At 54.0% G+C, this 60,948-nt stretch overlaps 4 protein-coding genes across 6 annotated transcripts; 3 read left to right on the top strand and 1 right to left on the bottom strand.

Annotated features, from left to right (window-relative positions):
• Positions 1–568: 568 nt before the first annotated feature.
• Positions 569–9,343, bottom strand: EMC8 (ER membrane protein complex subunit 8). 2 transcript variants are annotated; one of them, XM_068411139.1, is made up of 5 exons: positions 8,978–9,283; positions 3,573–3,649; positions 2,108–2,177; positions 1,507–1,601; positions 569–1,225 (listed from the first exon to the last, which is right to left on the bottom strand). In XM_068411139.1, the coding sequence occupies exons 1-5, from the start codon at positions 9,185–9,187 to the stop codon at positions 1,066–1,068; spliced, it is 612 nt and encodes a 203-aa protein (XP_068267240.1). In that variant the 5' UTR covers positions 9,188–9,283; the 3' UTR covers positions 569–1,065. The 2 variants fall into 2 exon arrangements, with proteins under 2 accessions (XP_068267240.1, XP_068267239.1); XM_068411138.1 differs by lacking the exon at positions 2,108–2,177 and having other exon boundaries at positions 8,978–9,343.
• A 23-nt stretch (positions 9,344–9,366) lies between these two features.
• Positions 9,367–13,123, top strand: COX4I1 (cytochrome c oxidase subunit 4I1). Its single transcript, XM_068411140.1, has 5 exons — positions 9,367–9,473; positions 10,337–10,416; positions 10,972–11,145; positions 11,851–11,982; positions 12,859–13,123. The coding sequence occupies exons 2-5, from the start codon at positions 10,338–10,340 to the stop codon at positions 12,993–12,995; spliced, it is 522 nt and encodes a 173-aa protein (XP_068267241.1). The 5' UTR covers positions 9,367–9,473; position 10,337; the 3' UTR covers positions 12,996–13,123.
• An 830-nt stretch (positions 13,124–13,953) lies between these two features.
• LOC137669184 (dual specificity protein phosphatase 22-A-like) lies at positions 13,954–27,572 on the top strand. The gene is made up of 7 exons (XM_068411137.1): positions 13,954–14,087; positions 15,504–15,537; positions 16,172–16,254; positions 18,686–18,735; positions 21,767–21,841; positions 22,225–22,396; positions 26,270–27,572. The coding sequence occupies exons 1-7, from the start codon at positions 14,067–14,069 to the stop codon at positions 26,471–26,473; spliced, it is 639 nt and encodes a 212-aa protein (XP_068267238.1). The 5' UTR covers positions 13,954–14,066; the 3' UTR covers positions 26,474–27,572.
• A 3,465-nt stretch (positions 27,573–31,037) lies between these two features.
• IRF8 (interferon regulatory factor 8) lies at positions 31,038–39,750 on the top strand. 2 transcript variants are annotated; one of them, XM_068411325.1, is made up of 9 exons: positions 31,038–31,052; positions 32,649–32,823; positions 33,964–34,147; positions 35,170–35,258; positions 35,739–35,850; positions 36,201–36,248; positions 36,767–37,153; positions 37,295–37,410; positions 38,479–39,750. In XM_068411325.1, the coding sequence occupies exons 2-9, from the start codon at positions 32,650–32,652 to the stop codon at positions 38,653–38,655; spliced, it is 1,287 nt and encodes a 428-aa protein (XP_068267426.1). In that variant the 5' UTR covers positions 31,038–31,052; position 32,649; the 3' UTR covers positions 38,656–39,750. The 2 variants fall into 2 exon arrangements, with proteins under 2 accessions (XP_068267426.1, XP_068267427.1); XM_068411326.1 differs by lacking the exon at positions 36,201–36,248.
• The last annotated feature ends 21,198 nt before the right edge of the window (positions 39,751–60,948 follow it).

Here is a 60,948-nt window from a genome sequence, read left to right as displayed (position 1 = left end):
TAAACCCCTCCACAGATGGTGACTCCACCACCTCCCTGGGCAGCCCCTTCCAATGGCTAATGACCCTTGCTAAGAAGAAAGGCTTCCTAATGTCCAACCTGAACCTCCCCTGGCGAAGCTTGAGGCTGTGTCCTCTTGTCCTGTTGCTAGTTACCTGGGAGAAGAGGCCGACTCCCACTGCGCTACAACCTCCCTTCAGGTAGTTGTAGACTGCAATAAGGTCACCTCTGAGCCTCCTCTTCTCCAGGCTAAACACCCCCAGCTCCCTCAGCTGTTCCTCGGAGGTCAGACCCTCCAGACCCTTCACCACTTGGTTGCCCTCCTCTGCACTCGCTCCAACACCTCAACATCTTTCTTGAAGTGCGGGGCCCAGAACTGGACACAGCATTCAAGGTGCAGCACTCGCTGTGGTTGTATGCCCATGGAGAGCAGGAATCACAGCACATCTGTAGCTGTGTCGTGCTAAACCACTGCAAAACCAGTGACACGTGAGCATGGTACATCGCCCTCAGTTCGCATTCTACTGTGCTGACAGAATGACATTTCCAAACCAGGCCAAAAGAAACCATTAACCTTATATTTTATGTATTTGACCTTAAAATGTTTCATCTGAGGACTGATTTTTTTGAAAGGTTATTTCCATAAACGGTTAAAAAGTAATCTCTCTAAATATTAGAAAAGCTTAGTCGAAACTTTGTAATACGAACACTGGGGACAAGCAGAAGTAGTTCTGGTTTCGAAGGAATAATAACACTCACTACAACTGGGAAGGTGTCCACGAGGACAGCTGTAACTGACAGCTTGCAGTTCTTCCAAGGAATCTCACAAAAAGATTCAACAGCTTATGGACACATCGCTCTTTGCAATGTGACATGCCCCTCACAGAATCACAGAATCACCCAGGTTGGAAGAGACCTCAGGGATCATCAAGTCCAACCACCCCTTTTTAATCAGTCGGGTTTTCACACAAGGTACTGAATATAACTCTATTTACATTCAAAAATAGCATTTTTCTCTCTTCAGTACATAGTAGGAATGCCCGTGAATTAGTCAGTAGAAATCCCTCTAACACAGGTGGAGGACGGCTTTGTTGATCTCTGGGTTTGTCCAGTCGTTCCGGATATCATCCAGGTGATTATCAAAATCCACAAGCGTCTCGTAGGACTTGCTGTCCAAGAGAGATGCAGCGATTCTCTGGGCTTCGGTCCAATCTTCACAAAAATCACTAGGACGTAAAACAACCAGCAATTAAAAGTGATCACACAGAAAATCTCCTCCACCTCCTCTGCTCTGGAAATTCAGTCGCGCTCTCTGCAGTGTGGTCGTGGTGGTCACACCCCTGCCTGGCCGCAGAAGCTGTCTGTTATCTCTCACTACAGCAAAAAACAGCTTTAAAAGCACTGTCAGCTACACCCACCACCCTTACAGTGTCAGAGTTTTGCCCTTAACCAGGCAACTTGTTTTTCTTTGCTCCCCGAACACAAACAAACTCTGGAGTTTACTCACACGTGCGGGTCCTTGCACCTCCACTTGTTCTCGTGCAGCTCATACACGTGAATGGCAGGCTCCACGCACTCCATCGTGAACTTGGTGTTATCGACCTGGTGTGCAACAGAAAAACACCACCTCAGGCTCCTCCTCCAGATCCCAAGTAAAGAGATGAAATTAAAAAGTCAGTTTTTACAAGCAGGGCACCTTGCACTAACTTGTCCACTGTTCTACCTTTAAATGAGCTGAATTTTACAGCTTAAACTGCCAACATCCTTTGTCAAGGAGGCAAAGCAGCATTTGCTTCACATAAAACAAGAGTTTAGGTCACAGGAGGGGGTCATGAATACACTGCCTTCGCTCAAGGCTCGCAAGCAGAGAAGGCTTCCCCTTCCTTTGAGAAGGCAGACAGCTAACCACAGCCTCTCTGTAGACTTAGCAAGAACTTCACTGGCTACAGGTCACTGCATCTCTTCCCCAGAGCATTCGGAGGGCAAGAGAAAATTAGTTACTTGACTATTAAAGGATGCAGAGAATAGCACTTAAATGGCTAGTCCAACGCCACGGTCGTAACACTAACACAGAGAGAGGTGGCGGGGGAGGAAATGAAGTAATTTACCATTATGAGCGCTGTCTCGTTAAAGCCCTCTGCAATTCTGGAGGCCACCTTTTCCGCAACCTGGTTTGGACTGCAGCAGAAGGTAAAAGTGTGTTATGTGAACCATGACACTTCAGCTGAACCCAGCAGGAAACATGCTTAAAGAGATGTGAAAATTACACTGCGTGCTTACAAACAGGAACAAGATACCAAGCTGCTACACTTGATTGAAGTCAGAAGGCCAAGAAAACCCAGCTACTCTCTTCAGCCCGTGGTCTGGATCTTAGCTATGCTTAGGCAAAGGGTTTTTGAACAGCAAAATGCTCACTGCAGACTTCGTGTGGAATCCACATTTTGTGGCCTCTTACCTTCCTCCACCAGACCAAAGCCCGCAGCCACCTTTGCCCTGGCAGGTATTTAAAAAAGAAACCCAGTTTGCTCCCAGGTCTGCATTTGAACCCACTCGCTGCCCAGCTTCTCTACCAAAAATCAGATAATCTTTTAAAGGAAAACCTTTACCGTGTGTTTCAAAGATGACAATCTCTACGTGGTGCCAGTTATCTTCAGAAATGAAATTGGGAGTTTAAAAAAAAACCAAAACAAGCCTGAGATATTCTTTCAAACCTCAAAATGAACCAGCAAACTGTATCTTCTCCTTAAAAACGCCTCCAGCAGATTTATTCCCCTTGTAAGGAAAGAACAATGCCCTTATCCCTGTTAGAAACCTTAGGGGTCACAGGTATTACTTAAAAACATACTTAAGACTGATATACATTAAAAAAATAACTGGCACATAGGATAATACTTTAAACAAACTGTTCCTGCTTATTTTAAATTCAAGTATGATGTAATGACATACTCCCATTAGTCCTGATACTGGATTTGTCTAATAGATACAGGGGAAAATATTTGATAGACGTATCTAAAACTATATTATGGCTTCACAGGAAGACCCACTTATTAATTTGAGTTAGTTAGCAGGGGGAAAAAATGACTAATCCTGGGGAAAATAAGTGAAAAGAGATATTGCTGCTTGACTAACATCATCTTCCATTTCAAGAGCGTCCCTTCGCCACGTGAGAAAATGCTTCAATAAAACTCGGAGACGATTAAGCAGTTTTGTAAGAATTAAGTTGCTTCTGAAAGACTTTTCAAAAGATACTCAGAGTCACTCGAGTTTCCACGATACACAAGCAAATGCTCCTGCAAATTTTGGCTCTTTCCCTGACAACTGTAATTAAACTGGTTGGCAGTCGTTCAGATACCAGCCTTTTATAGCATCCACTAAAGAGGAGCGATCCAGGAAAGACCAGGCTTTCTGCACCTGAACAAAGGCCAGACCCACCAGCCCCACGAAGACAATGCAAAACCAGATGACAGTTGTCAAAGTTAATCAACACGCACGACTGCCGCCGATGATTTTTGTTGGCAGAGTACAAAGTACACCACAAAAGAGCAAACAGAAGGAAATATTGCACCAACACACCTGGCGTCTTTCACGCGTTCGTTTGCCTGGTAATATCCAGCTATCACGTAGCTATTCTCTTTGCACCAAGAGTCAATCTGAAAAAGGAATTGGAACAATTAAGCCCAGGAAAAAAAAAAAAAACAAACACAGAAATAAGGTGGTTTTAAGAACTAAGAAATCTCGTGTCTGCCCCGCAAATAAAATGGTAGTTGAAGCATTACAATAGCTTTGCCAACTGCTTCTTTAAATATATATATATTTATATACATTTATGTGCACACACACACGGAGTTTGGCTAATTTAACTCGCTCAGAGAAAGCAAATTGAACATTTGGAGAATGATGGAAAACATTAACCAAATGGAGCAAAAGAGCATGAAGTTTTCTCAGGCAGAGCCTGGCCTGAATTCCAATGACAGGACTAGTAAAGAGCTTCAGCAACGTCACCTGGGAGAGGAGTCCAGGTCTCACCTATTGTGGCTATTTTCTGTTAGTGTTCCTCTGACAGGCTTTAGAAAACATTCACCACGTGGATGGGTGACTGTAGTCTCACTTCAAAAAGAGCTTGTCCATTTTATTTCTACTGTAACATTTCTAGGTTAAAGCACAAGCATTTTTTTACTTTAATTAGCAAGTAAAGCTTGAAGTGAAAGCTAAATGCGAGCGGAAAGTTTGTCCCATTTATGATTTTTCAACTCTGTTACAAAAAGGCTTTTGTGATAAAAGGGTTTTGCTTTGAGAGTTCACCTCCGAGGGTAACTACCCACTGGAGCAACTAATCAAACCACGCGGGCGGATTCTCAGCTCTCTTAAAGTCTTTCAATCAGAACTGAACTAAAAATACTCTCCTGCTCAGCCACGAGATAAGGGCTCGATGAAAGAACTATTGCCATAAATCCTCTCATCTCCGTTATAGACGGTCAGTCCAGGCAGCTCCTCCTTATTTAACATCCCTATGTCAATGCTTAAACATATGCATTTATTTGCATACAATTTACCCAACTTCTGGTTTATGCAAGTACAAAAGTTTATGTAGTTTTGTTGGTTTTTTTTTTCTTTTTAAGTGCAGTTTCAGCAGGTGCACACTGCTGTTCTTTCTGCTTTCTGCTGGATCTGAATTCCTCCTGCTGAGTCTGTCTTGCTTTGAAAAAAAAATATATATATATATGATGTTTCTCCTTGTAATTGAGGATATCAAGTCAGCATAATACAGAGCCCTGAAAGACAGAAGTGGAGAAAGCAGCTAGAATTTTCCTTTGCAGTCCCTAGAGAGCACGCATCAAAAAAACCTCAACAGCTCTATTGAAATGGAGTCCAAAAATATACCTGATGCTGACCTGTCGCATCCTGGAAGTCAAATCAATCTCATTTTTAGCAATAATTATAGTATCAGACTGCATAAAGAAACAAGCCACGGGAATAATCCCTCCCCGACAAGGGATGACATGGATTTATGTGATTTAAGAACAAAAAAAAAGGCTGCGTAGCCCTTCTACAGCTGAGGGCCAACTGCTGCTTCAATTGCAAACCCATTTTGAAGGCTCAGGACTGTGGTTTTAATTGTTAGTGGCTTGAAAGCTTGGCATTAAAGCGAGAAGCCCAGACACTAAAATTAATAATAATAATAATAATAGAAGTCCATCAATTTAAACCTTAGTTCTAAATCAATTTTTGTTGCATGCTAAAAATGGTCTTTAAAAAAAAAAAAGAGTATGATTTTTAAGTTCTCAGTTCCCCAAGTGGTAACTAAAAACTGCTTCTGTGAAAAAAAAGGAAAAAAAATCCTCTTTTTGAAATGAAAGCAGTTTCCAAACACTCTCTACCCATGGCACTATCACCTCAGGCAGCCTTAGCATCAATTGGCCCCTGGTATTTTTAGTCGTGGCCAGCCCTGACAAGGGCAAGCCAACGGGGGACAAATCAGATCTCGCTCCGCACGGCGCGTGTCACCCCTGAGAAATCAAAAGAGGCCAAAGGCGGGTGGCAGAGGGGTCTGGAGGAGGAGGAAGGCTGTGCCCTGCTGCCAGCGGCCCTGCTGTTCCAGCCATGCGAGTGGAGGGGGAAGTGCTGCTTGCTTCATTTTTTTTTTTTTTCTTCTTTTTTTATTTCAAGACGACGCGGTTGCAAAACCACATCAATTAGCTGCGAAACTCAAAGGCACAAAAAACCCCCATGTGAAACTTAATTCCCTTCTTCTTTAATGACTCCGTTTTGGAAAGGGATTTCAAACCAAGAAGCCGAAGTGCAAATGAAATGCACGTGCTTCTGCCCTCTCCTCTGGAGCTACAAACCTTCAAGCGCTGCTGCGGGTTTAATAAAATTTGATTTTGTGGATTCCTTGTACCGAGGCTGCTGCGAAAGTGCCGCTGGCAATTTTTAGAGGTTACCACAGAGACACGTCCATTTGAATCACAGAATCACAGAATCAACCAGGTTGGAAGAGCCCTCTGGGATCATCGAGTCCAACCATTGCCCTGACACCACCAGGTCAACTAGACCAGGGCACTAAGTGCCATGGCCAGGCTTTTCTTAAACCCCTCCAGAGATGGTGACTCCACCACCTCCCTGGGCAGCCCCTTCCAATGGCTAATGACCCTTGCTGAGAAGAAATGCTTCCTAATGTCTAACCTGACCCTCCCCTGGCAAAGCTTGAGGCTGTGTCCTCTTGTCCTATCGCTGGTTGCCTGGGAGAAGAGGCCGACTCCCACTGCGCTACAAGCTCCCTTCAGGTAGTTGTAGACTGCACTAAGGTCACCTCTGAGCCTCCTCTTCTCCAGGCTAAACACCCCCAGCTCCCTCAGCCGTTCCTCGGAGGTCAGACCCTCCAGACCCTTCCCCAGCTTGGTCGCCCTCGCTTGAAAGCACACCCTCTATTTTCAGATTCAACCTGGAGACTACTGCTCCCATTAGATGTTCTGGGGTAACTCAGGTCAGAGAAGGGGAGGTGAAATTCGTGAGGCGGGTTCTAGAAAAGCCTCAGACGAGGCCACAGGCTTGACCAAGAACCAGCAGCGATTGAACTGGAAGAGAAACAGATCCCATTGAAAACGATCAAAGCTTTGAAATCCTTTAGAGACAGAGGTGCTTTGCTACAAACATCAAGTTTCAACCATGCCAATCTCACCAAATTATTCAGTAACCACGTGCTGTAGAGAACAGGTGAGAAAGTGCTCCCTTAAACACCAATAAAATCCCATTTCCATAGCTGCCGTGCCAGTATTTATTGACACCTTTGCCTTTGTTTAAACAAAAAAATGAGAGCAAAAGGCCTCGGGGCTCTTTTCAAACACTGTGTTTTCAAGCTGCCAAGTATCACAGGAGTCATCAAACGTGACTGCAAACCACAATATGTCTTAGCAAGTCCTAATTAATGTGGGAAATGCCAGGGGTGTCCGATCTGTAACTTTGTGTATCAAAAACCAAGAGTAAATACGCCAGACGCTGCCAGTTCTTTGGTTCCATGGTGATTTGCTTACTGTAGATGCAGGAGGATATTTCAGATGTTGCAAGAAACAGGATTTATTTCCTAATAATCTGATCCCACAGCACGATCTACACCGGGGAACTACACTGAAGGCCTGAAGTTCATGAAAATGCACAGCCACCGACCCCACAGAAAGGCATCTAGTCCTGATTTAAAGACAAACCCTACACATAGTTTAAATATATTATACGTGTTATTCTGTACTTCACTAGCAACTGCCACTTACTCATTTCCAGAGGAAAAATGAATTACTGTGGTTCAAAAAGGTCAAATCAAAGCCTTGCCTTCAGTAAAGCAATTACAAACAGTTTTATTCCATTTTCCCACACAGTAACACAAAGAAAACCGTAACTGGGGACAGCAGAAGATAATCATACTGGCAGCACACATTTCTGTGGCACTTCTACACTGTTACACTGGTGTAAATACATTTAAGGCTGACAAATTTTGCATGCTCCGCAGCAGTATGGCAGTCCTGACATCGTTCTCATCCTGCTTATATGGTGACAGGGGGGAAAAGGGATTATCCCACGATGACTTACTGCTCTTCCACAGCGGTGGGTGAGGTAGGGGATATCCTAACAGGGAGTGCTTGGCTGCCCAGAGTTAATGAACCAGGGATACTTGCAATACACCAAGGGAGATTTCAAACCCAAGCCAGACCTGCATTATGAAGGGACTTCATTTTTTTTCCCTATTTAGGCAAATGGCTTCCATAAATGGGGACACTACGGCAAAATGAATGAAGAAATTGAGAGCAGCCCTGAGGAGAAGGACTTGGGGGTGATGGTGGATGAGAAGCTCATCATGAGCTGGCAATGTGCGCTGGCAGCCCAGAAAGCCACCTGTGTCCTGGGCTGCATCCCCAGCAGCGTGGCCAGCAGGGCGAGGGAGGGGATTCTGCCCCTCTGCTCCGCTCTCGGGAGACCCCCCCTGCAGTGCTGTGTCCAGCTCTGGGGCCCCAACACAAGAAGGACACGGAGCTGTTGGAGCGAGTCCAGAGGAGGCCATGGAGATGGTCAGAGGCTGGAGCCCCTCTGCTATGGAGACAGGCTGAGAGAGTTGGGGCTGTTCAGCCTGGAGAAGATGCAGAAGAGAAAGCTCTGTGGAGACCTTACAGCAGCCTTCCAGTACCTGAAGGGGCTACAGGAAAGCTGGAGAGGGGCTTTTTACAAGGGCATGGAGTGACAGGACGAGGGGGAACAGGTTTAAACTGAAAGAGGGGAGATTGAGATGAGATATGAGTAAGAAATTCTTTGCTGTGAGGGTGGTGAGACACTGGCCCAGGTTGCCCAGAGAAGCTGTGGCTGCCCCCTCCCTGGCAGTGTTCAAGGCCAGGTTGGATGGGGCTTGGAGCAACCTGGTCTGGTGGAAGGTGTCCCTGCCTGTGGCAGGGGGGTTGGAACTAGATGGGCTTTAAGGTCGCTTCCAACCCAAACCAGTCTATGGTTCTACGAAATACATACTCACACGCATCTAGACACTCTTACTCAGAGACAAGCACGCCCTTTTCCAATTAGCTGATGTTGCTTTGAAGTGCCTTAAGCTGGGAAAAGCTCCTTCTGCTGTGGAATAAGGACATTCCCTCTGGGAGTCATTCGGGGATAATGACACCAATATAAATAGCAGTTTCTCTGCACTGAAGAAGAAATTATACAAAACTACAAGGCTCTGTAGTCTTCTGCTGTCTCCTCAGCAGAAAGCTGTATGGTGGGTGGGCCTCGGGGGGTTTTCCACTCTAGAAGGACTTTGCTCACCTCACAGATTTGGCTGCCGCCAGCGCAGGGCTGGCACAGCCACCCCAGCACCCCACGGCCCCGCAGCACCAGCCCTTCCTCGCCCCGGCTGCACCCCCCGAGCTCTGCCAGGACCTGGAGACGACCCCACCACCATCACCAACCCCTCGCTCCCGGGCCTAGGGAAAGGCCTAGGGCCTTACCAGGGTGAGGGCCACCTCCAGCATAGGGGCCAGCGCCAGGGTGCCGTGGAAGAGCGGGATGCAGTCGACGAAGAGCGAAGGGGGCCCGGTCTGGTCACGGCGCGGGGCGCCCGAGGGCCGATCGGCCACCAGCAGCCCGTTGACGGCGCAGTGCGGGTACTTGGCGCCGTGCAGCACCATTTTGCAGTAGGCCTGCGTGGTCAGCTTCATCCTGCCGCGGCCCCGCCACCGCGCACCGGCACCGGCACCGGCCCCGCTCCCTTCGCCTCCCCTCAGCCCACCCGCCGCCAAGCGCCGCCGAGTGTCGCCAAACGCCGCCAAGCGCCGCCGGCGCTGTCGTAAAAAGCGAGGAGCCGATCCGCCCGCATCCCGTCAGCCTCTAGGGCAGGGGGCCGCTCCTCTGCGGCTTCTCTCTCGCCCGCGTCTCCCGGCGTGCACCGCGCTTCCGTTCGGCGCCTCCTTCCGGTCGCGGCCCGGCGTAGAGGACGCTCGACAGGTCGTTGGGCCGCGGCGGGGCCGGGCGGGGGGCGCGGGGTCGGCCACTCCCCGCCGCTGGCCGGGCGGGACCTCCGCGCCACCCACACCCGCCCCGGGGGGCGGCCGAGGCAGCCCGGGTGGGGGGGGGGCGGGATGAGGGGGTGCGCTGCGGCCTCCCCCTCCCCTTGAAGGGGCCTCTGCGCTGCCCCGTGTCGGTGCGGCGTCATATCCCCGGTGTCGCGTCGTGTCGTGAGGTGTCACCGCCGTGGGTGACACCGTGTGTGTGGGGGGGGGCGCGTCCCTGCGCCGTGAGCCCCACGCCAAGGTCAGGGGCGAGCCGCGGGCTCTGCGCTCACCTCGGGGGGTGTCGTGGGGCTTCAAGCTGAGACCAGGGGCCGGTGAGAAACCCGGAGCGGAGGCGCCGCTGCCGGCGAGCCCTTGCCTGGGTCTGTGGGAGAAACCGTTAGCTGGGTGTCTGCCCTTCCCCGGGACGTGTCGGCATCGCTCGCTGCCGGTGCGTTTCCTCAGTGGATGTGAGGTGTGTTCAGACTCAGCTCGCTTGGGGCTGCTGGTTTGTGCCCTTTTGTTATGGAGCAAAAGCTTCCCAGAAGGCTGCCTTGAAGAAGGGAATGTCTTCGAGTTCAAATACAGGAGGCTGTGGGGAAAAGGGGGAGAGGAAGACTCATCCAAGTCACTCTAGTGAGGGAATGTCCCTGAAAAGTCTGGAGCGGTTCAGTGTGATGTGCTGCTCTCCGGAGAAAGAACAAAAAGCCTCTAGGGCGGCTTTTCTTACAGACAAATAGAAAAAAGTGTTATTTCACCTTTGTGCATTCAGTGTCTTCACCTGACGCTGACTTACCTGCTGGTGCTTTGTCCCGACAGGATGTTGGCTTCAAGAGCGTTCAGCCTCGTTGGGAAGAGAGCCATTTCCACCTCCATCTGCGTGAGAGCGCACGGACATGGTAGGTGGCAACCACTTCGATTTCTTAGTAAGGATGATAAAACAAGCGCTTTAGAGGAAGAACACAAAAAGCTACAAGCTGGGGTTTGGGTATGGAAGGAATTGGGACAGAAGGGGGTTGGCGAGGCGGGTGCCTTGGCTGGTGGTGGGAGATCTGAGCAGGTTGTGCCAGCAGAGTATGGCGGAGGCGGCAGGAGCCGAGGGCCAGGCAGAAACTGGGATGGAGAAGGTGTAGAGGGCTTCCAGGTGTTTGGTAGGGGAGGTGATCAGTGTGACAGAGATAGCTGAGACGTTAATGAAGTAATTTTGGATATTACCTTTTCTGTAGATCCCCCTTCTGCTTTATTCTTATGCTCTTAAAATAGCATCCACTTGAAGTACTCTCCCTTGTCTCTCTTCCTCCCTGATGAATGCTTCATCTGGAAGCCTTTTCCCTCCTGGATTCCTTAACTGTCATCACCTTTTTGACCGAGCTGTTGTGCTTTTTATGTTGTAACCAGCAAGAGCTGTTGGCACAGGAGTCAGAAGCTTGAATGGGTGTTTATTCTGTTCCCAGGTGCGGCTGGTGTTGTCAAAGCAGACGATTTCAGCCTCCCAGCCTATGTCGACCGTCGTGACGTTCCCCTGCCTGAAGTGGCCTTTGTAAGGGATCTCTCTGCTCAGCAGAAGGCGCTGAAAGAGAAGGAGAAGGCGTCTTGGACTGCTCTGTCTGTTGATGAGAAAGTTGAATGTAGGTAGCAGGGGCTTTAAGTAACCTTACAGCTAGTGGCAGCGTGACCTGGTCTGGTGTACGCTCATTACTGACAGCTTTTATGTTCATTACTGACACCTTTTACTAGAAAGGCATATAATAATTATATTTGTTTGTTGATTCCCCACAAGCCAGAAAAAAAATCTCTCTGTTATAACAATAAGCAGTTGTTAGTCCAGCTGAATAAAAGGAACCCTGTGTATTTGAATGTTAATGACTACTGACCTCAGCGTTACCAAAGCTAATTAAAGTGCCCAGGGAGTGTTTTGACTTGCAAATAAAACTGCATCTGCCTTTTCTGACTGCCCTCATGGTGTGCAAGTGCAAACCTGATCCGTGAACGGCGCCACGTCCCCCTGTGTCGCAGTGAGAAGGTGTAAAACTCTTTTGGGAGCTGCTCCAATATTCATAAGCACTTTCCAAATCTGTTTTGAACTTCAAAATCTTGTGGGCCTTAGCGGCCAAAGCTGAGAGAAGCCTTTTGAGATACAAACGTTCCCATTGAAATTGTTTGTGCTGGGAAGCTTCGTGGTCAGTCACCGTGCTGGGGGTTGGAGGGATCTCCCTCTGTCAGGCCTTTCCATTTTGGGCTTTGGTCCCCTTGCTCTGGAGAGTGGCATGTTGCCTGCGGGTTGGAGGAAAAGTAAAAGAAATGACTTGATGCTTTTAACTGTTTTTTTGCAGTGTATCGTATCAAATTTAACGAGACCTACGCAGAAATGAACAGAGGGTCAAACGAGTGGAAGACTGTCCTCGGTGGAGTACTGTTCTTTCTCGGTGTAACTGGTCTCATCCTCATTTGGCAGAAACATTATAGTAAGTAAACGCCTAAATACAGTGTTAGCTCTTAATTTAAGAGCAAGATCAGTTGATACCTGGTGGGAAATTTAGAGAATTCTAAATCTTGGGAGATCAGAAGGATGTATTGAATCATCGAATCATAATTTTGTTTGGAAAGGGCCTTTAAGATCAAGTCCAACCATTAACTGCCAAGTCTGCCACTAACCCATGTCCCTCAGCACCACATCTACACGGCTTTTAAATACCTCCCTTCTGGTGACCTCTGGGCAGCTGCTGTTTGATAGTCTCTGAAAACTCAGTTCCGGAGTTGTAGCTTCACGGAGCTCGGTGGGTAGGTAGCGCAGATATTCAGAGAGCTGACTTGTGGAAAGGTGAAGGTGGTGGAGAGAGCTTTGGTGGGAGGAGAGGAAAGGGAGGGGAAAGTGTGGTGATACACCACTGACTCTGAGCTTCCCCTCTCTGTGAAACCTGCTGTCACCAAAGCTTGTTGCCGCCTCAGTAGTAAACATTTGGGTTTCTGCCATGTTTGGCTTCCTTCCCAGCTAACGATCCTACCTCGAGGGAGCCCTCCAGCTGCCGTGAGGCAGAGCATGCGGTTAAATGAGCTGCTCTCCATCTTGAGGCTTCGTCTGCTGGCGGTGAGAGTTGAGGAGAAGGCTGTTGTCTTGGTGCAGGCCTTTGCTGATGAACGAACCGGCTAGAGAACCCATGTGGGAACCTGGTGGGAGCTGAATGCTTCAGAAAGTGGATGTGGGGACTGTAGGTTTGAGCAGATGATGACGTGCGTGTGATCAGGGCTGATGGCTTCGGGGGAGAAAGCTTTTTGTCAGTGAAATTTGCACCTCGGTTCCCAACGGGCTCGTGTTATATCACGGTGTAACTCTGTTGCAGTGTATGGCCCTATTCCACACACCTTCTCTGACGACTGGCTGGCCATGCAGACGAAGAGGATGTTGGACATGAGGATGAATCCTGTGGAGGGCATCTCTTCCCAGTGGGATTTTGAGAAGAATGAATGGAAGAAATGAAGCAACTCAGTGGAACCTGCTTTGCTTGAATATGAAATGATTCCATCACCTGTGTGTGACCTCGTTGCTTGTGTACTGGAACAACCTCTGCACCTACATAGTTGCTAATAAACGTCTGGTGAACTTGACAGTTTCCTTTTACTGGTCTTCAGATGCGTTTCTTGTGGTGTTTGTGGTGCAGGTTGAGGGGCAGAGCTTTCCTAGACAGTCTGCTCGTGGTTATCAATGGCGTTCATCAGTTAAAGGGAGCCTTCTGGGGTGCAGCAGGCAGCGCTGCTGGGCAGAGCTCTGAGCCACACGCAGGGTAAGCAGATCCCAGCTCCTGTGGCAGGTTGGCATCCCACAACCCCTCCAAAAATGGCACGTCAGGCCTAGAAAAGGCAACGGCACGAGTCAAACCACGCAGGTGGGGCGGCGGGGAGCAGCGCTGCTCCGTCTGTCTGTCCCCCACGAGAAGGGAGGCTGCAGGCTGCAGACCTCTGCTCTTGGTGCAGCTGGTGCCTCGGGGGGCCAGCGAGCTGCCAGGTGGGTCTGCCTTGAAAATGGGTGTTTGGAAGCGTGTGCTGGAGCTGCAGTGCTGCTTCACAGCTCCTCTTAGGTCCCTTCTGGAGGGAGGGGGAGGCAGGCTGTCCTCAGCGCCGTTAGCTGCACATCGCTTGGGCCACGCTCTGCTCTTCGAGATAAGTGCCTTATTCTGAGTGCTGCTCTTGTGACCAGGAGGAATTAGCAGGACTAATTAGCAGGGAGAGAAATCCTGTTGGGCGCAGGGCTTGCACCAGCCTGCAGCATCCCAGAACGAAGCCTGGGGAGCATCGCTGGGAAGAGGGAGTTGTTCCTCCCAGGCGTGCTCCTCTTCACCCTCCCCAAATGGCTGCGAAAGCCCCAGGGTGAGAAACCTGAGCCTCGGATCCTTATTTCCTCCTCCCCTGCCCTGCACCAGCCACTCTCCTCGGCCCCCTTCACCCGCCAGCGTGGTGGCAGAGACCTGCTGGGATTTTCGGGGGTTTGTTTGCAGGTAGCCTTGGATACCGAGAAGCCACCCGATTCCTGACCCCGGGGAGAGGAAAAATCATGGGGAGTGGAATGAGCAAGGTACTGGGGGGACAGCGGGGTGGCGGCCAGCGTGTCCTCCTTGGGCAGTGACAGCTGGCTTCAGATGCTCGTCCCTTGGGCGGTAAGGCCGTGGCATTGGTGTCCTCAGGGCTGACGGGGGTCCCTGCAGGGAGATGTCCTCCCCTTGCCACCCCTGGGACGTGTCTGTGCCTGGCAGCCATACGCTGTGAAGGGGGAAATGGGGTTTTACTGCTGCTTGTTGCTCAGCTGAACTCCAGGGCTGGCAGAGGGGGTTGATTTCTGTTTGTATCCTTAAATAACCGCTCGGTATGTACATTCTCCAGTTTAAAATTAGACTCTGGGACAACAACAGAGGGACCAGGTCAGGGCAAACTCTCTCTGCACAGCTCTGGCACGATTTAATCCCAGGGTTTCACCCCCTGAGGATGCAGCTCAACCTGCAAAGTGGCTCTTACGGCCTCCCTGGTGCCACCAAGCCCTCTCGGGGAGCCTGGGCTGCCTTTGCTGGGGGCTGGGTTGGTGCAGACACATTTGTGGTGCAGGATCCAGCTTCGGCTTGACGAGACGCAGGGTTTGGCATTGCACTTCTAGCAGTAACAGCTTGTGTTGTGCTGGGCACAGACGTTTGCTGAATCTGGGTGATTGCACCCCAGAAGCGAGCTGGGGTTCAGCTGAATGGTAGAGGTGGGCTGGATGTGACCCAGAGCTGTCGAAAACCCTTCCTACGGCCTCTCAACCCGGGTGTCTTCTGCCAGATGGGTGCAAATGAGTCCAACTCCAATCAGCTCTTCCTTTCTGTGCCCCTGGAAACTGCTCTGGCGGGCTCTTACACCCTGTAAATACTCTGAGCTGCCCCTGTTTCTCCTTCATAACCCTGCAGCAGCGAGTTGCAGACCAAATTTGCATACTTGACAGCTCTTACTGCAACATCCTGGCCAGAAAAGTGTTATAAATAGCCCGTGCCTTTGCCTGCCTCTCTGCAGCTGGCAGAGGCAACCTTTGAAACTGTTGGCAAGAGGTGGTTGCTGTAGAATTGCAAAACAAACCCGGGCTGGAGCTGGGGAGATGGGGGGTCCCTGCAGGAGCCAGACCTCGGAGGAGGAGGCTGGGGTGGGCTGAGCTGTTTGGGGAGCCCCGCACTGCCTTTCGATAGCCATAGGACCAGTTCTGATAGCCATAGGACCAGCCCCCTCCATTTACGTGCTGAGTCTTCCTGAGCTCTGCGCTCCTGGAGGGCTTTGGGCTGGTGGTTTGAGTGGGCTCAGCCTTTGATGGTCGTTAATGAAGATGATTCACTAATTAGGTGCCTGGTTTATCGTTCCCTGGGCAGTTTGCTGCCAGATGCCCTGGTTGTACTGGTGCCATGTGTGCAGCTTGATGCTCCCACCATGTCAGACACTGTCTGAAATCTCTCTCCTTTTTGTCACCTCCCAGGTTGTCCAAGGCCTCTACCTGGGGAACATCCGCGGTGAGTGCCTTCCCCTGCTCCACCTCCACGTTGCTGTGGGGTCCCTGGGCAGCTGATGGGGGTGAAGCAGCCCCTCTCCTTAGGGGCTCCCCGTGCCTGCTCCTGGCTGGGGACCTCAGCATCTTCTGGAGATCCGAAGCCCCAAAAAAGCTTGTTGCAAGTGTCCCTGTGCAGCTCTAGCCCAGGGAAGGGATATCCATGGGGAGCTGCAGTCACCAGCCGTGCCGGGGGACCCCAGCGTGGCTGGAAACATCCCCTGTGTTTGCTGAGGCAGTATTTAGAGCTGGCCATCACCTGGGACCTCTGGCCCTGTGGGGAGCAGGGCAAAGCCTGGGTTTCACCCAACAGCGAGGACACAAGAGCCTTTTCCAAGTTAGCAGTATGATTTCTGATTTTGGGGGGGTGTTTAGGAGCCTGATGAACCCCCAGTGCAGCCAAGGGGGTTTTTACTTTGAAGGAGATGCATCACGATGCCCTGTCTCCTGTCCTGCATCGTGCAGGGTGAGAGGCAGCGGGCAGGGGCTGGCAAGGGGGTCCCAGGGGCTGGGGGTGATGGGTGGGGGTTGCTGGTGGGTGCTTGGTCCAGCAGATCTCCCAGGAGGGCAAGCGACTCACGCGCTGCTCCTGCTTCCAGACTCTGAGGACCATGAGAAGCTGCTGAGGAACGGGGTGACACACATCCTCTCCGTCCACAGCAGCGCCAAGCCGGTGCTGGAGGTGGGTGCCTGGGTGGGGTGGGGTGGGGTTGTCCTGGGGACCACCCCGGAGGAGCAGGGGCTGGCAAGGTGCAGTGGGACACACGCGGTCTTCTCCTGGCGTGGGGCAGAGAAGGGAGCAGCAAGGCTGGATTTGCACCAGTTTGCACCAGTTTGTGCCCAGTGCTGCCGCGGGGAGCACCGCGAGATGGCAGCGGTGCCCCGCGGATGGCAGCGCTGGGGATGCATCCTGCCCTGATCGGGAGCAGGGGCACAGCGGGACCTGGAGAACCCCCCCTTGCCCCAGGACAGGGGTCCCGGGCCACCCTGGCATTGTCTGCCCTGTCCCCCCCCCCACCTCAGCGCTGCGGACCCCTCGGGCTGTGGGTGGGGGAAACTGAGGCAGGAGGGGGGGTTGGTGCCGGAGGTGCTGGCCAGGTCTTTTCGTGCACGAATCCTGCCCGTACGGAGCCGTGGGCCTGGGGGAGGCCGCAGCAGGAGGAGCAGCCCCATGCGGGGTCCATGTGTGGGGACGCTGGGGTCCCACCGCTCATCTCGCAGTGGGTGACCGTGGGCAACTTGCCCTTCATCCCGGTGCGGGACCCGCTGCCAGCTCCCGAGTCCTGCGATGCTGCAGAAGGCGAAGGGCTCTGCTTGGCCCCCTCGTCCTTCGGGCTCACGGTGGTCTGGGAGCCCCAGCGCAACACCAGCTCCGGCCTTTTCCTCGCTAAAGCGTTGAGTAACGTGGAGGGGGGAGAGAGAGGAGGAAGGAGGCCGCGTAAAATCGGTGCAGAGAAACGGCTGGTGGCTGGAGCAGGGGCAGCAGCTGGGGCTGGCGGGGCTCGGGGCACGGCCAGACGGGTAGCAAACCGCATGGCGAGCTTACAACACGGAGCAAGCCAGCGGGCTGGTGGAAAGGGGAACCGGAAAGGCATGGTGGGTTGAGCAATGTGTCAATCACAGCCCCGGGTCGGGAACCGCAAACCCCAGCGCCGTTCCCATGCGTGGCCCAGCTCCCCGAGGCACCGTGGGGAAGGGGAGGCTGCTGAGAGCCTTAATACGGGGTCAGGGTCTGGGGAGGAGCGGGGTGGCTTTGGCAGCCCCGTTGGTTGACACGGTGGCTGTGCTGGCATGGCAGCTCTCCTCGCCGCGGGGAGGCTTTTCTTCTCAGCAAGGGTCATTAGCCATTGGAAGGGGCTGCCCAGTGAGGTGGTGGAGTCACCATCTCTGGAGGGGTTTAAGAAAAGACTGGCCATGGCACTTAGTGCCCTGGTCTAGTTGACATGGTGGTGTCAGGGCAATGGTTGGACTCGATGATCCCAGAGGGCTCCTCCAACCTGATTGATTCTGTGATTCTGTGAGGTCGGGCTGGCACCAGGCATGGCACAGTGATGCCAGGTTCTGGGAAGCCACAGCCCAGTATGGCTCATCCTGCAAAACCTGCTGGGGTTCACTTGCTGGTCCCCATGCCTGGGGCATGGTCCCCTTCCACGTGCCATCTCCTGCGTGCCGGGAGCTGTGGTTTGTCTGGGGATGTGGATGAGGAACCCACCGGCTCCATTTCCCCCCTGGCCTCTCCAGGCTGGCATGCCACAGGGAGCTGGCAAGTGGCACGTCACTGTGGCACCTCGTCCCCCTCCCACGAGAGCCTGCGGGGTGGTGGGGACGGGGCTGGGGAGGATGGGTGGGATGGAGAGTTGATGCACAGGAAAGCCCGTCCGTGCTCGTCCTCGTAACGTGGGTCTTTCCAGCGTGGGAATATCCCCGTGCCTGTCCCGCTCTGCTCCTTCCCTCCTTAAATAATCAGCTTTTTCCAGCCTCCAGCTTCGCCCTGGGCTGGAGGGAAGTGAGGGTGGCCCGTGGGGTTGGGCTGCATCAGCCCAGGGGGGTCCTTTCAGCAGTGGTGGCTGATGGAGATGGGGCAATCCCTGGTGCTCGGGCGTTTCAGCTCTGGCTGCCAGGATTTCCACCCATTTCGCTAAGAAAGTTTTAAAAAAAAAAAAAGACTCAGATGACAAGGATCTAATTTTAGCTCAGAACAGGGAGGATCGAGGAAGCGATGTTTTAAAGAAAGGAAAGTAATCGGACCTACGCCAACGTGCGGCAGGGTGGTTTATTGTGTATTAAAAGGAGCGGGAGGAAATAACTCATTGATGAGAGCGGCTTCATGGGTGCGTGTTGGTGCACGTCTTCCTGGGAAAGGAGGGGCTCAGGTCTGGGGGGTCCTGGGCATCGTAGCGTTCCCCACAGCCTGACCCCTCCTCTGGGCTGAAACTGGGGGGGAATAGCTCAGGGTGGGATGGATGCGACCCTTCGTGGTTCTACCTACCCAGGGAGGTACCTGAACGCAGGTTGTGGCTTTGCCCTCACTGAAGGGTCAGCTGAGGGGGGGGAAAGGGGGATTTTGTGTTTCCAGGAGGTATCTTCCTACCGCCACCATCTCTGTGTTGCAGGACATGACCTATCTCTGCATCGCGGCCTCGGATTCGTCCAGTCAAAACCTGTAAGTCGTTTGCCATCCTTCTGCCTCCCAGGGCTGCGTTTTGGTCGTTGTCGGTCAATAAATGCTCAAATTCTGCAGGGTGAAGGTTTGGTTCATTCATGCTGCAAAACCTTGGTACGTCGCTGCGCTTGACAAAAGCTGCGGTTCATTTTCAGGTGGTAAATAGCATTTCTAGGGCTTAAAATCTCTTTCTGCGTGTGTTTGCAGTCAGTAAATTTCATTTTCCATCAAAATTCAGGATTATTCTACTGGGCAGGGTTGCAAATTGGAGCATTTTTTATTGGTTTAGGAAGACAACGATTTGTGTCGCTCTTCCAGACATTCTCCCTGGAAAGAGAAACAAAATATTTATTAAAATGAATATTTTTTTTCCCCCACACAAAGCATAGATACTCATAATGATGTTCTGGGGATGAACCTGGCGAGAGGTGCTGCAAGGAACCCCCCGGCTCTCATGGGTGCTGGGGTGCGATGGGCGCGGGTGATGCTGGCATCCCGCTGCTGCCTTGGGCGATGGGCACCCATAAACCATCCAGGCGTCTCCGAGGGATTTTTCTCACCAAACAAACCCTAAAAAGGATTGAAATTTCACGCACAGTGACCAGAGCGAAGCCCATTCGTGGGGGTGCTGGTTTCTCCTCGTCCTTGGGAGCAGCCGTGCCCGGGGCTGTGATTCTGCTTGCTCACACTCCCGCTGAGCGGAAAGAGAAGCTTTACAAGAAAGCCCTGCCTCAGCAAGAACAGGGCTTTTTTTTTCGTTGTTATTTTTTCTATTCTCTCATTTCTTTGCGTTTGTGACATGCCTACCCAAAGGAAAAAAAAAAGGGAAAAAAGAATATCAGACTGGCTGCCGGAAGGAAGACTTATTCAAGGAACTATTTTCTGCTTGTCAGTTTATGCCTTGGGTTTCACAATCCTGGTGAACTTTGTGTTCTGCAGAGATGCTTATGACTCAGGACCTCAGTGGCTCTCAACATTGCCAGACTCTGTGCACCGATCCTGCACTTCGAGGCTGGAAAAGGGAGAGCTTTCCTCTGCCTGGCCACATAGGGAAAAAAACCCTGTGGAGTGGGTGAGGATGGATGGAGGGGCTGGAGCGCTCCCCTGCCTCCCTCCAGGATGGGCTGGAGAGCGTTGCTGTGTGCGTGGAGTGAGCTGGTGGCGAGCGTGCTGAGGGAGCTGGTGGTGAAAGCATCATGTCCTGGCAAGCACGGTGCATCCCTGCTGGTGCCAGTCTGAAGGGAGGACTGGGATCTGGAGAGCTTGGACCTGTGTAGGCAGCACGGGCAGGCCCTGGGAGATGCTATCTGCTCTGAGAAGATAAGCAGGACGAGGAGAAATCCCCCAGGACAGGCTTTAGGCAGGGAAAGGCCCCCAAAGGGTGATGCTCTGTTTGCTACGGTGGTCAAGGAGGAGGCACATCTGCAGCCCACGAGGAGCGATGGACTCACGTTTCCTTCCAGGGCCGAGAGGCTCAATATTTTTGGTGTGACACATCTCCAGAGACTCCCCCATCTCTCCTCCTCTTCTTGGGCAGCAGAACCCACGGTGATTTTTTAATATGTCCTTGGCTGGTTTCTTAGAAGGCGCCTGAGCCCTGCCCTTCACGGGAGAGCAGCATCCCCTTCGATCCCCTTCCAGGGCAGGGTGAAGAGCATCCCTCAGACGGGCTAGCAGGGATGGGGAAGGCTTCAGAGGGTTCTGCCTTACCCCCGCGGGGAATAACTCCGCGGTAGCTGGTGCTTTGGCTTCTGAGAAATCAGGAAGGCTGCGCGGGCGCACGCCCACCCGTCACGCGGAGCCCGAGGAAGTCCCGCACCGGCGCTGCCGGCTCCTGCATGCGCTGCCAAAGGGACCCTCTTCTTCTCCTCCCGAAAGCAGCCAGGTCAGGCAGTCACAGAATCAATCAGGTTGGAAGAGACCTCTGGGATCATCGAGTCCAACCGTTGCCAGTCAGGTCAGGCAAGTCCACCAGCAGCTCAACTTACCCAGAATCAGGTTTTCTGCCTCAAAACTGTCCCAAGGCTCGGTGAGGGTGAGCAGGGATGGGCAGCGTTTGTTACAGATACACCCAGCTCGGCGTGTGCTCAGGGTGCCCGCTGCCTTCAGGAGGGACCAGCAGCAGCTCCCAGCATCCCGTATCCCGGGCAGCGATGAGCAAGAGGGACACACCTTACCGGAGCCTGCGTAACCCTCCCATGAACACCCACCTCCATCTCATCAATACAGATGGAGTTATTTTCACCTGTTTTCTGGGTGTCCACGCCTTCACACCGACGGGTGCTGCTCACGTCACTGAGCACGCAGGCCAGGAGAGCAGCACTGTAGCGCATTGCAGCTGAGCAGTCAGAAGCCCCCGGCCCCACTTTGCTGCAAAACCTTCTGTCCAGGGTTAACGTGCTCCCTCTGCCTTGCTGGGGATGCTCTCGGGGATGCAGGCTGCTATTTGGGGACAAGCCTGGGTTGGTGCTGGCAGCCCTGGCATGGGCATCTCTCCGTGTCCTCCCTGGGGTGAGAAGGGGCTGAAGGGGCTGCTTGGGGTGAGGAGCTGCGCCACTTTGGGACCTGCAGGCAAAACGCCTCAGGATCCACCTTCTCTCTGCCTTCTTCCTCACCAGCATCTTTCCCTTGGAGGGAACTGGGTGTTTTTGGCATCATTTGGGAATTAGGGGTGAGCCGATGGCTCAGGGCAAACTCTGACGTGGGGAAGTGCGTGTCCCTTGGGCACAAGATGACACCTTGCCCTGGAGGCTGTCTCCATGGGGTCCTCCCTGAGCTGGTTCGGCTGACGCCATCGCCCTGCTCCCATCCCAACGCCTTGGGAAGCAGGAAATCCCCCGGAATGTCTCACAGGTCATTTCCTTTTTGGCAGATGAAGATCAGCCCCTGTGGCTTCGCCTGGCGGAGGAAGGACCTCTGCTTCCACCCTAGGGTGGTGGGAAGTCCCTGGAGGGGACACAACTGGTGGTGCTGGTGTGGTTGGGTACCTTGCAGCCCTCCCACCCTCACCTGCCTCTCTCTCTCCTCACAGGCTGCAGCATTTTAAGGAGTGCATCAAGTTCATCCACGAGTGCCGTCTCAGCGGGGGAGGCTGCCTCGTCCATTGGTGAGAGCTGCCGTCACCTCCTTGCGTCCCCCGTTCACATCGGTCTTCTGGGAGGTGGGGACGGGCACCCAAAAAGTGTCCTCAATGTCAAATGTCACTTGTGGTGGGGAGGAAGAAGAGAAGGCGGCAAGGAACAGCGGGAGGGCAACAAGGGAAGGTCTCCACTGCCGAGACCCATGGGGATGGGTGGTCCATGTGGTCCAGAGGGGTGGGACAGGCTGGAGGAGGGGACGGGGTAAGCCACCTGCGTGAAGCCACCAGCAGTGGCTCCTCACCCACCCACCCCATGGCCGGGGAACCCCGCTAGCACCCCATCCCATGGGTGTCCCAGCCCCCGTGGTGGGCATCCCTCTCCCTGACGCTGCTCCCTCGCCCTGTGCCAGCCTGGCCGGGGTCTCCCGCAGCACCACCGTCCTGGTGGCTTACCTCATGACGGTGACCGAGCTCGGCTGGGAGGGCTGCCTGGCCGCCACCAAGGCTGTGCGCTCCTACGTCAGCCCCAACCTCGGCTTCCAGCAGCAGCTGCAGGAGTACGAGGTGACCTTGCTGCAGGAGGTACGTCCCGCGCCGACGTCCCCTTATGTACGTGTCTGCGGGGTTTGCGGGCAGGCACCGCTCTTTTGCATGCAGCTCTCTGCAGGGGCCAGCTGTTTGCCCGAGCTGGCCTTGGTGCGTGCTATTTATTACCTGGGGATTTTGGGGTTTGCATGCAAAAAAGAAAAAAAAAAAAAAGAAAATTAAAAAAAAAGTGCCTAGACGTTATGTGAGTGCGCTTAGAAAAAGCTCTTTAAAACCTCAGTGCTTTTCTCGAGAGTTCAGTTAGGAGACAGTGGGAGGGATGGGTGAGCATCATGTGCCCCGTGAGACCTGGGAAGGGAGCGGGGATGGTTCCTGGGAATGCAGCACAGCAGGAGCTGGAGGAGGAAAGGAGAGGAGAGGGGAGGAGGAGAGGAGAGGGGAGGAGGAGAGGAGAGGAGGAGGAGGAAGAGAGGAGAGGAGGAGGAGGGAGAGAGGAGAGGAGGAGGAGGAAGAGAGGAGAGGAGAGGAGGAGGAGGAAGAGAGGAGAGAGGAGAAGAGGAGGAGAGGAGAGAGGAGAGAGGAGAGGAGAGGAGGAGGAGAGGGGAGAGGAGGAGAGGGGAGGAGACAAGGGAAGAGGAATGGAATGGAATGGAATGGAATGGAATGGAATGGAATGGAATGGAATGGAATGGAGGCTCTTGCCAGCAGCTTCGGGATGTCTGGGCATGCTTGGATCTAGCAGGGCTCCCTCCGACAGCAAGTCCTCTGCTTTTAGAGGCAGGTGACAGAGAGAAGCAAGTGTTGGTGGAGAAATTTTCCTCCCCAAAATCCTGCAGAGCAGCAGGTTTCAGGAGAGCAGAAGGCCTGGCTGGGTGGATTCCCATCCCGTGCGAGGGAGGGATGCTGGTGTAGCTGAGCCAGGCTGGATGCTGGCAGCTGGGAGGGACAGCAGCACCTTTACTGGGGAGAGCACCAGTTGCAGAGATCAGAGCTGCACTTTTGACCTGGAAAGCCTTTGAAAGCGAAGGGAAAGGCCTTCAAAAGCACAGCTCCCACCTGGCTCCCCGGCTGCCCTCCAGCCTCCCGCTCCGGACCCCGCTCCTCCGCCCAGCCCTGGGCTCCGCAGCGAGGGACCAGGGTCCAAAACTGCCCTGGGAGGGCACACGGGCCACAGACAGACCTCTGCGAGGGAAGAGTACCCCACAACTCGACATCTACAGGGCATCTCACAGCCTCCATCACCCCTAAGCTTGGTCCCATCCCTGGAGGTGGACCCCCCCGTCCGCTGTAGCCACCAGCATCATGCAATGACCCCAAGGCAAAGGGCAGCAGAGACCCAGTGGTCCCGCACCAACCAGTTCAAGGGGATTTCTCCCCTCCCAGAAGAGGGGCAGGGATAGCATGTGACATTGGCCCAAATGTCAGCCCCTTCCCTGCCGCTGAGTTCCCTTCCCCGGGTGCCGGAGGGAGCGGGCAGGCGCTGTCACATGAGGGACGCGGCCCTGCCCCAGTATCACCAGTCTGCAAAAACATCTGCGGAGGAGGGTGGAAAATGGTCCAAGGGGTTACAAAACACCCGTGGGGCTGGAGATTCCCCGCGGGGCTTCCCCCGGGCTGGGCCAGCTCTCCCAGCCCTCCCCACGCCCTGGCCGTGTCCCCGCACAGACTGTGATGGGGGGTTTGCTGTGCTCCCCCTTCTCCATCCGATCTATTCCTTCTGCTCCCCAAAACCCAGGCTGGGCTCAGCAGATGTGGGACTTTCTTCCCTTTCCCTTAGATGCTGCTTTTTCATCACCTCCAAGTTTTGCTTGTTCCTGTTTGTGGCTTCTGGGTGGTTTTCCATGCGTGTAGGTAGGATGCAGGAGCGAGAGCATCGTGACCTGAGCTTCAGCTCTTGCTGGGGGTAGAAAAGAGGTTAAATTTCCCCATTTAGCCCAGCTGTCATCCCAATTTGGAAACAGTGCTTGGGAGGAGACGTGGATAAGGGCTGGGCAGGCTTATTTCTTGTTGGCTAAAAGCTGCGAGGAACAGGTCAGTCCTGGGGACCTCCTGGGGACCTCCTGGGGACCTCCTCCCCAGGGCTGCAGGCGAGCATCCCTTGGTGCCTCAGTTTCCTCGATCCGAAGCAGGGATCTCAGACGAGACCCCGGGAAGTAGAAATGGGGAAGATGCTCTCTGGGACTGGCCAGCCGGCCCCTCGCTGCAGAGAGCACGCCTCGAGCGTGCAGCTGTGGTTTCGAGCTGGCAAATGGTGCTTGTCGGGGCTAGATGGATAAAGAAGGAAGGAAGGGACCGAGAGCAGCAGCAGGACGACGGGTGAGGTTAGAAAAGGAAGTGAGTGAGCGCAGAGAAGACAGCGTGGATGTGAGAGAGCTCATTTGGGTGATGGCCCTGTCCCCCCCTGCCCCAAGGTCCCCCCGAGGTGCTGGCACAGTGGCCAGGCTGCCTTTACCTGCCTCTGGTGCCATCCCAGATGGGACGGGTGCTCCTGGCCCCAGGAGAGAGGAGGAGGGCAGCGGGCTAGTGGTCAGCGCTGGAGGAAATTGGCTGTAATCCCTTCTTGCTCTGACTTTAAAAGGAAACGGCTGGCAGCAGCAGGGTGCTTCCCCCGGCTCCTTCCCTCCCTCGCTGGACGGTGGGAGCCAGCTCCGAGGCTGGGCAGAGGGTGCTGAGCCTGTGTCGGTGGCAAGGCTGGGCTCCCCATGGAGCTTCATCCCTCTGGGTGGTTTGCATGGGAGGGATGTTCCCCCCCTGAGCAGCTGGCATGGGTGCTTGCCCCAAATCCTGTCCCTAATCCCTTGGGACTCACTTCCCAGGGGTTTTCTAGCAAGGAGATCAGGTCTGGTTCTCAGGGTTCATCCCGAACACGGGATCTCAGCCGTGGTGAGTCCCGCTGTTGGAGGGGGCGGATTTGGGAAATCCAGACATTCCCAGTGGAAATCCCCACTGCCCGAGCTGACTTTCCCTGGCTGCAGGAGGGGGGGATGCCGCCAGGGTCACTCTCAGGCTTTATTCTCTTGTGGCTCGTGGTCCTCGTGCCTGCGACAGCCCTGGCAGGATGGGGCTGAGCTGCCCGTCCTGCTGTCCTGCATCCCTCTGTCCTGCATCCCTCTGTCCTGCACCCCGCTGTCCTGCATCCTGCACCCTTGCCATGGGCTCGGTGGCTCCTGGCCGTGGGGCACTGCCATGGCACCCCGGGAAGCTGGAGCCATTGCAGGGGTGTCTCGCCCTGGGGGTGCCGAGGCTGGGCAGCTCGTGGGGGCTGCCTGCCCTCTCCCTTGGGTTCCTGGGGCTGCACCCCGTGCCTGTCCCAGTGCTACCCCGTGCCAGGGCTCTGATGCTCGGTCCCTCCCTGGTCCCTTGGCACCTGCAGACCTCGCATTCCCCACTCCGTGCCCTCCATCCTTTTTGTGAGGTGTTTAATGTTGCTGGGCACGCTCTTACCACCTCTCCCAGTAAGCCCTGCTTGCTGGAGCAGCTGGTTCCCAGCTACTTAGGAAGACAATGGAGCTCTGCCCGCTCCCCGCGAGCGTGGGGGAGCTTTTCTTACGGTAATCCAGGCACATGAGGAAGGACGGCAGCTGCTCGGCCATGCAAAGTGGTTGAGCAGCCGCGTGGGGAGCGGAGGATGATGCCAGCCCTGTGGGTCTGTCTGTGCCGGGCTGGGGCTGCGGGGAGCGCTCGGTCGGGGGCAGCTGTCGCATCTCTCAGATGATGTGGCCGTGTTGCGTGGCATGAGCTCGTGCGAAACCGGGACCTTTCTGCTTGCTGATGGTGGCTGGGGATGCCCCGGCCTCGGCTGGGGCTCAGCTGGTGTGCACCGGGCATCACCTCGCCGTGTTCCCCCGGCTCTGGGGCTGTCTGAGCCCCTGGTGACCCTGACAACGTCTTTTGGCTTTGTCCTGGCAGTACCGCACCTGGATCCGCCGTGACTACGGCAGGAACCCCTTCAAGGACCAGGAGGAGCTGCAGCGCTTGCTGGCCGGGCAGGAGCAGAGGCAGGAGGAGCAGCTGGGGAGCAGGGATGGCCCCTGGCCCCGCGCTCCGGCTCCCACCCACCCGCTCCCCCACCGCGCCGGCGGTGCTGGCAGAAGCAGAGGGATGAACAGATAAGCAGCTGGCTGCTCGCAGGCAGACCTTGGCCCTGGGGACTGGAAAACTCCGGATTCCCTTTGCCAAGAGCCCGCGGGGTTCATGTCTGGGGCAGCAAGGAGCCAGCGCTGGCCTCGGCCGTGGGCTTGAGGGTTGGGGCGAGGGGGTCAGGACTTGCAGACCCTCTCCTTGGCTGCCAGCTCCATGTGTACCCCCAGGCAAGCCAGTTAACTGATGGCAGGGTCCTGCTCTGTCCCGTTCCCCCATTACCCAGCGGGTCGTGGCCACTTTTCCATCCCCGGGGCAGCAGCAAGCCTCGTCCCTCTCTCCAGCGGCGTGGTACCCGGGCACCACTCCAACGCAGGGCATGGGGTTGCCAGGGCAGACCTTGGAAAGCCAGAGCGGGGTGAGATAGGGGAGAGGCCACCTTGTCTCCTGCTTTGCAGTGAACCTGGGGCTGATGCAGCCTGCGAGGCTGTCCCGAGGAGGAAGGGATGGCTCCCGGGGTGGGGGTGTGCTGCCGAGCCCGGCTGTCACCCCATGGGATGGGGAAAGGGGTGCAGGCTGAGCTGCTCTGGCCACTGCAGCTGCCACTCGCCGTGTTCGGACTTTCCTGGCCCAGCCTGTCCTTGGCAGATGTCTGTCTGGCATTTCTCTTAACCCACCCGCCCAGGGAAGGGGGAAATCCATCGGTGCTGGAGCCTGCTCGTCCCCACCGCCTCCATCCCTGGAGCTGGAGCCCGTTTGGGTTTCCCCTGCTGCCCGATCTGAATGTCCCCAGTTGCAAAAGAAGCCAGTTGCTCGATTGGACTCAGTTGAGCCCCAGACCAGTTTAACGCTGTCCCTCTCCAACAGCAACATCCATCCCACAAGGGGGGTCCCAACCCATCAACACAACCTTTCTACATTTAAACCTTCAACTTTTCCATGCCAACTTGGCCTTTTACTATAAATACCTCACTTGGCTTCTCAAAAACATCTGCTCTGCAATCCATTCTGAGAAATAAAAAAAAGGCGCTTAAAATATTTCTAGGAATTCCCTTAATGAAAATTTCTGGGTACTCTGAGTGTGACAGCGCTGGGTGTGACTTGCCCAGCTCCTAATAAAGAGGAGAGTGATTAAAACCATGAGGATGGCTGGTCCTGATTTGTGGTGTTCCTGGTGGGAATGGAGGGATGGACTGACACGGCTGCTGCGCTCCTGCGTCCTGTTTCCTATTTTTCTGATGAGAACCACCAGCGAAATTAAAAGTTTTAAAGACTCAATGTTCAGCCATAATGTACAGGATTCCGGAGGAAAAAAATTATGGGGGCTTTTCCTTGTGTTTTTAGGTTGATAAAAGGGTCCCTTGGGCTGTTATTCTTTATGGAGGTACGCTGGGGTTCGTGCCTGCAGCACGCTCGGCGTGGGAAAGCGCCCCGAGCAATTGATGAGATCAAGGACCATAAATGCTGTCGATGGGGTGGACTGAAGGGAAATGGAGCAACCTGGGTCGATATCGGATTTAATGCCTCTGTTATCATTTTAGGAAGCAGAAAAATGGAACTGGTGCAGAGGGGAAAAAAAAAAAAGAGAAGAAAGCTGGTTTCCTGGTGTTAATAGGAAGTCGTCGGAGATATGTGATAAGCAGAGATTAGATGTGCAGTAGGTGCGATAACCGCCGTGTCCCTTCCCGTCCCACCATCCTGGGACTCAAATGTTCCCCAAGGAACTGCGGCACCCTGGAAAAATCCCCCTGATTTTAGGAATCACGAGGGATGCTCCCCGTAAGCTGCGGCATCACCCACGCCTGGCATTGCAGCAGCAACCCCAAATAGCATCTCCTAAGCCCAGTCTCCCCCGAATTTAAGGGGTGTCCCAGGTGTATATATATATTTTCCCACTCTGGCCTACACCAGTGGGACCTGTGGTGGCTTTAGGACTTCTGGGCACTGGAAGGCAAGCCTTGAAGTGGGCAAAACCAGGCTGATTTCCACTTCTTTCTACATTATTAAGAGCTCTGCACGCTTCCCTGCTCAGCCCTCCCGCGTCACATCAGCCCTCGGGGAAGCCCGGTGCCTCTGGCACGGGGAAAATCGCCCCGCTGAAGGGTGAATGAGCTTCTCAGGGTTTTGCTCGCACACAGGGAACTAGTTTGCAAGAAATTCCTGGCTGTGCTGCCTGCCCCAGGGTGTGTGTCGCATTTTCCCTTGCCAGCTGCTGGCAGGGTTGCGGGGCACCTTGTTCCCTTCCAGCACGCTGCTGCCAGCACCGTGAGTGGCTAAAAACCTATTTTAAGTTTTTTTTTATTTTATTCTCCTCCTGCTGGGATCCTTCTCACCCCAGGGGATGGAGATTTTGCCTTTCCAGGCTGCCCACGGAGTCACGGAGCCAAAACCGAAGCCAGAGGTGCTGGAATCACATTGCTGGCAGCAGGGTCGCAATTATTCTCTGATAATTATTACAAAATAATTATACAAAGCCACTTTAAAATATCCCAAATTTGCCAGAACTGTGACAAAAGAAGCAATTTTTTACTGGGAGTTCTTCGTCCGGCGTGGGGAGGCAGCACCGGTGCCGCGGGGGACGGCGATGCAACCCCCATCCTGCAAAACTTAACTTGTTTCTTGGTAAAAAAATGAAATAACCCTCATAAATATCTGATTGCAAAAGATGGTTCTGGCTCGCCCCAGCTCCACAGGGGGGATCTGATTAGGGTCAGTCGGGTGTTTAAAAACAAGGGCTATTACAGCCGTTATTAATTACGAATGACAGTAAGGGTTGTGTACCTTAGAGCATTATTTTTGTTACACCATCTGCGCAGCTCCATACATTTCCCATTTCTCTGTATTACCCACATGGGAGTAATTAGGGTTTTCTTCCAAGAAATGTGTGTGTAATCTGGTAATCCCAAAAAAAACCCCGCTGAGGTCAGGCTGCAGATGGGCCTTTATGTTCTGCTACGGCCGGCGGCCCCGGCGGGGTACGGCCGGGCTGGGCTGGGGCTGCTGGGCACTGCCAGGGCACCCGTCCCGGCTGGGGGACAGTGGGTACTGCTGGGGGTGGCGAGGGAGGGACTGGTCCGGGACTGGGGAGACCAATGTGGGATTGGGGAGACTGGACTGGGACTGGGAAGACTGGTCTGGGGCTGGGGAGACTGGTCTGGCACTGGGGATGGAGCAATCTGGGACTGGAGAGACTGATCTGGGACTGGGGAGAACAATCTGGAACTGGGGAGACTGGAGTGGTACTGGAGATGGGCTGGTCTGGGGCTGGGGAGACTGGACTGGCACTGGGGATGGAGCAATCTGGGACTGGAGAGACTGATCTGGGACTGGGGAGAACAATCTGGGACTGGGGAGACTGGGCTGGTACTGGAGATGGGCTGGTCTGGGGCTGGGGAGACTGGTCTGGCACTGGGGATGGAGCAATCTGGGACCGGAGAGACTGATCTGGGACTGGGGAGAACAATCTGGAACTGGGGAGACTGGACTGGCACTGGAGATGGTCTGGTCTGGGGCTGGGGAGACTGGACTGGCACTGGGGATGGAGCAATCTGGGACTGGAGAGACTGATCTGGGACTGGGGAGAACAATCTGGAACTGGGGAGACTGGACTGGCACTGGAGATGGTCTGGTCTGGGGCTGGGGAGACTGGTCTGGCACTGGGGATGGAGCAATCTGGGACTGGAGAGACTGATCTGGGACTGGGGAGAACAATCTGGAACTGGGGAGACTGGACTGGCACTGGAGATGGGCTGGTCTGGGACTGGGGAGGCTGATCTGGGATTGGAGATGGGATGATCTGGGGCTGGGGAGACTGGTCTGGGACTGGGGACACTGGTCTGGGACTGTGGATGGACCAGTCTGGGACTGGGGAGACTGGTCTGGGGATGGACGGATCTGGGACTGGGGAAGCTGGTTGGTAATTGGAAATGGACCGACCTGGGATAGGGGAGAGTGGTTTGGGACTGCGGATGGATTGGTCTGGGACTGGGGAGACTGGTTTGGGACTGGGGAGACTGGTTTGGGACTGGGGATGGACTGATCTGGGACTGGAGATACTGGTTGGTAACTGGGGATGGACCGGTCTGGGACTGGGGAGACTGGTCTGGGTCTGGACTGATCTGGGACTAGGGCTGGACCAGTCTGGGACTGGGGAGACTGGTCGGTAACTGGGGATGGACCGATCTGTGACTGGGGACACTGGTCTGGGAGAGGTTGAGCTCTGCCCGGGGACGGACCGAGCCGGCACCGGGGATGGACCCGCCGGGGACGGGACACGGGGCTGCACCGGTCCGGGAAGGCCCCACCCGGGTGGGCCCCGCGCAAGCCCCGCCCACTCCCGCCATAGCCCCGCCCACTCCCCACCACGTGATTTCCCGGAAAGGCGCGCCCTTCAGAGAAAGCGGCGCCGGCCGCGCGCGCCCCACTGGGCGGCTTCCTATTGGGCCGCTGGGGACAGAGCCGGCTCCCCATTGGGCGGGGCGGGCATAGAGAGTGGTTGACTATTGGCGGGACGGCGCGGGGGCGTGGGCGTTGGCGGGCCCGCCCCCTGGGGGCTATAAAAGGCGGGCGCGGTGGCGGTGCGGGCAGTGGCGCGGAGCGGGGCGGAGGACAGGTACTGGCGGTGCTGGGGGAGAGCGGGACGAGCTCAGCCCGGTACCCGCGGCCCCGTGCGTGTGGGGGCGCAGGAACCGAGCCCGCCGGGGGCTGGGAGGTGCTGCCCGCGTTGCGGGGCTGGGCTCTGCGGGGCGGTGGTGCGGGACTGGCTCTGCCAGCCGAGCTTTCTGCCTGCTTGTCCCTCGTGGCGTGGTGCGGAGGGAGGGTCTCCGTGGCCGTGCCCGCTGTGCGCTGGCCGCTGTCGGTAGCGGCGGGCTGAAGGGCTCGCCCAGCCTCCTGCGGAGGGGGAACGGGCTCTCTAGCAAACAGGCTGATCTAGAAGAGTCCCGCGTCAGTGAGCGTGTCTGGGGCTTGGTGTACCTCAGGTGCTTGGCGCAGGAGCTTGCGGAGAGGCTGTGTGTATCCCCGTCCTGCCGGGGATGAGCTGTGGCGTGTGCTTTGGGGTGTGGAGGGGCAACTGGGCTCCAGAGCTGTGCCCTCGGCGTTGTGGTGGCTGGTGGTGGTAGCTGTCGCCAGCCCTGAACGCAGAGGCTGTGCTGCGGGTGGCCAGGGAGGTCTGTGTGTCCTGCTGTGCAGCAGCAGGGCAAAGGAGAAGGGACAGAAGTTGGTGGCACTGAGCTGGTGTGAGCCCATGGCAAAGCAGGGACCACCAGGTCTCAGGCTGTGCTGGGAGCATCCTCGTCTTTACCCCAAGACTTTCCTGCAAGGCAGTAAATAAAAAAAGAATGAGGGAGAGGCAGTGCTGTAAAGTTTGGAGGAGGGCTGTGAGCCCCAAAGGCCTGGAGGGGCTGATCCTGGGGCTGCTGGTCACTTCTGCTAGGCCACCAGAAGCCACCAACTCCTGAAGTCCCTACAGGTCCTGCTATGGAGGTGATGGGAAATGCCGAGAGGGTTGAGCCTGGCACTTCGCTTCCAGCTGGGCAGAAGAAGCTTTTTCATGGGTCCTTCATGGAGTCACCCAGCAGTTTTGGCTAAAAATGACCTGAGGTCCCTGGCAAGGGTGGCTTGACTTCACCCTGCTCCATTCTGGCACTGGTCCTGTGTTTGAGAGGATGGGATGTGTAGCCCCCATCCCTGTGGTGGCTCCGGGTGCTGCCTGGCACCAGTGCCTGGCGAGAGGGGCTGCTGTCTCTCCGGGGCACATCCTTGTGCCAAGACCAGCCAGGAGCCACTTGGCTCCTGTCTCCTGCTGATGCTAATGGGTGTCTGCCCCACGATGGCCTGTCTGGTGTCACTTGCTCAGGTGACAGCACAACCGGGAGCTTTAATCCCCGTCCATCTGCTTCTGATGTGACTTATCCCACAGCAGAACCAGGAGTAGCCAGAGCCCCAAATCAGCCTGTTTCTGTTTGATAGAGCTGGAGGAAGACTTTGTAGTAATTCAGAGGAAATTGCCTTGATTTTTTTGCATTATAAAAGGAGCAGGGGGGGATTTTAATGTATAGATGTTGGCATGTGGGTCTTGCAGAGCCATCGAGAGCTGCTTGTCTCGGCAGGCAGTGCCACTACCAGCCATGCAGGTGGCAAACCAGAACAGTTGTGGTGGGACAGTGCTGGGGGAGCTAACAGGGCTTGGACCTCTCACTCCATCCAGGATGTGCGACCGCAACGGCGGGCGGCGGCTCCGGCAGTGGCTGATCGAGCAGATCGACAGCGAGCTGTACCCTGGGCTCATCTGGGAGAACGAGGAGAAAACCATGTTCCGCATCCCCTGGAAACACGCTGGGAAGCAGGACTACAACCAGGAGGTGGATGCCTCTATCTTCAAGGTAGGGACAGATGCTTAATGCCTTTTCTCCATGGTTTCTGGGCTCGGTGATGCTGTTTTTTTCCTTGCTGACAGCCCCGCTGGTGGGAGAGGTCCATGCTGTCTGTGGGTTTTGCATCTCTAACCACTGCAGGAGATGCTTCACCCCACAATTGGTCTCCCAGGGTCTTTCAGGGGTATTTGTTCCTCTTTGCCAAACGCTGGTGCAAGGTTTAGGTTTGTTTTTCAGCGTGTTTGAATCAGGCTTTGACATGAGAAGGAGCTTGATGTGCTCCTTTTGACCTGCTCTAAACTTCTTAGCAGGCTGTTCTTGATAAAAGGCTGGATTTACCAAAAAAAAAAAAGACTTTGCAGGAGGGAAGGAAGTTTTGGATTTCACTGAAGGGGGGAATTTCCAGTTTTGGGGAAAAACTGGAAAATTCCACCCTGAACCAAAAAGGTCAGGCTCTTCCCCAGGAATTCCCTTCCTTCTGTACCGGTGAGCGAGTTTGCTTTCAGGGTAGTGACAGCTGGTTAGTGGCTGGTTTGGGAACACTGAGTTATGAGGATGGCACTGAATTGAGCTGTCTGAAAATATATTTATTTATTTTTTAGGTTTATACGTATATTTAAAAAATAATACATAGTATGTAGTCTCCATTATAGATATTTTGCAATCTCCCTTGAGTGTAAAATGTATTCTCTCACCAAAAGCACAAATGTTCTGATCTTAAAAACAAACCAGCTTTCATTTATTAGTCCAGAGCTGGAAAATGAGGCTTACTTTGGTATTTTTTTTTGAGGTGTTACCAGGTGATTAGGAACACCACTGCTTCAGCAGCGATTCCTTGCATCCCCAGCAGCTCCTGGCCTGTCAACGCAGGGATGAAGCCACATATTATGCCCTTGACCTCTGCTTTTTAAAACCTGGGTGCTGCTGCCCTTCCTGCACCCAGGTGCATCTCTGGGGCAGGTGGTGCTGCTCTGCACCCAGATACCCGTCCCCACGTGCAGCAGCCGTGCACGTGTCCGCAGTCTAGGAGAGAAACGGCGAATACGCATGGGATGGTTGAGAGGGTGCAAGGGGCAGAGCAAAGTGCTCTCTGCAGCCCCAGGGATTTGCAGAGCTCACGTGGAGGATTTTTTTGTTGCTTTGTTTTAGGCTTGGGCTGTTTTCAAAGGCAAGTTCAAAGAAGGTGACAAAGCGGAGCCGGCCACGTGGAAGACACGACTGCGCTGTGCTTTGAACAAGAGCCCTGACTTTGAGGAGGTGACGGACAGGTCCCAGCTGGACATCTCTGAGCCCTACAAGGTCTACAGGATCGTGCCGGAGGAGGAACAGAAATGTGAGTGCCCCGGTCAGGGACCGACCCGCGGTGGAGGTCGGTCCTGCGAGTAACCACAGGCTTGTGCTGCTGACCTACATCTGAGCGGAGCTTCTTGGCCAGGCGCTGCTCTTGTGCCCTGATGCTTTGCTGCTCCTGCTTTGCAGAAGATGTCCCCTGTGTCACTGCAGTGGCAGGGAGAGGAGGAGAAAGGACAGGCTTTTTTTCTAGCCCCCTAAACACTGCTTAGGAAATGAGGGATAACTGCAGCACTGCATGACCTTCCATCCCATAAGGATGTTGTAGGGGCCAATCCGAAATCCTTTCCCCCTTGTGGGGGGTACTTGAGCCCCAACCCCTTGTCCCCATCCCTGGGAGGATGGCAGGGAGCTGCAATCAATCCTTTCTCTTGCCAGCAGTGATTAGAGTAGCAGTAACTTCGCAGAGAGGAGTTGCTGCTGCGATGTCCGGTGCGGCGCAGGTCGTGCTAAGTATATCTCTGTTTGTGGTTAGGTGTGTGTGTGCTTTTTCCTTTTTTTTAAAGTAAAAAAACTTGCAAAAAAAATACCTTGCTCTCAGGAAATCTGCCTTTAGTATCTCAGTCTCCTCCAGCAGCGTTCACACGGGGGCTGCACCGCCGCTATGCAAATGGCACTGCAGGTTCCCACCCGCAGCACGGCTGCGCTCGGGGTGGCTGGCGGAAAAAGGAGAAGCACCCGCAGCCCCGGTCTCTGGGGTGCTCAGAAAAAACCCAACCCTCTGCTTGAGCTCTGTCTGCTGCTGGCTGGATCTTTGATTTGCCTCGTTGCTGGTCACCGTGCATTGGGATGGTGGTGGCAAAGTGGGTTTTGGTCCTGAAAAGCAGCTCTGGGTGGAGCTGGAGGGGGCTGTGTGCCCTCCTGAGGTGCTGTTACATGGCTCCGCTGTGCTGTGGTTCTCAGTTTCATAACTTTCACGGGGTGAAGGGTTTCCAAAACCCGGCGGTGAGATGAGCTGTGGCAGGCGGGTGGGTGGGCTCGCTGCATCCTGGCCCCTTCTTCCAGGCAAAGCCGGCATCGCCAACGGGAGCAGCCTGAACGATGTCACGGAGATGGACTGCAGCTCCTCTGCAATCGATGACCTCATTAAAGAGGTAAGCCCTCACCGTGGCTGCAGCTCACCTTGGCTGGAGGTGGACAGCTGCCTGATAAAGCATTGCCTTCCTAAAATTCAACCTGCAAAGCTTTGGGACTTGGCCTGGTGAGTGATGCTGGGTTTCACAGCTCATTCATGGGAGCCAGCGCTGGGACACGGCTGCTGATGAATGGCTCATGCTTTTGATTTGCATCTGGGCAGGCAAGACCTTCCCTGGGGGATGGAGGCTGTTTTGCAGCTCTGTTCCCCTTCTCGGCTGTGTCACCTTGGGCTGCTTCTGCTCAGTAGCTCTCGAGAGTGTTATTTGAGTGTATGGCCTCGGGAATGCCAAACTTGCTCTATCTCACCAAAAAGTTCCTCGGTGCCCTGTTGGCATTGCCGTTTGGACCCTCTCTGAGCACTGCAAGTGTCTCTGTGCAGGGCAGCAGCTGCCCAAGGCATCAAACATGCTCTGATCTCAGTGTCTGGTCTTGCACAGCCTCCTTGTGTAGATGAGTACCTGGGGATCATCAAGAGAAGCCCCTCACCCCCTCAGGAGACCTGCAGAAACCCCCTGATACCTGACTGGTGGGTGCAGCAGCCCAGCCCTGGTAAGTAGCCAACAGCATGTGCAATGTTTAATGGGACTGAGCTTTTTGTTGGGGCAGAAAAAACTTACTGTGCAGCAATGGATAACAGCCAGCAGCTGTGTTTTATCTTCCTTAATTAGTGCTTTAAGCATTCTTAATATGAATGCTGTGGTTGGCAGCAGGCACCCCAGAGTGGGCATTGCACAAGATGAACTCCAGCTGGGAGTATTTACTGGCATCCCCTGTGTGGGAGCTGGGAAGGCTGATGTGCCTGGGAGAGGAAACTGGGGGGGCTGGTGGAGGGGATCAGAGGGGATCAGGGCTTGGGAGCTGGGCACGCAGCCACAACTCAGCTCTCTCTCTGCCCACAGCATTGCCCCTGATGAACGGATACTCCAGCTACGAGCAGCATCATTCGGGTAAGGCAGCTCCCTTGCTTGGGTGGGGACTGTGGCCATCAAAAGCCCCTCTGGGGCTTGGCCGCATGTGTGCGGTGGCACAAGGTGGCTCTGACTCTGCTCCCTGCCTTGGGGGAGGTTTTGCTCTGGGTTTGGGAGGTCCCATGCCCTCCTGAGCATCCACAGGGTTTGCACGCTGAGCAGGGACGCATCCTACCTGTTGTCCTGTGGCCCCTGCCCTGGGATGCTGGGATCAGCTGTGCCTTTAGCATGGGGAGATCTCCTGCAGCAAGGGAAGTGTGGAGCAAAGGCAAGAGGAAGAGGTTCAGTATTGGGAGCTCTCGCTTGCTGATCAGCACTGCTACCAGGCTGAGTGCTGGAGGAGATGTCCTCTAGCAAGTGAGAGGTCTCCTCCATCAAGTGAGACTTGCTCCCAAGAAATTTTGCTGTTCTTGAGGAGTTTGGGCATTGCAGTGAAGAGCCGGCAGGGTTTGTCTTCTCCTGATGGGTGGTGTATGTATGTGCCTATCCCCTCCCAGGTTACTCCCAGATGGTGATCAGCTTCTACTACGGCGGGAGGCTGGTGGGCCACATCACCACCTCGTGCACCGAGGGCTGCCGGATCTCGCTCAGCCAGCCCTCCAGCCACGGTGAGAAGCTGTACGCCCCAGATGCCCTGGAGCACGTGCGGTTCCCCTCGGCCGATGCCATCCAGAATGACCGCCAGAAGCAGATCACCAGGAAGCTCTTTGGGCACCTGGAGAGGGGTGTCCTGCTGCACAGCAACAAGCAGGGCATCTTCATCAAGAGGCTGTGCCAGGGCAGGGTCTTCTGGAGTGGGAACACCATGGTCTACAAGGACAGGCCCAACAAACTGGACCGGGATGAGGTGGTGAAGATATTTGACACCAACTTGTTCTTCAGAGGTTTGTAGGAGTGTTACCCTCTTTCTCTTCATCTACTCAAGGGGGGTTAAAAGGGTGGAGCACTTGGCTGGTCCTGAAGCTGTGTAGCAAAGGCTGGCAGCTTCCAGCAGGCAGCTTCCAACTGTGCCCCTCTCCTTGCAGAGCTGCAGCAGTTCTACAACAACCAGGGCCGCTTCCCGGACAGCAGAGTCATGCTGTGCTTCGGAGAGGAGTTCCCGGACGCCGTGCCCCTGCGGTGTAAGCTCATCCTTGTCCAGGTATGGAGGGATCTGCTGAATTTCTCCCCTTGTCTGGACCACATTGCCCTTTTTCCCCCGCAAGCAGGGCTCTAGCTTCAATCCCTGGAGCCACAGACCATTGGGGTGCCTGGATTGGTTGGGTGGAAGGTGTGGCATGAGTATTGGCTTATCCACAGCCTCCTGAGAGGTGTTTGGGCTGTTGCTTGTTGGAGACTTTTATCTGGGTAGATCATGTTTGCAAACAAAGCTCCCAAATGGCAAAAGCTTTTCTAAACTGCTAGGAAACCTGTTCCTACCCCTTGGCACTGGGACCTCTGCCCTCTCCTGTGGGAAAGAGGGGAATAAATCCCTGGAGTGATTGTGTTAAGAGATGGCTACTTGGCTTCAGGCCAACAGATGTGGTGACCAACTGTGGTGGGCAGCAGTGGGGCTGGGAAGCCCTTGGGAGTGTGAAGGAGGGGATGGGATGAGAGGAGCAATCCCCATGGCTCTGGCAAGAAAAGTCTCCCCAGAGAAGCTGAAGCAAGTCTGGGAGCCCAAAGCTTTGGGGCAATGCATAGGGTGTTTCTGGAGCCCACATCCAGTGCGGGACCCCCTTGGGCCAACAAGGCTGCAGCAGCAGGGACGTGGCGTGGGGGGTACAGAAAGGGTGTTGCAGCCACCCTTGAGCAAGCAGAGACCCACCAAGTCTGTGAGGTCCTGGAGGGGATTTTACAAGTGCAGAGACTGGTCCTATACCTCCCTGCACAACTTTCTGACCTGGTCACTTCTTGCCTTGAGTGTCTTCACCAGGGGGTCACTCTGCATGTGCTGGGATGTCCCCCAGCCTGTCCTTGCCTCCCTATAGCTGTGCTGGGAAGAGGAGCTCTTGTGTCTGCTCAGTTCCTCCTAGAGGTGCTTGTGCCAAGGTGGCTTGTGGAGTTGGACCTGTTGGCCTGGCTGGACCTGGCCACACAGGTCTGTTTGCCACAACTGCCCTGCTGTGTCTCTCTGACCCCATGTCTGGCTTGTGGGGGTAGACAGCAGCAGTGGGAGATGCCTGAAGAGGTTCCTCTTCATTCAGTGTCTGACTCCTCTTTTGTGTAGGTGGAGCAGCTGTGTGTCAGGCAGGTGGTGGAGGAGGCTGGGAAGACCTGCAACAGCAGCCCCATGCTCCCCATAGCTGATGAGACGCAGCATGACCAGGTGTACAGGATCTTCCAGGACATCTGTGCGACACACCAGCGGCCGCTCTTCAGAGAGAACCAACAGATTGCTGTCTGAGCCTCCTTCTCCGCAGCCATAGCGTGGTGGTTTGGGTTGATCTAGACCCAGTTTTGTCCCATTAGTGCCTAAATTCCCCTTTTGGAAAGTTGGGTTTTGTTCTTTGCTGTTTCCAGTCCAGAAACAGCAGGAAAAATTGCCATGAGCAGTAGGTTGGATGCTCAGTGTGTGTCCCACAGACACTTTACGGATTAAAAATGACTTTTATACCAAGCAGGGTAGTCCTGATACTGTTGTCTATAGCTGATGGCGGGGGGAGGAGGGAGCGTTGGAGCTGTGCGAGGAGGTCAGGGCTGGCAGCGCTTTGTGTTGCCTTTGTTAATGGCCAGTCAAGCAGAACTGAAAGCCAACAGCTATAACGACCTGCCCCAGCAGTCTGCAGCTCGGACCTTGCTGAGAACAGTGATTTGGTAGGAGGTGACTCTGGGAAAAGCCTTAAAATGCTCAAATGTAGGAAATCCTTTCCAGAAATTGGGTTTTGTTCCCCAAAGAGTCCCGCTGATGGAGCGTAGGGTATGCCTTCCAAGGACAACCTCCTCAAACTCCCCTTTATTTTTGCTGTAAGGCTTATCACAGAATCAATGAGGTTGGAAGAGCCCTCTGGGATCATCGAGTCCAACCATTGCCCTGACACCACCATGGCACTAAGTGCCATGTCCAGCCTTTTCTTAAACCCCTCCAGAGATGGTGACTCCACCTGTCTACCAAAGTATTTTGAAACTTGGAAACCAACGCGGAGATTATAGATGTAAATGTTGAATATAAGAACTTTAGGAATCTTAATTTTTCCTACCTAGAGACAGAGTTTATATAAATATAAAATATCTTTAATTTTAAAGATTGCAGCATAGTGTGAATAGGTTGGCTTCACCCTGTGTGTGTTGGTGTCTCCCAAGCGTGACCAGGCAGTGGCATCCACGTGTAAATCCTCATTAACACGCTCTGTGTGTGCCCCCAGCCCCGGGGAGCTGCTTGGGCGGGGGCTTGTGCCTTGCAGCTGACAAACCAGGACCACGTGTGTGTGTGCTACTAAGCTGCCTATTTATTTTTATGTCTGAGGTTCATTAAATTTTTTTTGTAAGTTCTTTTTTTTTATCTTCCTGCAATTAAAGTGCTATATTTTGTATTTCTCTTGCAATGTGGTTTTTCTTCTTGGTTGCAGTGAGCTGGGTCTCAAATCTGGTGGGGAGAGCCTGGTATCTCTGACTTGCTCCTGCCCTGGTCTTCCCTGTGGTGGGGTCTGTGTTAAGCTTCTGCTGTCACCTCCCTCCTGCTCTGTAACTGCCCGGCTTCATATCTGGGCCAGGATGGAGATGAGCCAGAATGCTGTAATGCAAGGGAGGGAGGAGAAGAATATTGCTTGTAGAACCTTCATTCCAGGGAGGAGGAAGATGGGTCCCTGCTCATCTGCCACAGCACTGCTGTGGGCTGTGATGCTTCAAGGTCATGGGGTGGAGTGGAACAGTTATTTATGGTCCTGCTCAAAGGTGTACTCTTGTCCTTCCCCTGTTACTGCCTGGTGGAGCCTCTTCCCACTGTCTTCTCCATCCACTGTTCTCATAGGGCCCAGTCTAGCAGAGACAAGTGTTGGGGGAGAACCAAGAACAAAAAGGGAGTGTCTGCCTTGGTCAGACAAGGTCAATGTTGCAGCAGGGGAGGCTCAGCAGCACCCTCACCTGCCTTCACTTCAAGCCTGTGTTTGGGGCAACACCCCAAGAGGCTCTGGAAGGGGGTGAGGACCATGTTTGCTCTGTCCCCTTGCCCCCCCATGAAGGACAAACATGAACTCTAGCTCCTTCCTCATGGCAGGCTGTGTCATGTGCTCTGGGTCAGCCTTACAGGCAGGGGAGCACCAGCCTCATGGGGTGACTCTGGTACCCAAGGTACAGGGGATGTGAAGGGGATGCCTGGAGATCCAGGCAGATGGAGGCTGAGTATCCTTGGGAGATGCTGAGGGGATGGATGCAAAGCTGTCCACCCTGCTTGGGCATCAAAGCAGCTCAGCCCCTCTTGCTGCCCTGCCTTTTGCTGTTAATGGTAGAGACCTTCCCAGGGCATGGCTAAGACATGAGGACCCTGACCTGGGGTGGGCTGACCGTGGCTCATCTGTGTGCCAGGAGGTTGTCCTGACTGCAGGATTGCTAGTTATCTTGGGGTGAGCAGCAATGAAGCCTCTCTTAAATGAAGCATTCAGCTCTTGTGGCACTTGAAGCTGAACCTGCTGTGTCCCTCCAGGGTGAGCAGTTACAGCCTCTGTCCCAAAGAGCTGTAGGTGCACAGTGGACACCATGCAACTTACTGCACCCAAAAAGTGCTCTGAGAGGGGAGACCCAGCTGAAGCTTTGTGGTTATACATGAGGATTGAGGGAAGCCCTGCATCCCAAGCTGTTTATGCTATGAGCACCTCACTCTATGGCTAAGTTGTTCTCCATGCCCCAACCGTGTTGGTGGGATGCTCGTAGTCGTGTCTCTGCCCTTGTGCACGTCCCTTGCAGGCATTGCGGCACGTGGCTTTGGCGCTTGTGAGCGGAGATGGCTGCAGACCAAGATCTCTGAGGATGCACCAGGATCCTGAGTGAAGTCCCCAAGTCTGGTAAGCTCTTACGGGATGCTTGGTCACAGAGGTGGGGATTGCAACTTGTAGGTGCACCGTTGGCGTTCATCCCCAGCCTTTCCCTGCTCCTCCTGAGGGCCATCACGGTGTCCCCCTGGGGGTTCAATCCTGCCCTTGGTGCTCCCTCAGTGCGTGAGGAAGGCTCGCTGCCCCGTGGGTGAGGTGCCTGGCCGGGGGAGCCGGCGGGGAGGAGGTGGGAGCAAGGCACCCGCTGCGGTCTGCGCTGGAACAACACATGCCCACTTGTGAGACACATGATGGGCTGCAGGCTGGGACACCAAAACACCACTTGCGGTTTCCCCAGATGTCCTGGTGCAAGTCCTTCCTCAGAAACTACCATCTTGTGCTCGCCTGGAGCCACCTGCTACATATTCAGGGCTCTTTCAATTTCCACCCCGAGACCGCGGAAGAGCGGTGGGGAGCGGAGGTACGTTTTGTTGGACCCGGCTGCGCTGTTTATTTTTAGTGTTGCCATCGTGCCTCAGAGCTTGGTTTGGGACCGTGCTGCACCTCCCTCCACAAAACCAACAGCACAGCTCCTGTCCTGAAAGGCTTCCAAGCCATGTCCAAGAGGGGACAAGTGGGGGCTGTGGAGGGACTGGGAACGAAACCGTGGGACAAGGTCTTATGGCAGAGGTGGGATGCAAGAAGGATAAGGCAGTGGGGTGCATGACTGTGGGCAGGGGTCTCCTTTTTGCTCAGGGCTCAGGTAGGACTCGCAGTTGGGTTTGTGCCTAACGCCTGGCCCAAGCTGGGCTTCCCCACCTCTGTCCCACCCCCAAAATCCAACACAAGACATGGCTCCAAGGCTGCTGCTCACTCATGGACAAAGGACCAGATGCTTCAGCAGACGGGAGCAGGTTTCGAGGTGACTGTGCCAGATTGCACCAAGGGATGCTCTGGCCCAGACCTGTGGTGGCTTTTGTGAAAGGCAGGAGGAATTTCTGCGCATCTCATACTTTTTCTGCAAACCTCTTGGCCAGGTAGGCAGGGCGCTGACGTCCCCACCACCCTGGCTGGGGAGCTGGTGCTGGTGGTGTCCAGGAGTGCCCTGGCACCCATCCCTGCACCTCGCCTGGCCCCCGGCAGCTCCGGTGAGCTGCTCGGTGCAGCTGCGCCGAATCTTAGTGGTTTTGGGCGACCGGGGACTCAAATACTTTCGTTGGTTTCTGTTCACTTGGGTTCTTCTCTATGGCCTCACTGAAGTGAAACCTCAGCGCCTGGTGTCAGCTCTTCTTCGTCAATGGCTCATCCGTTGGCAAGTCCGAACAGTGGCCCATGTCTTCAGCTGAGGGTCCCATCCCCACATCCTGGTAATGCAATACCCGCTGCATATAGCATCTGTGGCACAGGCTGCATCCACTCCATGGAATGCTCCTCAGAAGTGTAGCAGGATTGTGGGGAGCATGAAGGAGAAGCTCAAAGGCTGTCCTCCCCAAAATGCTTGCTGCTTGTCCAAATGTGGTTTCCTACACGATGAGCATGTGTTTGAGTTGGGGCAGTAATGCCTTCAAACTCCCACCTGATATGGAAATATTTCCTTGCTTCCTGGGGAGGCCAACCCAGGTACCAGGTTCTGCTGCTGCTCTGGAGAGGGCTGCAATCCCTGCAGACATGGGAAGGTACTTTCTGGGAGATGCCCATGCTAAACTCCTGCCTTCAGGGGCAGAAGAGCAGAGTGAAGGTTTCACACGGGAAGGAGAGAGGAGCTTGGCTTCCAAGGAGGAAGACTGACCTTTAGTTGCAGGAGATACATGGTTCTCCTCAGGTCTGCTTGGGACTGAGCAGTGTGCTTTCCAGTCCTCATATTGGCCAGGGCAGGCAATGTGGGGGGATTTTCTATTGACCCCTTCTCTAAGGTCTTCCAACATAAAGACATCTACTCCATGGTGTACACTGGAACACTTTGATTTCTAGGAGCTGCAACGGACTTGATAAACACCGCAGCCCACACCTGATGTTTTGCTCACTGACTTGGGGTGTTATTTGGTTTCAAAGCCAACCATACTCCTGAGATTTGTCAGTTGTGCCACGGGGAAGCATTTTCCTTGGGAGAGAATGAGCCTGGTTATATCCTGCAGCATTATCAGTCTTGTTCCTTAATGTGCTTCGGTAGTTTCCCGTGATGTGCCCTTCAGCAAAGGGAAAAAAGACCACTGCGTGTGGCTTCAGGAGCAGAATTCAGCGTCTATGAGGACAACCACCTTCTACCCATCCCTATTACACGCTTGAAATACAGTGTGAGGAGTTACCTGGTGACAAATCTCCTGCATGGAGAACAGGCTGGCTGGACTGGGGAGAAGGAAGGTGAGGTTTGGATCCAGAGCTCCAGTCCAGCTAAAGCTCCTGAGATTTAGCCCATCTCAACCTGGAGAAACAGGAAGAGCTCTGCAGCCATCTTCATCCAGCTCTGGAGGCCAAGGGCTCTGTGCAGAGAGACGACCACAATTCAATTGCAGGTCACAGCTCACAGTTGAACTGCTCAAGAATACACCATAAACCAGCTACAGCTGCTTCCTCCAACCTGCTGCTGCTTGCCGTGGGCCCCCACCGGCCCCTATAGGCGTTAGAAAACAAACAGTCACTTTTTATTTCTAGACACCAGGGTTTCCAACTGGTTTGATTGCTCAATGCCGCATTTCAGCACAGCAGCCTGTCCATGATGAGCATCTCTGGGCTCTTCTTGCGAGCGTGTTGTAATATGGGAAGCACCCTCCTTTGCATGGTCACCAGCGGCAGGACATCTCCTCCCTGCCCTCAGGAAGGCAGGAGAGCTGCACGGGGGCTTGTACCTCCCTCTCCAAGGGGTTTGTACCCCCTTGGCCAGTCTTAACACCAAGGACACCTTGCCTTGTGAAGGAAGCCTGGCAGGACAACCCACCTAGAGTTGACTTTGGTGGGGCTCAAAGGACGTACACCATTGTGCGAGGTGAGACTGCTCTGTGCTCAAACTGGCATTACGTGGCAGTTCCAACTCATGCTGGCTTTGGATGGTCACCCTGTGTGGCTGGTGGGACTTGGTTCATGCATCAAACCACCCTTCTCATAAAGTCAGATCCGTGCAGGCAATGGGAGGGGAAGGATGGTCCCAAGGCATCTCATCAGCTCTGGGCATCTCAGCTCTGTTCAGGCGGGCTGAGAAGAAGGGAGAGGAGGTGTTTGGAAGAGCTGATGGAGAGGAGGCTGAAGCCACAGGATCTGAGCCTGGGGAGGCAGCCAACCTGCCGGTTTTCTCCAGCTAGACTTGGCTGCAGAAAGGTCTCACGCAGATGAAAGGAGGTCCTGAACTCTAGCAAGCATGACAGCCACTTATTTTTCTGAATCCATTTTTGACAGATGACCTCTCCTTCCTGCGAGTCTTTGCTGTAACACCAGACACAAGGTCATGAAAACAGGCTCCACCCAAGCCACAGCTGCAAAAATACAAAGGGACGAGAAGAAATAAGGTAATACTTGTTTTGTTTTGTCAGACTTTTGGGTTTATTATGAGACCAAGGCTGTGAAACCAAGGTCCAGGCTGAAATCCCCTCCCTTCCCCCCGAGTTTGCATGTGCCCAGAGATTGTGTCCTGCTCTGAGCCTATTTTTGTTGTGTACGATTTGCTTGCAATAATGCAAACACCCTGATGCATCAAAGTGACTGGAACCATAAATACTGTCAGACAGCTTTTTGTGTGATTCAGAAGCCACTCAGATACCAGGTAACCTCAGCCTCTACTCCTCTTTGGAAGAGCAACATGGAAGAATGTCAACTCAGCCCTAAAACGCTCATGACAATGGGAAGAAGAAAAAGGGTATTTCAGGCTGTTGCACAGAGATCTTTGTAATGTAGCAATTAAAAAAAAATACTCCAAGTTGGAGAAACATTCATTTTCCTTCTTGTTTCCCCCCAATGTGTGAGAGGAGCTGGGTGTTCAGAAGAGTTGTTCCAATTCTTGCTGAGAGTATAATTCACATGGTTTACGTAAAGCTTCTGTATTTGTGCTGGATGTTTTACAGGGAACCGCAAATGAGAAGGTGATTTTGAATTTTGGAGCAAGTAGGCTGTGAATTTCAATAATATTGATCGCCAGCACGCTATGATTCCTGGTTCTTCTTCTGATGGGCTTCAAAGGGAGTTTTGCCCCAGTTCGTCTCCTGCACCTCCACTGCAATGAGCCAAGAAGAGGTGCTGGAGAGCCTGGAGGAAGGAGTCTCATGGTTGGGAAGGTGGGCTGTGGTGTTCATCACCAAGCAGGACATTGAAAAGGTGGGGGAAAATGAGGGATGAGGATGGATGGAGGGAAAGATTCATCACAGATGCAGCAAAGGAGGAGCTGGTGGAAGGAAGTCAAAAGAGAAGGGTGAACATCAGAGAAGGTGCACGGGTGTGGGAGCTGCTGCCATGAATCCTGCACTGCTTTCATATATCTGCTCTTTTCTGCGTCAAGACTGGGTGCTGCTGAGCCAAACTGGGACCTCAGCTGCCTTAAGAAAAAAAATGTAGCCTGTGTCTTGTACCTGGAGGCTGAGGGAGAGCAGAGGGCAGTGCCAAGTCTCCATTGCGCTGGAGAGCAGAGCCACGAGCCGAGTGCCACGAGAGGCAGCCGTGCCGTGCAGACACTTGCAGGGCCATTGTGTTTGGAGAGGAGAGGGGTGTGGAGCAATTTCTATCACCCAGCTGGAGGGTGAGGTCAGTGATGTCCCTTAAAGAGCAGTTGCTGGGCAGCCTCCAGCTGATCTGAACTGTGATCAGGGATTGCATCTACCTCTCAGCTTGGTGCTGAGCTCCAGCTCAGAAACTGGGGTTGTAATTCAGTAATAACCTGTTTGCTCACCGAGGCCATAAAGGAAACACACATTTCCTTGACACCAGATGCCTCAGTGCACCCAAGGCAGGTCTCCATCCATGCCACACTGCAGTGGCTGTATCCAGAGGCTGCCAAATGTCACCTTGGTCTCTCTGTGCCAGCAAAGTCACCTCCACTGGTTAATCCAAGGATGCCCTATCCCTCATTCAACCCTGATCTCCTCCCACTCCAAACAGCCCCATTCCCCCCCTAACCTTGCACCTTAGGACGATGCCGTGCAAATCCACCCTGGGACCCGAAACTTCTTGAGGCTCCTGGTGAGGTTCCCACCAAAATCAGCGTTTCCCCATTTTTTCACAAATTGATGGCAGAGCAGGTCCCCATCAGCCGGGTGCTGCAGCCCCCGGGGGAGGCGTGGGGTGGGGTGGGGGGACCGAGGTATGTGGAAGCAGCACGGTGGTTCGAAACAAGTGATTCCCTCGCCTGGATCTTTCTGTTCTGTATTTCTCTTGAGAAGTAACCACTTCTCCCCGAGATAAATCTGGCTCATGGACATTTCTGCAGGGTGCAAAAGGCAGCACGTCTGCAGGTTGGTCTTCCCAGTGAGCACGGCTAGAAAATAGAGAGAGGGATCAGTCCGGGGGATGTTTTTACACCTCAGAAAAGATAGTTTTTATTTTGGAGGAAAATCTGGACACGTTTTTCCTAAAAATCCCAAATATTTAGAATTTGCTGGTTTGCTTTACTGCTTCTACCCAAGTTCCTGCTTTGGGGTTTGCTCTATTTGCTCCTGAATGCTCACCACTACTGCGACCACCCATCCTTCCCTGGGATGCCACTGTGGTCTGGAGCAGACCCACAAAGAGATGGGCAAAGCCTCGCAGCTCTGTCTCCTGGGGCAGTGAGCTTTCAGGTGGAGAAGGGAAGGGACAACTTGATTGCACTTCATGCAAGGAAGAAAAAGGCAATGGGAAATGTTTCCTTGTGGTGTCACCAGCAAGGGTGAGGAGAGCCTGGAAGAAGGAGTCTCGTGGTTGGAAAGGTGGGGAGGTGGGCTGTGGTGTTCATCACCAAGCAGGAGGTTGAAAAGGTGGGGGAAAGTGAGGGATGAGGATGGATGGAGGGAAAGATTCATCACAGATGCAGCAAAGGAGGAGCTGGTGGAAGGAAGTCAACAGAGAAGGGTGAACATCTGCCATATTAAGGCCTGTCAAACGTCTGCCCAGCTCAGGTCCTACACCCAACATCGGCCAATAGATCTCTGAGAAAGGAAGGAGCAAGCCTGGCAGATGAATCTTGCTGTGCTGAACCCAAAAACCAGTGGCTGAGGGACAGCCTGGACCTCAGGTTGTGCCTACGACGTGGTGGGTCATAGCCCCCAGCTCTTCTCCATGGACTTCTTTAATGCCCTTAACCTGCTCATGGCTGTGGTGGCCAGCCCCTACAAAGTGATGGCCAAGAAGTGGACTGTGCGGAGAGGGAAGGGAAGAGAAGAGAGGGGGTTATCCCCGTCGGGCAGGATGTGGCACCGGTCGCTCCTGGAAAAGGAGGAATCCCCTGGGTTCCTCCTGATGAGCCCAAGAGCATCTCTGGCTCACGGCGCTGCCTCGGTTCCTCTTTCCTGGCCGCAGCAAGTGACGGTGCCGAGTCTCCTTTCGTGGGGTGAGATGAGGCAGGAGGCCAGTGTCAGGCCATGCACGGGGGGAAAACGAACCTGTATGGCTCTGCCGGCGGGGTGGATGTGGGAAACTCTCGGTCTTTACAAGAGGTTGGAAATTCTGGTACAATTATAGCCTCGCCGTGGGTTGTGAGAAACCAAGGGGCTTTACAGGTTGCCGTGCCGGGCAGTCAAAGTCACGGTGTGCAACTCCCCCAGGAGAAACATCGAGCCCCAGCTGAGCCGTGCCGTGGAGCGGGGCAGGATCGGTGCGAGTCCCGCGGGACAGCTACCAGCCACCCCCTGGGAACCCCTTTCCCTGGCTGCGCTGCCTTTCTGCCTGGGCACTGTGTCCTCTGGTGAAATACATAGTGATGGCTCGGGGGAAACTGGTTTTCAAGTAGGACAATGGTTTGGAGTGTTTAGCAAAAACACTGGAAGACACGCTCCAGGGCAGCTGTGAATGGAGGAGCCCATCTTCTCCATTTCCCCCTTTCAGCCTTGCTGTGTGAAGCTTCTTCTCACCCCGAGGATGAGCCACAAAGCCAAGAGATGTCATTGCAGGAGGGTTTTGAGTAGCAGGCAGGCAGGCATCCATCTGGGCTGGGTTGCTGGTGCCCATCCTAGCCCAGAGCTCTTTTTTACCGTGTGTCTGAAACTGCATCTCCACGTAGGGGTCTAATGCTGCAGGTTTGCAGCCCTCTGTGTGAAAGCAGGAGCGTGAAAGCAAAACCTTGCCTTGGTTTTGCCTTGTTCAGAAATTATTTCATGTCTGTAGTAAAGCGACAGCATCAGTTAGAGCTGCCGGAGGAAAGGAGGCTGCTGTACTCGTCGCTGCATGGGCTGCCGTGTCTTTTCTGGTCCTCCCTCCTAACTGTGGCTCTCGAGTAGTTTAAACACTCGAACACTTGAGAAAACAGAGGATTTCACCCTAATTTTTATGAAACTGATATAGTTTACAGTAGTTTATTTCTAAAATGTGAGATGCTAGAAACGACGACGGCAGCCTAGGGAGGATTTTTGCACAGCAGCACCAACCCCGAGCGCAGGACCGATAAAAGCCTTGCCTGAGCCTGAAGGTTGGTTTACCGAAAGCTGAATCATCCGGGGCCGCAGGAGCTGCTGCATCATGACCCGGTCCTTGAGGTATCGCCTCGTCATCCCCGGAGGACGATCGGCGGAGGTAAGGCTGGAAATGAGCCTGGTGAATTTAATAATTGACTTTCGGTTTGCATGGCCGTCACTGGTGGATGCTGAGGTCTTGCCAGGGAGGTGATCTGATGTTCAGGGCAGAGCCAGATCCTTAAAGGAGGAGGATGGGTATGAATCATAATGTTTGTTTTCTCTTTTATTGGCACGCTGTAAATGTTCACATCCAGCCTGAGCCATCAGCTGGGCACGACAGGACAGTCCTGCCTTGCTGGGAATCGTGCCCGTGGTGGCGCGTGGACCCGTTGCTCTACCCATGACCCTGATCTGAGCTGACTCTAGTGCACCTCTGCTTACTCTTGAGATGAGAAATATTTGTGAGTCAGCCATCGCTCTCCTATTCCTTTCTTTTCTGCAATTTAGCCATTTTATCATCTTTTTGGGCCAGAAGAGGAGGCTGGTGGGGTCAGAACTGCTTTCAGCCAGCCCTGCTGCTCTGTATGTTCAACCAGCTTTTCTCAGGGTGGATTTGGGACAGACCCAATTCTCCCCAAAACCAGCATCTTTCCATCACATGCTTCAACTCCCGAGGCTGCAGGTGCGACTATTTCAGCTGGCTCTGAAATAGCCCCGCTGCCTATGAAAGATGAGTGCTTAGGCTTTGAAAATCCACAAAGCTGCAGGAAAAAAATCCCCAGCCCCTTCCCCCCCTACGCCGAGAGCTGCTCTCAGTTTTGTACACAGGCAAAACCTGGAGTTTCACTGAAATGAGCTGCAAAAATACCTCCCTGCCCTGTAACCCCTGCCCTTTTTGTGGCTATTTATTGTGTGCCTTTGCTACAGCCTCCTCCTGTACCTAGGCTGAAAGGATTCTGGATTAAGACTGAATTTTGAAAAGCAAATAGATAAAAATTATAAAAAAAAAGCACCAGTGCACAAAACCCGTGCGCACAGAAAAGCAAAATTCACTAAATAAATATTTATTCTTATTGTCTGAGCTCTCGTCCTGCTCCCTATAGAGGCAGGGAGGACTTTTCCTGCTGGGATGAGCCTCTTCCCTGGGTGAGATCCCTTCCCTCTGATGACAAATCGAGCCTTGGGTCTGAATTTGGACTTTGGCCTCTGCCAGGAATTAATTAATCTGCACCGCGCTGCTCTCATCGAGATTTCAGCTCTTCGGTTTCCCACCGCGGGATGCTGAGCCCGGGGGTGCCCCTGCTTTAAAAACCAGAATTTCCTCCTGAAAATTCTGTCAGAAAAAGTGACTCGATGAGCCCCGGTGGGTGACGGTGACGGGGTCGGTCCCGGGCTGGCGGCCTCGGGGCTCATTTACATCTCGTCGGGCGAGAAGTCGGGCGTGAGCCGCTTTCCTGTCAGCGCTTGGCTCGACCCAAAACCGCCCCGTTTGCTTCGCCTTTCTCAGGGCTGGCAGCGAGACCTCGGAGGGCGAAAAGCCCTGCGAGCTGCCAAGCCTCTTCTCCTCGCGGGTGGATTCTCTGGTGTCTAGTAACAGGGCTGAGCGTGTGCTTCGGCCTCCTCTTCATCCCCTCTGTTGTTATATTTGCTGTTTCCAGGAGGTTTGCAGGAATTGGGCATTTTTGAGGCTGCTGAAATCAGGCATCGAGGCAGATGCGCAGACGTGATCGCACGCATCCCCTGCAGACCCCCGGGGCTGGCCGTGCAGAGGCAGCTCCTCCTGCATCCCCCAGGCTGCTGCCGACCCCGATGCCGATGCTCACAGCTCGTACCTGTCCCGCTGTCATTTCTGCCGTGGGTTTCGAGGGGCTCCCGGTGCCGCGGGCGGTGCGACGGCGAGGAAGCACCTGCAAGCCCTCTGCGCAGGAAGGCGGCAGCGTCCTGTGGCCCCGGTGTGTGCTGGGCTTCCACATGTGCTGTCACACCCCGGGGCTGAGGAACCCCAAAGGGACCCTCGTCTCAGCTGGGGATGTCTCCTCCTGGAAGGCTGCCCCTGGTTTTGGGGCACCACTGGCAGCAGCTCACCCTCTCCCTGGCAGTAACCTCAAAATATTTAACAGCGATTAAGTGTCCAATGGCCATTGCCAAGCGATAAGGGCATCCCTGGGGCTCTGGGATCTCTCTGGGACCAGCCAGATAAATTGTCCCCGCTTGGTTGGCACTTAGTGCCATGGTCTAGTTGATGTGGTGGTGTCAGGGCAATGGTTGGACTTGATGATCCCAGAGGGCTCTTCCAACCTGATTGATTCTGTCATTCTGTATTCTGTTCTATTGGGTTGGTGCAATGCATCAGCTGTGCCAAGCTGCACCCGTCGCAGTGTCCTGCTGTGGGTCCCTCTACTGCCAGGGGATCAGAGATGGTCTGAGAAGAGAGGTCACTGTGGGCATTGGGGTGGCAGCGCATCAGCTTGCTGCAAAGCTCCTTCACGGGTGGCCCCGTGGGTCCCCCATTTCAAGGGAGCGTTGTAGCTCACTCCAGGTTGGACATGAGGAAGCATTTCTTCTCAGCAAGGGTCATTAGCCATTGGAAGGGGCTGCCCAGGGAGGTGGTGGAGTCACCATCTCTGGAGGGGTTTAAGAAAAGACTGGACATGGCACTTAGTGCCCTGGTCTAGTTGCCATGGTGGTGTCAGGGCAATGGTTGGACTCGATGATCCCAGGGGTCTCTTCCAACCTCATTGATTCTGTGATTCTGTGATTCCATGGCAGGGATGCCTGCAAAATAACTGCATTGCACCCCGAGCAGGCTGGTTGCTTAACGCTGCTGGGGTTAGGGCTGCTTTTTTTGTCGCTGTCGCTCCCCTGCAAGGGCTGGATTGCTCAGAAGTGGCAGAAATGTCGCTGGAGAGGAAATCGAGTGTTTGCAGCCTCATCCGTCCGTCTGCGTGCACAGCAGCCCTGTTTGCAGGGGTGGGAGGGGAGGCAAGAGGAGGTATTAGAAAGGGAAACTGGGTATCGGCCCCAGGACGTACCCTCCTATTGGGTGCAGGCCGATCTCTGTACCTGAAGGTGATAAAAGCTCTCTGATGGAGGGAAGCTGGTGTTCCAGCTGCGACGCTGCTGCCCAGGAGCCTGGATTCCCTTGGCCCGACCAAGGGTGACTGTGTCCCATGGTCCTGCAGCCCCAGCTGGCCGGGCACGGGGGTGGCAGACAAGCTTGGGGACAGCAGGACCCATCTATGTGCTTAATAGATCTAGGTGCTAATGAAGGAGCTTCCCTTGCATCCCACGCTTTGCTTATTCAAGAAATACTGTGTCAGACAGTAGGGCTGAGGAGGGTTTTTTCTGCCATATTGAATATGCCAATGAGTGAGAGAGATATTTGCTTTTTGCTGCTGTTATTAATGCCATTGGACTCCTCGTCCTTTTCTTTTTTTCATCTTTTTTTTGGTGCAGGAGGGTGCAGGGTGGGATGGCACATTAACCCTTGTGCTCCTGCCCTGTCCTTGTACTTGCACGGAGGCACAACTGGGTGTCCCCTTAGGGAAAACGGGCATTTTACAGGGATAAACAATAAAAAAAAGGGAGAAAACCAGGTCAGAGGCAAATCCAGGCATTGGGGGGTTTACAAAATAGCTGGAAATCTCACAAGGCCGAGCCATGTCTCATGAGATTTCTGATACTTCCCACTTCTGGCTGGGCCAGAAATACCACAAGAACAACGCTGCATCATCATTCTTGGCGCTGGCTTTGCTCTTCCCACACTCCCGGCAGGGATCATCCTCCCAAACCTCCTCCAGGCTACAGCTCCGCCGGCGCTGGCCGCAGCTCCCGGGGCAGCATCGCCGCCCGGCGCAGACGGCGTCCGGCTCTTCCTATTAAACCCCGTGCATCGAGAAGGAAGATATTTTTGGTCAAGAAATCAAATGACTCATTTGTGGATCCCAAGAACTATTTCGGGACAGAGCGTGCGCCTCCCCGGTGCAGTCCCATGCTGATGCTTGCAGCCGATGTCTTGCTGGGGACCTTCAGCCGCCCTGGGTAGGTGGGTGCAGAGGGGATGTTGCACCCTCAGCCCCCTGGATCCCCCTGGATTAGGAACCCCAGAGAGCACCAGCGCTGTTGTGCAATCCCCCTGTACACGTTTCAGTTCGGTCCTTACCCTTTCCGCCCTCCGGCCGGGTTTGTTATACAGAGGAAGCTTGTTGGGAGCCTCGACAAACAGACAGGAAACCAAGTCTCTCGCTGCGCGTACACATTGTCTGCCGGGGGCTAATTTTGAACAGAAAAAGACCGTATTTATTTCTTTTATTTATAAATCCGAAGCTTTGAAGACAAGCACACGCTCTTGTTGGGCTAGGAAGTGCGCAGGAGAGGGCAAGGGGAAGAGCAGCCGTCGTGGCCGTACAAAAGCCTGGCTACGGCACGCGGTGGGGTCAGGGCAGGCTGCGTGGTATGGCGTGGGGTGGTGGCCATGGGGTAATGGCCAGCAGGGACATTGCAAATGCTGGGGATTGGGCTGGGTGGCTCTGAGTGACAAGTCTTGGGTTGGAGACTCCACCAAAGACCTCGTGGGCATCCCCTGGGTCAATGATGGTGAAGGTGATGCTGGGCTGCAACCCAGGTGCAGGATGAAGTCTCGGGTGGCTCCATGTCCCCACAGAGGTTTGGGTGATGGGGAAGTGGCATCGGCACGGTTGGGTGGCCACTGTTCAGGTCCATACCTGCAGGCATCATCACTGGCCTTAGCCACCACCTCTGGAGGAGCTACTCAGGTCCCTGCCAGCATCAGGCAGGGCAAGGGCTGCCTCGCACCCACCCCATGGTCTTCTGGCCCCTGCTGGCCCCCGGGGACTCTGGTGAGACCTTCAGGGAAATCAGAGGCTCCTTTGGAGATTTTTTTTTTTATTATTTTCCGTGTATCAGTGGGTATTTCCAGGGCAAGGTAGTGTGATACGGGCAGGCAGATATTAGTCACTGCAGCAGACTTTAAAAAGTGAAAACACGAAGTCGAAAGCTACCAAACCTGTGGCAACTTCCCAAATCCCACCCGAAAAGTAGCAAAACTCACCTAAAAAGGCACACAAAAAAGTAAAAGTTCCAGCATTGCTTTTTTGGGTTTGTTTTTTTTGTTTCTTGTTGTTGTTGCTGTTGTTTTTGGAGAAACATCATGCTTTATTCCGAGAAAGGGGAAGCACTGGGGCCGTCGGCTCTGTGGGGTTGTGCATCTCCCATGGGTGCCCCTCAGGAAAGCAGAGATGGGAGGGTGAGCCCCAGCACCCCGGGTTGCATCAGGGCTTGGGCAGTGTGACAGCGATGCTGAGGTTTCTGTGGCAGAGCCGGGAGGTGCAGGATGGGCCACGCAGGTGATGCAGAAGAGAAGCCTCCTCTTCTCCTCACCCTCTGCCTCGTTAGGGCCTTGCACGGATGGGTTTGGGCACGGGGCTGCTCCGTCGCTCCCCCTCCTCCACAGCCACATCCCACCAGCGAGCTCAGGCTCAGCTGCACCCAAAAAGACGCACCGGCCATAGCGGCTCTTTTCTTTATTTAACCCTCCCCGACCCCAGGATCGAGGAGCCACTTCCACATTTTCCCCCGGCCCGTTGCAGATGGACACGGCTAAAAATACCTAAAACTACCGCCTGGCCACAGGCGTCCTGCAAGGGTCTCGCGGCCAGAGCAGCTGGGACCGAGAGGACGGGCTAAAAATAGGGGTGGGGTGCGAGTTTCAGACGATCCCGAAACATAAGGTGAAACTTGGTCCGGTTTAACGGAAGATCTGAACGTGTTGAAGGGCTTATTTCTGCTCGGGGAGGCTCAGCAGGAGAAATGTGGGAGCCTGGTAGCTCTTGTGCATGGATTTAGTGAGGTATCCCCATCACCTCCGTGCATCGCCTGTGTTGGCTCTTTGGGGCTCACCACCCAGGCAGAGGGCAGCCTGTTTGGGGACCAGAGGTGCTAAACCTGTGCTGTACCCACAAATCTCCTTTTGGGGATGAAAACCTGGGGGTTTGGCCCGTTCGCCTTGTGCAGCGGGTCTGGGCTTGCATCCAGCCCAACGTTACCCTGTGACCACATGCTGAGCCCCATCCTGCCCCACGAGGATGCTCAGGCCCTCCAACCTTTTATAAGGACAGCAGCTGGGACAGAGGGAGATGTTTCTTCTCAGAAAGGGTTATTAGATATTGGAAGGGACTGCCCAAGGAGGTGGTGGAGTCACCGTCTCTGGAGGTGTTTAAGAAAAGACTGGACATGGCACTTAGTGCCATGGTCTAGTTGACGTGGTGGTGTCAGGGCAATGGTTGGACTTGATGATCCCAGAGGGCTCTTCCAACCTCATTGATTCTGTGATTCTGTTTCTTTGATGTTTCAAGCCATGAACCACGAGCTAGTGGCATGCCTGAAGGTGTGTGGTCCTGCCCAGGTCCCCTCGACCTGCCACCGAGCCCAGGGGAGCCCATCGCAGCCCCGTCCCCCATCGCAGCCCCGTCCCCCCCGACCTTGCACAACCCGCCGGTCCTTCTCCTTCCTTGCGCTGGGTGAAATCAGAGCTGTTATTTCAAAGAGCAGCTTGTGATTTATCTCTGTAATCTCAACCACAAGTTGAGCTGGCAGTAGTTAGGGGAGCCACGAGGAATAAGTGAAGGGTTAGCTATTAATTTCTGCATCCTCTATGCTCTTGAGGTTTTTATTTCTTCAATACAAGAGCAAGGAAATATGGGTTTCTGCTGAGTAAAGAGGAGAAAATGGAAAGGAAAAAAAAATTGCCCGAGATTTGTGCTGAAGTAGCTCCTGTTGGGCCATTTCTTTGCATACTGTCAAAAAAAAAGCAGCTTTCTGAACTTTGGAAGCTGAGGTCATTGCAGAAACCGGAGGCACCAGCCCCTTCTCGGCAAGGGCAACACCCTGGGAAGCAGAGCGGGGCTGTGCTGGCAGGTCCACGAGCAGAATTGAGTGGGGTTTCTCCTCTCTTTCCCCTTTTTCTGCTTCTCCATCAGTCACTTTTACGGCTCTCAGCAGTCGGTCTGGGAAGCACAGCTTTGCACCGATGTTAATGAGTCTTTAAATCAAAGGGGCAGCGGAAGGGTTGTGTTGGCCAAACCAAACGTTGCGTCTCCTTCCAGAAAGAGCCAGGCTGGGGATGCACAGCCCGGGGTGTCAGAGATGCAGAAAACTCCCAAGCACCTTCCGTCTGTGAAGTAATAGCATTTTCATCTTTATTATTTGATCTTTTTTCTTATTTTTATCTTTATTTATATACGACTCTACAGTTTATTTAAGGCTTTAAATTCTATTTTCCCCAGCTTTCCTTTGTTTTGAAGGGACCTGGAAGCATAGTTTTTGCTAAATATCAGTGAGATGCACATTATCTTATGTAATTTCAGACCCTGGAGATCTAAGAAACCCCGCAAATTTCCCACATTTCCCAATACTGGAGCCTGGCAGAGCCAGTACTCCGAGCTCCCGACGCGCTCAGAAGAAACCCATCCGTTTTGTGCTCCTTTTCCTTGTCTAACAGGAGAAAAGGCTGTTTTCCAGGCTTGCTGCAGACTGCGGAGGAGTCAGACAGCATTTTAACCCAGTCTGAGGAAATGACAAAGCATTAACTCCCCTGCAAGGTACTGCAATAGTTTTCATTAAATACAATCTCTGCAAGAACCCCGCAGTTATTTTCCAAGCCAAAGTTGTTCTTTCTTGGCCTTTCTGGTTTGCTAATCTACTTTGACATTTATTAGCAATTATTTATTTCCTTCCCCGTTGGCTGTTTATGGTGCAATTTTTCAACAAAATAGGCATTACTCAATAATAACCTCTGCCAAAAGGCAATTAGGAAATGTGAAGCAGCGTGTTGCAGGGATGGTTTATGGAGACTGGGGGCCTTTTCCCCTCTACAAAAGCTCCTTTTCTGGCTCGGATGGAGCCCAAGATGCTGCTCTGGGCAGCAGACCCCAGCCAGGCTCTGGGACTGCAGCCCCACAGCCTTCACCCCATCCTTTCTGCAAGGACCCAGGGGCTTGTCCCTGCTGTTTGCGAGGAGCAGCGAGCAGATAAACACATATTTAGGACGACCTGCTTTCGCCTTCTCCTGGGTAATAATTTTCTCTCTTCCCTTTGGGTTGTGGTGATGAGGAAGGTCTGTAAGAAAACAGGATTCTTGTTCCTTAATGAAAACGCTCCGCACCGAAAGAACTCCCACGAGTTCCCATAAAGCCACAAGGTAATGCAAAACTGAAATTAAAAAAAAAATATTTAAAAAAAAGCTCAACCTTTCAGTGCAGCATCTCGGGAGTGTTTCCCCATTCCCCCCCTCCGCGGGGAGAGCTCTGCGCCGCCGCCCTCCCTGCAAAATCCCCCCAGAGCGACGGCTTTCCTGAGAAAGGGCTTCTTGCGTGCGAGAAGCCACAGCGGGCGAAAGAAAAACCTTTTCATTGAAATAATGGAGCTTGTAAGAAAATAAATCCCTTTTCTAGCTACGCTTGCGTGCAGAGCCTTGTGCTGATCACCCCGCATCCTTCCTGGTGGGTGCTGGTGGGGAGTTGGGGCACGATGTTGGGTGCTGGCAGGGGGGTTTGGGCACGACGTTGGCCCCTCTCTCATCCCACCCAGCTGGGGATTGATTGCAAAAACCATCCCAGAAATCGCCGGGGCTGGGTGACAGCAGGAAACACGCTAGAGAGAGGTGAGAGAACAGTGGGTGCTGCTCGAAGGCGGGGGACAGCCCAGTCCTGGTTCTGCTTGGCTGGAGCTGTTGTCTAAAATAATCAGCCTCGCTGCAGTAGTTTTGCTGGTTAGGGAAACTTAATTTTCATTTTCCGACCGGTTTCCTGGCAGGGACACAGGCGAGGGCTGCTCACAGCACCGGGGAGGGCGGCGTGAGAGCACGGCAGAGGGGGGAAGCAGCCAGAGGAGCATCGTGAGCCATGCCACTCCCTGATGTGGGATGCGGGGCTACGGTAGGCTGCGAATCCCACGGGTGGTGTGGGGTCCCTGCCAGGGTGTCCGTCTGTCTGTCCAGAGCAGCTCCCCGATGCTGCATCCTCATGCTGGTCCCAGCAGAGCCAGCCCAGGGCCAAAGCTGGGCAGTGTTGTATCAATAAAGATGTTGAGGTGTTGGAGTGAGTCCAGAGGAGGGCGACCAAGCTGGGGAAGTGTCTGGAGGGTCTGACCTCCGAGGAATGGCTGAGGGAGCTGGGGGTGTTTAGCCTGGAGAAGAGGAGGCTCAGAGGTGACCTTAGTGCAGTCTACAACTACCTGAAGGGAGGTTGTAGCGCAGTGGGAGTCAGCCTCTTCTCCCAGGCAACCAGCGATAGGACAAGAGGACACAGCCTCAAGCTTGGCCAGGGGAGGTTCAGGTTGGCCATTAGGAAGCATTTCTTCTCAGCAAGGGTCATTAGCCATTGGAAGGGGCTGCCCAGGGAGGTGGTGGAGTCACCATCTCTGGAGGTGTTTAAGAGAAGCCTGGCCATGGCACTTAGTGCCCTGGTCTAGTTGAGATGGTGGTGTCAGGGCAATGGTTGGACTCGATGATCCCAGAGGGCTCTTCCAACCTGATTGATTCTGTGATTCTGTGACTGTTGTATCGTCTCTGTCTGCGGCTCTGGCAGACCCATAAAGATCGGCTCAGCCATGGGCGCTTTGTGGTCTGTCTGTTGGTCTGGCTGTGGGACCCGGACTGCCACACAGCGGGGCCATATATCCAGCAATAGCACAGTACCACGTACATAATAATCCCCTCTCTGGGTTCTGATAAGCTTGTTAAATCATCTGCGCTCTAACAGGCAATATACATAAACCTTCCGTAGACACCAAACGCTCCTTGAGACAAGATTAAGCTCACCAATAACAAACCCAGCGGCATTTCATCTATTTATATGAACCATTAAGGCAGACAGAGAATCCACTGTGCCTTTCTTTACGTCTGCCATGAATCGCACCCTCCCTGGTGCTGTGCCCTTACGGAGCCAAACCGCTCCCTCCGCTTATATTCAATATTTCCTCTGCACTTCAGGGGGCTGAAAACATTTCTCTTTGCAGATTCTTTTAAATTCCACCCCCAGAGCAACTCTCTGGATCATGTAAAGTGTGAATGTTTGTACCGAGGATCCTACAGGGAGCCTGGGAATTATTTTACAGCTACAAACTTTTCTCACGTCTTACCAAAATTCAAATATCCTAATCCCAATGTTACTAAAAAAGCAAAGGTGAAAGTGGCTTCTTCAGTGTATGGCTTTTTTTTTTTAGCTGGTTATTCTTAGTAGTTGCCATTGAAAAACGTGCTTCTCTGCTTGTAATAAATACAACAGCACGGCTCGTGAAAAGAAAAGATGACTTTTAAGCAAGAAAAGGCAATCCCTGAAATTAGGAGTTTCAAATTCTTCTGGAAAAACGTGTATGAGGACCACGGGGGAAAATATCTCACTAGAAATAATCGCTGCAGCCTGGAAAGTGAACAGTGGAAATATTCTTACGTATGAACAGGAAGAATCCACGGCCACTGAAAACCATTAGAGTCAGCGTTAATTAGGGCTGATTGACTAAAACCAGAGTCTGACATGAGCTCGGCGCTGCTCAGAGCCTGTACTGAGTCACTGTGGAAACCACACGCTAAATTGTTAGAGGGAAAAAAAAATATATATATATCTGAGCAGGTGGGATTTTCCATGGCCCTGAGGATGGAGGAGCCCAGCATCGGGCATCAGCCCCAGTTGAAGGCGATGGTGCCGCCCCAGCACCAGCCCCATTTTGCAGCCCGGGAGAGCGACGGTGGACGCTGAAACTTATGATTTCATGACTTTTCTGTGGGTTTTTTTTTTTGCTGTCATAAATTCGTGTGGCTTTGACCACCTTGCTAGCAAGATAAGCGTGCGATCCTGTCTGGGGTTCGTGCTGTCTGCTGCCTTTTGCAGTGACAGAAGCAGAGCTGGAGCACGCTCCGTGCGTGAGCATCTCCATCGCCAGCTCCTAGGGCTCAGTTTGGGGCTGGGAGATGGAGAAAACAAGCCCCCCCACCTCTCGCTGCAGGTTTTTTTGCATGGTTTGGGGCTGGTTTGGCTCTGTCCCCGCTGTCTCCCTCCTCCCCGCACGCCCCGATCCCCTTCCCCGCGTGCTCCTGCCCTAAGTGTAACGGTGTGGTCAGAGTCTCGCTATTATTCACCATCCTGTTTCTTATATAAGAGCTGGTTGCTCTTTTGACTCACTGGCTGCTCCCTCCACGCAGGGTTTGCAGCAGGAACCGCGCTGTGAATCAATGCAGTTAATTCAGAAACTGGTCACCGGCATGAATAATTTAAAATATTCTCTGGATTGAGCTGGTTTGCACCTATGTCTGCAGGGCAGAGGCTTGGGTCTGCTCTTTGCAAAGTGGATGCTTCCCACTTTGGGATTTTTTTCCCTTAGAAAAAAAGATTTTGGTACTAAAACCCACCCCTTGCTCCCAGGAGCTGGCAGGAGAGGGGAGAAGAATGGGACCCATCGCTGCGGCAGCCTCGCAGACAGCATCTGAGCTCAGCAGCTCCGCGCAGAGCACCGTGGGGAACTGCTGCTGCAGACCCTTCCCAATGAGCTGCCTAATTGACTGCTTAATGACCTGTTTTACAGTGATGCCTCTAACTGCCCCGGCGCTGGGTTTTAAAGCTCTCTGTGCCAGCCTGGCTCTGGGTATGTTCCTGGGAGCAAGGAGGAGGAGGGGATATGGGTGCCATCCCTTTTGCCCCCAACCAGGTGTCCCCTTCAGCAGCTACGTGGCCACCCTGGGACCAAGAGTGGACAGCTTTGGCCAGGCGACCATGACCAGGTCCAGGCATGTGCTAAAGCAGGGCTACAGCTCGCTTTCCTGGCCGAGCCCTCGAGCAAACCCGGTCCCACGTATAAATGATGGTTTATTGCATCCAAATGACAGAGAGTTTGGATTCAAGCCATGATGCAGCAGATAAAAGCTAAAGGAGACTCAGCAGCTGGGTGGGAAAGCTTCATGACGCTGCCCTTCATGGCACGCATGTTCAAGGGATGCCCTCGAGAAAGGAGAACCCTTTTCTCTGCCTGCACACAACTTTTTGGGGTCCTGGGGCCAGAGTGGCTCCCTGGCACGGCTGCCAAGGTAGCTGGTAGAGGAACAGAGAGCACTTCGTATTTAGGAAGTCAAAGGGGGACCGAGTTCCCTAAAGGGAT

The sequence above is a fragment of the Nyctibius grandis genome, chromosome 12, assembly GCF_013368605.1.
Source record: "Nyctibius grandis isolate bNycGra1 chromosome 12, bNycGra1.pri, whole genome shotgun sequence".
Lineage (NCBI taxonomy): Eukaryota > Metazoa > Chordata > Aves > Nyctibiiformes > Nyctibiidae > Nyctibius > Nyctibius grandis.
The sequence above is the reverse complement of the archived record's forward strand: the minus strand, read 5'-3'. Positions and strand labels throughout refer to the sequence as shown.

Excerpts from the sequence above, each read along its gene's own strand:
- COX4I1 (XM_068411140.1), top strand. The coding sequence starts at position 10,338 with ATGTTGGCTTCAAGAGCGTTCAGCCTCGTTGGGAAGAGAGCCATTTCC. Across the intron at positions 10,417-10,971 it reads CGTGAGAGCGCACGGACATG|GTGCGGCTGGTGTTGTCAAA; the intron begins GTAGGTGGCAAC and ends TTCTGTTCCCAG. Across the intron at positions 11,983-12,858 it reads CATTTGGCAGAAACATTATA|TGTATGGCCCTATTCCACAC; the intron begins GTAAGTAAACGC and ends ACTCTGTTGCAG.
- EMC8 (XM_068411139.1), bottom strand. The coding sequence starts at position 9,187 with ATGAAGCTGACCACGCAGGCCTACTGCAAAATGGTGCTGCACGGCGCC. Across the intron at positions 3,650-8,977 it reads TGGAGGTGGCCCTCACCCTG|ATTGACTCTTGGTGCAAAGA; the intron begins GTAAGGCCCTAG and ends TTCCTTTTTCAG. Across the intron at positions 1,602-2,107 it reads ACGAGACAGCGCTCATAATG|GTCGATAACACCAAGTTCAC; the intron begins GTAAATTACTTC and ends GTTGCACACCAG.
- IRF8 (XM_068411325.1), top strand. The coding sequence starts at position 32,650 with ATGTGCGACCGCAACGGCGGGCGGCGGCTCCGGCAGTGGCTGATCGAG. Across the intron at positions 35,259-35,738 it reads TCGATGACCTCATTAAAGAG|CCTCCTTGTGTAGATGAGTA; the intron begins GTAAGCCCTCAC and ends GGTCTTGCACAG. Across the intron at positions 35,851-36,200 it reads GGTGCAGCAGCCCAGCCCTG|CATTGCCCCTGATGAACGGA; the intron begins GTAAGTAGCCAA and ends CTCTGCCCACAG.
- LOC137669184 (XM_068411137.1), top strand. The coding sequence starts at position 14,067 with ATGGGGAGTGGAATGAGCAAG. Across the intron at positions 16,255-18,685 it reads GCGCCAAGCCGGTGCTGGAG|GACATGACCTATCTCTGCAT; the intron begins GTGGGTGCCTGG and ends TCTGTGTTGCAG. Across the intron at positions 21,842-22,224 it reads GGAGGCTGCCTCGTCCATTG|CCTGGCCGGGGTCTCCCGCA; the intron begins GTGAGAGCTGCC and ends GCCCTGTGCCAG.